A 72,089-nucleotide genomic window follows, 5' to 3' on the forward strand; every position below is an offset into this window, starting at 1 on the left:
GCTCACAAATGGGAGGTTTAGGGTTTCTCACAGTGCTCTCAGGGGGAAAGTGACGAGATGGAGGCTATAATGGGGTTTAAATAGTGAGCAAACCCGGGGAGTTAGGGTTTCACCCAGACGGACGGACTCGCCGAGTCCAGGATATGGACTCGCCGAGTCGCCGGCTCCCGCGTGCACAAGATGCGCGGCCTGACTCGGCGAGTCAGGCTAGAACTCGCCGAGTCCCTTTTGAAAACTTAGCCCAAAACAAATTAATTTACACACCGGAAACGGGTCGTTACAATTCTCCCCCACTTGTTTCAGACTTCGTCCTCGAAGTCTGCTACGGCTGGACCTGCGAATAACTCCGGGTAGTGCGTTCTCATTTCTTCTTCAGCCTCCCATGTCCATTCAGACCCCTTCCGATGCTGCCACTGCACCTTTACCAGCTGAATTACCTTGTTCCTCAAGGTCTTGGTCTTCCGTTCCAAAATTGCTATCGGCTTCTCGATATAATTCAAGCCGCTATCGACCTGGATATCCTCCAAGGGAACGACCGCCGTCTCGTCCACTAGACACTTCCTCAACTGCGACACGTGGAAGGTGTTGTGTATCAAACTGAGCTCCTCAGGAAGGTCTAACCGGTAAGCAACCCGACCCACCCGGGCCAAAACCCTGAAAGGACCAATAAATCTGGGGCCCAATTTGCCCCTCTTCCGGAACCTGATGACACCTTTCCAAGGTGAGACTTTCAGAAGAACCATGTCTCCTACCTGGAACTCCAAGTCTGAACGCCTCTTGTCGGCGTAGCTCTTCTGCCGACTCTGCGCAGTCTGCAGTCTACTACGGACCTGCTGGATCAGTTCCGTCGTCTTGAGCACCACTTCAGTGCTCCCCATAACCCGCTGACCGACCTCGCCCCAACAAATCGGGGTCCTGCACTTCCTGCCATATAACATCTCAAAAGGAGGTCGATCAATGCTCGCATGATAGCTGTTGTTATACGAGAATTCCGCTAAGGGAAGATACGTATCCCAACAGCCCCCAAAATCCAGAACGCATGCCCTAAGCATGTCCTCGAGAGTCTGAATCGTCCTCTCGCTCTGCCCGTCAGTCTGAGGATGAAAAGCGGTGCTGAAATGGAGACGAGTACCCATCTCGTCGTGAAACCGCTTCCAGAATCTAGACGTGAAGCGAACATCTCGGTCCGACACTACCGATACCGGCACTCCATGACGTGCCACAATCTCTCGCACATAGATATCGGCTAACCTTTCCGCCGATATACTCTCCTGGATCGGGATAAAATGGGCACTCTTCGTCAACCGATCCACCACTACCCATATCGAATCTACTCCACGTGCGGTCCTGGGAAGTTTGGTGATAAAATCCATAGTGATGTCCTCCCATTTCCACACGGGAATATCCAACGGCTGCATCTTGCCGTGAGGTCTCTGGTGCTCCGCCTTGACCTTTCGGCAGGTCAGGCACCTCTCAACGTACCAAGCGACGTCCCGCTTCATGCAGGGCCACCAATAATCAGGTCGAAGATCTCGATACATCTTCGTCGCCCCTGGGTGGATAGAAAATCGAGACTTATGAGCCTCGTCCATCAATACCTGCCGCACCCCGCCCCAGTACGGTACCCACACCCTACCATGAAGCGTCATCAAACCCCGACTGTCGTAGTCGAACGAAGCTACTCGACCCACTATCCTCTCGCACTTCTGCCTCTCCTCCTTGAGACCCTCCATCTGAGCCTCCTTGATCCGCTCCAACAAAGGAGTGATTACCGTCATCCTCATACACAAATCCCTGATAGGGGCCGCCGACCCCTTGCGGCTCAGGGCATCGGCCACCACGTTGGCCTTCCCTGGATGATACAGGATCTCACAGTCATAGTCCTTCAGCACGTCCAACCATCTCCTTTGTCTCATATTCAAACTCGGCTGATCCATAAGGTATCGTAAACTCTTCTGGTCCGTGTAGATAGTACAGCGGACCCCATACAGGTAATGCCTCCAAATCTTGAGGGCAAATACAACTGCCCCCAGCTCCAAGTCGTGGGTAGGATAATTAGCCTCGTGAGGCTTCAACTGTCTCGAAGCATAAGCCACCACATGGCCTCGCTGCATCAACACTGCTCCCATACCTGTGATCGAAGCATCACAATAGACCACGAAATCCTCAACACCCTCTGGCAAGGTAAGGATCGGAGCCTCGCACAATCTTTGCCTGAGAGTCTCGAACGCCGCCTGCTGCTCAGGCCCCCAACGAAAAACTACCGACTTCTTGGTTAGTCGGGTGAGCGGCACTGCTATCTTGGAGAAATCCTGAATAAACCTCCGATAATACCCTGCCAATCCTAGGAAGCTCCGAATCTCAGATGGAGACCTCGGGACCTCCCACTGCATCACGGCCTCAATCTTGGCCGGGTCAACCAAAATACCCTTCTGGTTAACGAGATGCCCAAGAAACTGCACCTCGCGTAACCAGAACTCGCACTTGGAGAACTTAGCGAACAGTCTCTCCCTCCTCAAAGTCTCCAACACTTCCCGCAGGTGCTCCTCGTGCTGACCCTGCGTCTTGGAATACACCAAGATGTCATCGATGAACACTATCACTGACCGATCCAGCATCGGTCTACACACGCGATTCATGAGATCCATGAACGCGGCTGGGGCATTGGTGAGCCCAAATGGCATCACTACAAACTCATAATGACCATACCGGGTCCTGAAAGCAGTCTTCTGCACATCCTCATCCCTGACCCTCATCTGGTGGTAACCGGAGCGTAGGTCGATCTTGGAGAACCAAGACGCTCCCTGGAGCTGATCAAACAAGTCATCTATCCTCGGAAGTGGGTAACGGTTCTTCACCGTTACCTTGTTCAACTCCCGGTAATCAATACACATCCGATGCGACCCGTCTTTCTTCCTCACAAATAAGATCGGCGCTCCCCAAGGCGAACTGCTCGGTCGAATGAAACCCTTGTCTAACAGCTCCTGAAGCTGTGTAGACAACTCCTGCATCTCAGGGGGAGCAAGTCGATATGGTGCTTTGGCTATCGGAGCCGCACCAGGAACCAGGTCGATCCTGAACTCAACCTGCCTGTCAGGAGGTATCCCCGGCAAATCCTCGGGAAACACATCCGGGTAATCTCGAACAATAGGAACATCATCGATCGTCGTCTTGCCCTTATCCCGGGCATCCAAGACGTAGGCTACGTAACCGGCGCAACCCTGCTGAACGTAGCGTCTCGCCCTAGCGGCAGAGCAGAAGGTCAACCCTCGCTGGGGCCTCTCGCCCTGAACCACTATCTCTCCCCCACTGGGAGTGCGAACCCTCACTAGCTGAAGCTCACAATCAATCACCGCCCCGTTGGGGCTTAGCCAATCCATTCCCACAATAACTTTATTCCCGCGCAGGGGAATCGGAACCAAATCCACCGAAAACTGCTCCTCAAATATCTGAAGGGAACACCCTCTATATACTTTGTCGACCCTCACGGTCCTATCATCTGCTATCTCCACCTCCAACGGACAATCCAGTTCCCCCGGAGCTCTGCTAAATCTCTTGCTAAGCGCAAGCGATACAAATGATCGGGTGGCCCCCGAGTCAAACAATACCAAAGCAGGGATGCCGTTCACCGAGAACGACCCCGTCACCACATCAGGAGTCGCTCGCGCCTCCTCTGCTGTCATCTGAAATGCCCTGCTCTTCGCCACCGGCGCATCAGCTCGGCCCTGACGGCCATCCGTGATCCTCAAAGTAGCAGGGGCGGGCGCATGCACCTTCCCTGCTGCAGCTAAACTGGGACACTGGGACCTTTTGTGTCCCCTCTGATTGCACTGAAAGCAAATCAGATCCGATGCTGTAACCGTAGTGGCAGGGGCCGTACAATCCCTACTCATATGCCCGATCCGTCCGCACTTGTAGCAGCCGGAACTCCCTGCCTTGCACGCCCCCTCGTGCAACCTCCCACACTTGCCACATCGACCGTGGCTCTGCTGACCCCTGGACCTGTGATCTGAAACCTTGGGCTTTTTGCCCACACTGCCTGCACCCGAAACCGCCTCCGGTTTCCTCTTCCTCTCCATCTCGAGATCAATCTCCCTCTCTCTGGCTCTAGCAATCATGTCGTCTAGTGTTTTGCAACTGGACCGGCTCACAAACATACGAATGTCGCTCCGCAACATCTCGTGATAACGGGCCTTCTTCATCTCCTCGTCTGCTGCATACTGAGGAACAAGAAGGGCCCGCTCCCTGAACTTGGCGGTGATCTCCGCCACTGTCTCGGTAGTCTGGGTAAGATCCTGGAACTCCCTGGCTAACTGTTGCACCTCAATGACCGGTGCGAACTCCGCTCTGAACCTGGTAGAGAAATCAGCCCAGGTCATGGCATCCAATGCCGCATCATTCCCGATGGTATGTCCTACCTCCTCCCACCAGTCACGTGCCCTGTCCTTCAGGAGACAGGACGCCAATCTGACCTTGTCCCCCTCGGGACATCTGCTAGTGCGGAACGCGTTGGCCACATCCGCCAACCACCTGGTACTCGCTATGGGGTCCCGTGCCCCGTGGTAGTCAGGAGCCCCGCACGCCCTGAACTCCCTGAAAGTGAGTGTGCGCGATCCCATCACGGCCGCCATCTCAGTACGGAAGGTACTCAGTCTCTCATCCATCATCTCCAAAATGCCCTCCTTGATCGAACCGAAGATCACAGGAGTCTGCTCAAGTATGATGCGAGTAATCTCAGAAGAAAGGAACTCTCTGGTCTGCTCATCCATCTGTCCGACCTCCGGGTCGGATCCCGATCCTGATCCCCCTCCGGCATCTGAACTGCCGGCTGCTGGCCTCGGGCGCAAAACTACCATTCTGAAACACCACATAACACATCAGAACACTGGAATATTTCAAGGGGTCATGAAACGACTACTAGCTTCCTGGTTTAATCTTGGCCTTCCTTGATTCGAGTACGGATCCTCTGCTTCCAGTAGTATGGGCCCCTACTACCTTCCACATCTATCCGTACTTTCCTCAAGAACCGCCTTGACTTCCCCAAGTCACTTCTACCGCTGCTATTTTCTGCTACTCTCACCCTAGGCTTGCCCTAGAGAAAACTCGAGCTCAATACGACTGGTCCTCAGCTGCTGTAGGTCTCCTTGCACTGCCAGTTGGCCATCACCTGAACACCATCACATGTGATGAGGGTCGGATAATCCTTCAAGTAAAAGATCCGTCCCTACAACGGTTGGACTCAAACAAGAGCTGCGCAGTAGGGCCAGTTCCAGCACTCTGGGATTATTCAAACCTGATTACATGTGGTGTGACGTGTCCACCTAATGGCTAACTCCCATTACTCGGAATCCCACTAAGCACAAAGCAAGCAGCATTCGGACAAGGGAAACAGACTCACGCAAGCTATTCTTATAACAAGAAATTGCACTAGTATAGGATGCTAAGCTCACACTATCAGGCATAACCTAAACAGGCTATCCTACTGCTGTCTACTCAATTCTAGCATGCAACATTCATAGAGCTGTAACACATAAGCAGGCACATAAGGCATTCTCCTACACCCTTAGCCCTATCCTAGCATGCTGTTCTACTAAACTGAAATTGAACAAATAACTTGTATGGGTAATTTGGGAGTACTTACTTGAGCTCGGTTGACCGCATGCACACACCTCTATCTTAAAACAATTCTTTTCCTTCTAAGTGTTTTCAAAATTCTTTTGTAAAAACATTTTATTAAAAATCCTTTATTTCCCCTTAGTTTGAGTTCAGATACACCCGAGAGTGTATCCGAATCCCTCAAACCAGGGCTCTGATACCAACTTGAAACGGCCCAAAAATACGACCCAAAAATTTTGTTTTTAATACCATCAAAACTATAATCAGAGTATCATATAGATAAACCATGCGTGATATGTCCCAAAAGATAATAAAGTACTGTGCGGGAAATGTAACATACTATATCCAAATCAACAACTAAATCAAATCCAACTAAAGCTGAAACGGTGGTGTGTGCGATGCCGTCATCCAGAGCTCTTCCCTTTGCTTGCGGAAGTACCTGAAACCAAAACTGAAACTGTAAGCACGAAGCTTAGTGAGCTCCCCCAACTTACCACATACCATACAACAACATATAAACACATATTGGGCCTTGCCCACTGCATCGGGTCGGGACCCGGAAAACTGCATCGGACCGAAGTCCGGAACTGACTGGGACCTTGTCCCCTGCATCGGACCGAAGTCCGGAACTAACTGCATCGGACCGAAGTCCGGAACTGACTGCATCGGACCGAAGTCCGGAACTAACTGCATCGGACCGAAGTCCGGAACTGACTGCATCGGACCGAAGTCCGGAACTAACTGGGACCGTGTCCCCTGCATCGGACCGAGGTCCGGAACTGACTGCACATAGCATAGCATATCATAACAAGTTACACTGCATACTGCATCGGGCCGTGGCCCGGAACATAAACACATACACATAGCACATAAAACATGTCTGAACCACGAAGGCATCAAACGTACTAACTACTACGTCGGACCGAAGTCCGGAAACTACTATTAACTGGACGGGCCGGCATTGTGGCCTTAGACCCGCCCCTACGGGAAGGAAACTCACCTCGTAAGCTAGCGGATGAGAGTGCGGCTCGGAAAGCTAACGGCTGCTGCTCCTGAATCTCCTCGGCTACAAATCCATAAACACACTCAATCAATCACTAGCACTACACTCAGGGTAAAATGACTCTTTTACTCTTGGTCAAAGTTGACTTACTCAGGGCTGACTCGCCGAGTCGGGATACCCGACTCGCCGAGTCCTAGACTCTCCGTTCAACTCTTACCAGCTGTTACTCGTCGAGTGTGGCATCGACTCGACGAGTATCCTCTGGATCCAAAAACTCTGATGATCTTCATCCGACTCGCCGAGTCAGATGAACAGACTCGACGAGTTGTTCTTAATCCTCAAGGAGATTGCCTTGGACTCGCCGAGTTGTATGAACAAACTCGCCGAGTCCCTCCATTACTGAGTCTACCCTTAACTCGCTGAGTCCACTCCCTAACTCACCTCGTACACTCGACACTGAAGAAACTGAAGAACTCGGGACTCGCGGCCTGACTCGTCGAGTCGTTCCTCCGACTCGCCGAGTCGCCGCCATGCAACATATTTTTACTCGATTTCTCTTGAATCCAACACATGCAAAAGATAGATCTAGGTCCATTAAGCTGTTTTACCACGTAAAGTTTCCAACTTTACGTGCACAACCACATGAATGAGGGAAATAAGACTAAAATATGCACAATAAGGGTAGATCCATGGTTAATATGCAATGTAACTCCAAAAAGGTAGCGGATCTGGACTCTACAACACCCCAACACTCAGATCTAAAGATATTTCGGCTTAATAACACATTCAAGCAAGCATAAAGCTTGGAACAAGCATCAAGTAGCCCTAAAAGAGCTCTAATGGAAGTTTAAGCATGAAACCAGAAGGGAACTCCGAAAATACCTCAATAAGTTCACACTTGACCTTGGATCTTGGCACTAGAACACGTTTCCTTGCTTCCTTCTTCTTCTCCTTCTTCACCCCTTCACAAAATGGAACAAGATCACATATAAGCTCACAAATGGGAGGTTTAGGGTTTCTCACAGTGCTCTCAGGGGGAAAGTGACGAGATGGAGGCTATAATGGGGTTTAAATAGTGAGCAAACCCGGGGAGTTAGGGTTTCACCCAGACGGACGGACTCGCCGAGTCCAGGATATGGACTCGCCGAGTCGCCGGCTCCCGCGTGCACAAGATGCGCGGCCTGACTCGGCGAGTCAGGCTAGAACTCGCCGAGTCCCTTTTGAAAACTTAGCCCAAAACAAATTAATTTACACACCGGAAACGGGTCGTTACAATTGATGAGATCTTCAATTCTCGTTTAGGTTGTGTCGGCTAAAAAATACTCGATCTAAAATTCAAGTTTTTAGCTGTCTACTGCTAAGCTGAAACTTAGAATAATCAAAACTTCCTCATATGAAGTCAGATTTTGGCGTTCTTTTTATCGAACTTATCGGTTTAACGAATACTAAGACTTTCATTTAGATCACTAAGGTTAAAAAGTATTTTATCAAAAAATCACTTTTTATGTCATTCGGCGCCGTGCCGGTTTTGTCGCGGATCTTCGATTGACCATAACTTCTTCGTTATAACTCGAATTTCGACGAGGTTTTTGCCTACAAGTTTCTAATGAGATTATCTACAACTTTCAATAATAAAATTTTACTTATTTGAAATTTTATATTTTCTCTATTTGACTTTTAATTGGAATCTCATAAGACTTCCAATATTTTCTGAGTGTTTCTAAACATAGTTTTACTTCATTTCTAGTAAAAACTATCTGTTAGAATTCAATACTCAAATTCACATAGTATTTCATAATATTATTCATTATAAAACACGATTTAAAAACGCGTATGTTACAAATACCTCCTCCTTTTGAGGATTTTGTCCCCGAAATTACATCGATTAAAACAAATGGGGATATTTTGCTTTTATCTCATTCTTATTTTCCCAAGTATAATTTGGGCCTCGATGGTGTTTCCACTTGACAAGCACTAATTCTACTTGTTTGTTGCGTAGATTAGTTGTTCTTTCATTCACGATCCCTTCAGGCTCTTCGACATATCTTAATTTATTATCCAATTTCACCTCAGATAATAGAACTGTCTCATCATAGATACTCAAGCATTTGCGCATATAACTCACATGAAACACATCATGAATACCTGCTAAATCTTCAGGCAATTCTAAGTGGTATGCTTGCTTTCCAATTCTCTGGATGATTTTGAAAGGTCCAACAAATCTAGGACTAAACTTTCATTTCTTCCCAAATCTCATAAGGCCTTTCCATGGGGATACCTTCAGCATCACAAAATCACCCACTTGAAATTCTATGGGCCGCCTCCTCTTTTCTGTATAGGAATTCTGTCGATCCTGGGCCGCTTTCATTCTTTATCGTACGATTTGAATCTTGTCAGTAGTGTCTTGAATCATTTAAGGACCTCCAAGGATCTTTTGTCCTACATCACGCCAACATAACGACTTACGACATTTGCGACCATATAATGCTTCATATGGTGGCATTTTGATTGAAGCGTGGTAACTGTTATTATACGTGAATTCAACAAGAGGTAAGTATTTATCCCAGTTACCACCGAACTCCAAGACACATGCATGAAGCATATCTTCAACTGTTTGGATTGTTCTCTCCGTCTGACCATCTGTCTAGGGATGATAAGCTGTGCTGAGAGCAACTCGAGATCCCAATCCACGTTGCATACTCGCCCAAAAGTGAGAAGTGAAGCGAGTATCACGATCGGAAATGATCTTTAGCGCCACACCATGTCTTGCAACAATTTCATCCAAGTATACTTGTGCGTATTTCTCCATTGGATCCGTTTCACGCATGGCGGGAAAATGTGCACTCTTAGTCAGGCGGTCAATGATTACCCAAATGCTATCATGCTGTCTAGCAGTCTTTTGGCAATTTGGTAATAAAATCCATGGATAGCTCTTCCCATTTCCATACAGGAACAGTAAGACTTTCTGGGGTTCCGTATGGTTTTTGGTGCTCTGTTTTAACTTGTAAACATATTAAGCATTCCTGTACATATCTTCCAATGTCTCTCTTTAATCTAGGCCACCAATAATAATCTCTTACATCATAGTACATTTTACTTGTACCAGGATGTATTGATAGCTTAGACTTATGGGCTTCATCTAAAATCTTCTATCTTAATCCACCAATATTTGGAATCCATAGCTGGTTCTTAAATACTTTTAATCCTCGTGGATCATCAAGTAAAACATAAACATAATGTACCATCCCTTCCTTCTTCACATTTTCTGGCTTTAAGGCCTCAACTTGCCACTTATCTAGTTCATCTAGGATAGTGAACTTCACTGTAGTGTGAGTAATAGTATAACACATATTATTTCGATAAACCTTCCTGCTAAGTGCATCGGCAACCACATTGGCCTTTCCAGGATGGTACAGGATTTCGCAGTCCTAGTCTTTGATCAGCTCCATGGCTCGTTGTTGTCTCATATTCAGAGTTTGCTGACTGAATATATACTTGAGACTCTTGTGGTCGGTCAAAAGTTGGCATTTTGTACCAAAAAGGTAATGCCTCCAAAGTTTCAAGGAAAATACCACGACAACGAGTTCGAGATCATGGGTGGGATAATTCTTTTCATAATCTTTCAGTTGTCTTGAGGCATAGGCTATTACTTTACCACGTTGCATCAACACACAACTGAGTCCCAACCCAGAAGCATCGCTATATACGGAGAAATCATTATCACCTTCTGGAAGCGATAAGATTGGAGCATGAGTCAAAAGATCTCTTAAAGCTGAGAAAGTTTTTTCTTGGGCTTCACCCCATTCGAACTTTTCTTCCTTTCGAGTAAGACTAATGAGAGGTACAACTATACGAGAAAAGTCTTTAATAAATCTCCGGTAATAACCCGCAAGATCCATGAAACTGCGAATTTCGGAAGCATTGCGAGGCGCTTCCCAATTCTGAATGGCTTCGGCCGGTTGCACGCATCACACACCTTATTCTTTCTCAAACTTTTTTATTTTAAGTTTTTAGAAAAATTATTTTCTTGAAAAAATCTTTGAAACCCTCCATTTGAGTCTAGACACCCCTGAAGGTGTGTCTGAATCCCTCAAACCAAGGCTCTGATACCAACTTGTAACATCCCAATTTTCACAACCAAAAATTTCATTTTTAATTAGGTAACTTATAACATTGTTTACTGAAGACATCATCGAATCATATCAAATTATAAAACCATAGTCATATGTTTCAACCATATCATCAAAATAGTAATAATGTCAGAGTACAATCCCATGGATCTCAAAATGCAGAAATCATGTGTGTGCGATGCGCTGCTACCGTGCCAGCTCCTTCCCCTTCGCTGAAGAGGTACTTGAAACAAAACTGAAAACTGTAAGCACAAAGCTTTGTGAGTTCCCCCATCATACCACATAACATAAACATATACTGCCTATCCCTCGATATCATTCAACCGGTATTTGACCGACATAACTAGAAGCTGGACTTCCCTTTGGTATCTTTCAACCGGTAGCCGGGAGCTGACCTCCCCTTCGGTATCTTTCAACCGGTAACCGGGGACTAATTCACCCCTACCACTACCATATAATAACATATCATGAACATACTGTTAGGCATGCATGGGCACTGTCTACCCCTTCGGTATCTTTCAACCGGTAACCGGGGACTATTTCACCCCTACTATTACTAACGTATATATCATATCATCCTAGCATATAAAGCATATCAGATAGTGGCATACCGGATAATTACAACAAAGACAATCGTCTAACAAAGATCTCCTACTAGTGGGCCGACATTGTGGCCTCAAACCCACCTCTACTGGAAGGTAACTCACCTTGTAAAGCTGAGTATCGAATCTCACGGGAAGTAATCTCTAACAGCTGCTCCGATGACTCCCGACTAGCATAATCATAATAACACTCAATCAGAATTTATAACACTACCTAGGGTAAAATGTCCATTTTACCCCCCTTGGACTAACTTGAACCATTCCTAAGGCCTAATTCTAACTTATTATACCTAGTGCACCCATGACCCATCAAAGGCTCTCTAAGGGCCCACTAATGGATCGATTTTCTAAATTGGGTCCAACTCTTCAAATGGGCCTTTTCACAAGTCCAATAAGTCCTTATCCCAAAATGAATAATATCGAGTGGCCCAATATGGCCCAAAAGGCCAAATACTTCTAATTCCCAATTCCCAGGCCCAAAACTATACTCCACAGTTGGCCATGGGGCCGAATAGTCCAGGCCTTACCCTCTAAGGCCCATAAAGCCCAAAGTAGCCACTCTGCATGTGTACACGCGATGTACATGGCACGTACGCCGTACGTACGGGGCTTTGACCGCAAACGGGAAGTTGACCCTATACGCATAGCGTATCATGGTGTACGCTTAGCGTACTAGCCAACTTTCTTGGGACTTCATTTGTGACTTAATCCATTAAGTCTCCATGTCCAAAATGTAGATCCAGGTCCTTTAAGACCTCATAATCCATAAAGTCACAAACTTTATGTGCTTGCATGCATGGTTGGGGTCAAAACATGATTTCGGTCCTTTTAACAAGCTTTATGACCATCAAACACATGCATGGTTGTGGCTTAACCATCAAGGTCCGATTTTTATGACTCTTAGTGCCTCTAAGAGCCCAAAAGGACAGCTCTGATGGTCTAAAATCATCAAGATGCAATAAGCTTCAACAATGGAGTCCAAAAGCTTAAACACTCCTATAAACAAATCTAAGCAAGCAATGGTCAAGTTTGGAACTTGATACCTTAAAAGAGTCAGAAATGATGCCAATCTCCTGGATCTACAAGCTCCTCTTGAATCCTTGCCTCTTCCTCAACCTCCTTTTCTTCTAAGAACACCAAAATCACATAAAGAAGCTCTCAAATGGCAAAAATACAAAAGAGTGGGTTAGGGTTTTCGAGGTGGCTGCTTAAGGGTGATAAGGAGGCTGGTCCAAAGACATAAGGTCCTTTATATAGGGATCAAACCTTTAATTTTAGGGTTTAGGACCTATGCGCATACGCTACGGGTACCCTTTGGTGCACTGGGCGTACGTGTATGACCTCCCCACTTAATTCTCTTGAGTACGCTGTGCGTACCTGGCCTGGTACGCCCCGCGTAATGTCCTTCTCGGCCCAATTCTTGAAGCCCAACGGTCGTGGCCCACACCAAATTAACCCATTACTCAATAAGATAATTAATATTAATACCTGGTAAATCCCGGATGTTACAACTCTCCTCAAACTCCTACACATTGCAGTCTCCTTGGTTACTCCTTCACATTCATATCCCCTTTAATGGTCAATATTGGGTAATAGTCAATGTCAAAGTCAAGTCAACGCCCTGTTCAAAGTCAACATCCTGATTGACTCAACTCGCCGAGTTGGTCCATCAACTCATCGAGTTCCATAATTCAGAGAATCTCAAATTCGTGATCTGAATTGTCGAGTTACCCTCTAACTCGTGGAGTTTCTCTATATGATAGAATCGGGACTTTCCATTTGAACTCGTCGAGTCCTTACTTGGACTCATCGAGTTTACCTTCATACAGTTGGGACATTTGCTCACTGACTCAGCGAGTTCATCCTTGGACTCGTCGAGTTCTTGATCTTTAAGTCCAAAACACGTCTGACTGGATGAGTCATCTTCTAGACTCAACAAGTTGCTAAGTAACAGAGAATATTGGGGGAACCACGAACTGACTCGCTGAGTCCTAAGAACGAATCGTCGAGTCCCCCCATGATACAAGACTATACAGTCGATTTTATTCGGGCTTAACGCATCCGAAACATAGATCTTGCCTCTTAGGGTTAATATAACACGTAAAGTTTCTAACTTTACGTGTATGCATGGGCTATTTTGCTCAAGAAGCCCTAAAAAGTGGTTCATAGGATGCATGGGACTCTCATGGCCATAAAGTTGGCACCTTTATGCCATGGAGTCCCTCAAAGACTCTAGATTTGAAGTCAAAATCCCAAAACATGGTTGCATCCATGAATGGTCCCAATAATGTCTCCTTAAAGCCCTAAACTACTCCAAGAAGAGATCTAATAGATGAATGAAAAAGGTATAAACTTTATACCTCAAATGAGCTGGAAATGGAGCACAAAATCTAGATCTACTTGTTTCCTCTTGACCTCCTAAGCTTCCTCTTCCTTCTTAAGCTTCAAAACCACCAAAAACAAACAACAATGGCTCAAGAACACAAAAATGGGCTAGGGTTTCGAGTTAGGGTTTTCTGGACTAAGTTTCTTTTGAAAAGGATAATTAATTTGTTCTTTCAATCCCTTTAAATCATTATTCTCTAGAAAAAAAATGTTGAGTGTTTTTGTGTTCTTGAGCCTATATCACACCATATTCCACTCACAACTTTGTCGATAACTCCATCTTATTGTTAGCAGTGGAGGACAATGAGTTTTCTCATTCTTCTTTGTTGCAATACCTAATTTAAGTTCACCTGATTGATGGAATCGAACGCCATTTCTTTCATGTCGATGCTTCGTTCATCTGCGATGAAAAAAGAATTGTTGATTTCACTTAACACTCTGTGATAATTTCTCCTATTTCTTATGATTGCACTTAATGCTTCGTTTCGAACTCGTTTCTTAAAACAAACCATTGATGGAGTTGGAAGAGGATTAGGGTTTAAGAGAGAATCTACCTTCAAGAATTGGTGATTAAATTTGGATATGATTATGATTCCTGATTTCTTGCTATGGAATTCTTGATTTCTTGTTATAATTCGAAACTGATTGCTGATAAATTCAAACGTCAATGCATATGTATTAAAGCCGAAGCATGACGACATTTGGGGAAATTCACTTTGACATTTTGAGTGAGAAAAATCGATGGGGGAGGACTTAGAGAATACCACGTGTCAAAATTGGTTTTACTTATCAGATTAGAGGATGAATACCAAAAAATTATATGAACAAATAACAAGTTTATTGATTTATGATTTTTATTTTATTTTTTTAAAAACTATTAAAAGTATAAAAAATAATTATTTGTGTTGACATTAAATTGATATTTCAAAATAGATTAAGAATAGAAAATCAATACGTAAACATGTCAATATTGTATTTAATATGTACAGAAAAAGAAGTTATAAAATTTAATATTTTTTAAACTTAGATAATTTAGATTTTATACATACCAAACTATTTCAAAAGAAAATTAATTATCCTTTTCGTATAGCCATATTGTAGTTAAATACAAAATAAGAGTAAATTACACGAATGGTCGATATGGTTTGGGATAATTTTCACGTTTGGTCCCTAACTTATTTTTTAACTCGGAAGGTCCCTACTGTTGTTTTTGTTACACTCTTGGTCCATACGGTTTGTTTTTGTTACATGCTTGGTCCCTATCTTACCTAAAAAGACTATTAGTTAAATAGAGAAATATGGTGAGATAGGTAAGGTAAGGTGAAAGGGGTGGGGTTGGGATGTGTTTATTTAAATAAATTAAAAAATCAAGGGAAAAATAGTCGTTTTAGGTAAGACAGAGACCAAACGCGTAACAAAAGCAAACATTAGGGACCTTCTGAGTTAAAAAATTAAGTTATGGACCAAACTTGCAAATTATCCCAAACCATAGGGACCATTCGTGTAATTTACTCACAAAATAAAAAGACCGACTCGCGTTTTGTGCACCAAACCCATCCATCGGTGGGTTTTCAAGGATTTCTTTCCTTTTTTTAATACTTTTTAACCAGCCAAACACAATTTTATTTGCCAATGAGGTTAACCTTAGGTCCTGTTTTATAGTTGCTGTCCGGGAAAGTATTGTCTGGAAAAAGTACTGTATCTGAAAGTTTTCTGGGAAAGAAACCATGATGTGCGAATATATATCTGACTGACTTTGTTGAATGATGAAAAATGACCATATTACCCTGTTGTTCTATACTGTGATAGATGGAGTTATTGAATAATTATAAAAACCATACGAATTGTTCTACAAAATCAAAATCATACAATAATTATTTAAAAATACAAATACAAATTGTCATACAAAGTAATTATACGTAAATCAAATAGGTTTTTTTCAGTTAATTATTTTTCAAGTTGATTTTATGTTGTTATTATTTCTGTTCATTTTATTCTTTCTACAAATTATTTATTTATTTATTTATTATTGTTTTAAATTATTTTAATTTACAACCTTACATAAATGTTCACTTTATAATACAAACTATAGGAATAGTCTCTACTTAATAACAAATTTACATAAATAATTCATGTGTAATGGTGTAATACAAAATTGCCGAAATGGACTTTGTGTAATATAAAATAACAAAAACAGTACATGTGTCGACCAAATGAAAATACTAAAAAAAGTTGTCCATATGTAATAGCATGGAATGCAAAAAATTACAAATATGGATAATTTGTAATTATAAAATTACATAAATTGCCATTGTTGTTACTCTTTTTAAGGTCATTTCATATTATAGTATTTTTTAATTAGCAGAATTAAAAAAGGTAATTTCTATATATATCCATAATGTTGTGTATCCTTTGAATACGAATATATTAATAATGTTTTTAGATCTCCTGTGAGTTAAAGAAAAAATTGATACTTATAACACAACTTTTAAAAAAAGACCTACTAAATAATAAAATAAAGCAGTGGCCTCTTGGAGAGGCGGCGTTTGAGTCTATATGTTCAATTATATATATACTTAATTTTCGGGAGCCTTAGGTACAGTACATTTTTGCCCTTTCACATTTGGCCACCAAATTTTCTGTTTTTGGACTTTTGACACTTTTTTTTTGTGCACTTAGTTTTTCGCTGGCTCCCTCGAACCGACTTCCCCTTTTGATTTTACCGGTTCCACCGCCTTGCTGACCACCGTCTTTATCGTCCAATGAAATCATGCGATTTTGTAAAACGTATCGTCAAGAACGTCGCCCCTCCATCTCATTTTTTTTTTGTGCATATCAGATGGCTACCCGGACATACTCTCAACGAAGCTTTTTGATTTTGGGGAGGGTATGTTCAAATTACAAAGGAGTTTGAGAGTGGGTTTCGATTTCCTAAAGGGTTCTACGGTTCGACTCCATGCATCTTCCAAATCTTACGTTATCTGTTGTCTCCGCTCGTCAATCACAGAACCACAACCATAACTGCACAATTGGTGGCGCTCAACAGCGGCGGTGTTCTACCCTGCAGCTTTACTCTTGGGAGCTTTCATCTTGACAAAGCCTTATGTTCCAACAATTTGCGAGCATGTGTGAGAGACCGGAGGAAATACACACCCGACTTCTCGCCACCACCATCATGGGCTTCATAATTACCCTGCTTAGTTCTTAAAATCGACCATATGAGGATTTCGAATCAGGTGATTATCTTCTAAATTTGTGCTTGGTTCTTACATTTTTATTGTTATTTGAAGGTCCAATAAAATTTTGAATAAGGTCTGATGGAATTATGATTTCTAAACCCCAACCTGTACTTTCTTTTAGGGAAACCGCTTATGAAACCAAAACCTATCAGATGTTATTTGCAAGACGCCTTTTTGCAGAAATTTCTACAATTGCTTACCAATTTTTCCATAACTTGAAATATAAATTCTTTTTACTTTCTATTATTTTCAGGTTGTGGGTGGAGGATGGCTAATAATACCCCATGAATACAATTCAGTTATACCCACCCAGTTGGTTATGAGATTTCAAAGTAAGTTCCATGTTGCACACCAACTATTCTATAAAATGCTTAAACAAGATCTTTTAATTATTATTCAAATCTATTATTTAGGGTAATCTTAATTTTGTGCTCACTTAGTGTTTAATATTATCTTTTTAACCTCTTTTATGAATTATGAAATCAAGAAACTGAAATATTGCTTGGTTTCTATTAACCGTAGGAAACAATTTGTCCCATGTTCTTTGTTCGGGGACAGGTGACTTAACGGTTTTATACCCTGATATATTGCTTATTACTTACAGAAAGAACTAACCTGCAACTTTTTTTGACTTTTGTTTTTCTTTTAGCTTTGATTACAAACTTTCTTTGACATTTGAGAAACCCCTTCTCAACAACCACTTTGCTCATAAGAATCTTGGTCAGGCTTTCGGTAAGTTATATTATATAGATTCGATGCTTGTGTTTTATCTTTTCCTTCTTGCTTTCATTTTGACAGGTCAAATTGAACCCATTTTTGTTAAAATAGGTTGGTTTGGGTTATATGTGTCAGTTCTAACTTTGGAATCTTCTTCTATATTGTTTTGTTGGATTCAAAGGCAAAATGGTCTTTGTAAAAAAAACTAATAGCCAAAAGTAATCATGCTAAAGAGAAGGATATTTAACCAAGTTTAACATATATTAAAGGTCTTTACCGATAGAAAACATTGGTTTACTCATGTTGAAGAACAAACCAAAAAAGACGCATTGTTTCATAATGGGAAATTGTGAGAAAAGTCCCAAAAAAATCATTATATTAAACGTTGAATTTCATAAACCTGTTTGCCAAAACATATAAACGCTTCAATCATCAAACCATCATATGTGAAAATGATTGGTTTATCTTAATTAGGTGGCTTTTTATAATTGATGGTGAAGTAAGTTTTCTTTATTACAAGAAACATCACACGACTGTTAATTGGGGGACGTTTTTGTTTTTTTAGGTATCATGAGGACTGAAGTTGTTGGAATAGTCAGAAGATTTTATATTCGGTGGGTAAACGACAACTTTATTGTAAGGTTACTCTTTAACCATAAAGTTGTTTATATTGTTTTTTCATTTACTTTCTATTACCATTCTAATTTTTCTTTTGCCCATTATTTAGTGGCGACAACAATTGGAACAGTGGCTTATTGGATGGTTCAAATGCGACCACTTAGGCAAGAAGGATGCAGAATTGGACATATTGGTGGAGGTGATGAGCTATAACATGCATTAACATTGTAATTAGTTTGTTAAAGAATCATTCTATAATTATAAATAGAACTAATGGGTTATTTATTTATTTATTTTATTTTATTTTAATGACTTTGTAGCTTTCACTTATGTTGTCATTACTTCAGAGATTTCCCCTTCAGTTTTAGGTGTTGGATTAGCTACAGATAATGTTATCCGTGCAGTATATTTTATTACATTGTTTGCACTAGCTGCTAAAACTCCTCCAGAGAGTTCAATATCAACCACCGGTTTGTTATGATACTCTTTCCCACATTCAATCATGTTATTTATATTACATGTGAAAACATTATAGTTTATTATAAGATGTAATCTTAAATAAACCTTGAATATTGATAGATGTTGAAAAAGATGTGAAATCAGAATCCAAGAGCAAACTTCCATTGCTGCAGTCATCCACAACCCTTGCTATATCCTTTGCTATCTACAAAATTGGAAGTTTGATAACAAAATATTTGGCATACCAGGAGATTTCGTATTACATGTAAAATCAAATGCGCCTAATTTTTTTGGCAGTGGCATTCATTTACTATCAACTTATTTTTATGACTTATTACGATTATGGAAGTACCAAACTTAAATGTGTGTGTGGTCCTGATTCTTACATGGGTGCATACATTGTGGAGTTATTTAAACAGATAACATTGATGACTGAAGAAGGAATAGCCAAGATACTGTTATGATCCAGCGATTTGGTAAGGTCTATCGCAGGAGGATTAGGTAAGTAATTGGTTTGGATAATGATAAGGGGTAGTTTAGGATATATCTAAATAGAATTTGTTTGGATAAGTAGAAGATAATAGTTATCTGTTTAGTTTTTGTTGCTGTCAATTAGCAGGACACTATTTAAGGTGCTCCATATGTTTAGTTTTTTTATGCATTAATAAAAACACCGTGCAAGTTCCTATTAGATGCATCCACATCATAGTAGAAAGTCAATCAAAGCATTACTACCTTGACTGCATTCTTTTTAGGTAATCAACTTACTATGACTTATGAAATCTATACATACATGGAATGGAATGAACAATCTAATAGAAAGGAAAAAATTTAGCATATTACAACATTATATTTTGAAGGCCTACCGAATCGTAGTGATGGCATCTAAATGTGCTATTATGTAAAAGCTTGGAAGTACAATGCTATAATTGGGTACTTTGCATCCCTTAGATCTTGAATATGCACCGGAAGACATATCAACATTAGGACCTTTAGAGAAACACCTCCATCCCATGTATAGCATGGGTAAATTGGAAATATATATTTCATTTGATATATTTTTTAAAACATATCGCCTTAATAAGATGCTAAAATACAAGTCATAAATGGAAGCGTGTTGCCCTTTTTTAGTTTACCCTTATTAACGGTTCAAAGAAACAATTAACCCCCGCAACACGTGGACAACTCTTTCCTAGTTAGGAGAAGATATGTGACGTATTCATCAAGATAAACATCTCATTTTACCCAACTTGATTCAAATGATGGGTTCCTCGTATTTACTTTGATACCTAAAATTTTTAATTGCGGTGGATAATATAGAAAAGGTATCCTTATGTTTCAAATTGATAATTTTTTTTATATATTTTTATTTCGTACTTCAATTCTTTTATCTCATCACTTTGTTTTATTATGATTGTATCTACATATCCCTTTTCTATTTGAGTTGCTAACTCATCTATTTTCTATTTGAGTTGACGATAGTGTACTCAACTTTTAAATGTGGTTAGGATTTTTTACACATTAGATGAAGAGAAGGATTTTATCTATACCATCAGTAAATTTTGAAGATCACGACTAAACCTGAAAAGGAATTGATGGAAAAATAGCATTGTCGTATCAATTAACAGTCTTGAGAATAATTTATTCCGGCTTGATACAAAACATTCTTTAAATTAGTGAATGGGAACAAACCGAAGTCAATTTCAAGTTGGGTCGAATTAATAAATGGATAAGACCTACGACTTCAATTAATTTCATTTTGATTACGGGAAAGAAAAAAGCAACGAGCTTCCATTCTTAATGTGAATAACTACCCAATCTAACTAGCAGACGGTAAAAAATATTAATGCCCAATACAAGAAGGCTTTCTCCTAAAAATGTATTCTTGATTTTCTAATGAATCCTAGATATTATCATTCTCCATTCCATAATAGAGATGCTTTTGTATAAGAAACAATATATCGATAAAAATTTCCAAAATCAAAAGACCAATTGAGTTAAAAAAAGGAAAAGATTTCTAATCATCTTGTTATCCTATAATGAAAACCAACATAAATATTGAAATTTATAAATGGAAAAAAAGAGAATAGAGAATGTGTTGCTAAGTTTATTTGTATATTGGAGGTATCTATGCTTTTACTATAATAGCTTGTTTTGATTGAATCTTACCAGGGCCGACCCTTAACATATGCCGGGTGTGCGACCGCACAGGGCCCGCATTGTTTGGGGGGCCCGATATATATATATATATATATATATATATATATATATATATATATATATATATATATATATATATATGAGATGTCGAAGTTAAAGTAAACAAAAAAATGGTGGTTGACATGGTAAAGGCGCTTGAAATTTATGAGCTAGGCCAGATCGAAACTTGGCACTAGCAATTTTGATTTTTATCTTTATTATAATTCTTCAACCTATCCTTTTAATTCAAGCATAACAAACACGTCTATCTCATAAGGAATTATCTAAGTCAAACACATCTTTAATTAAATTAATATATAAGTCCAATTAAACTAAGTATATCACATAAAGAATTAATATCTAACACAAACACGCATTTAATTACTATATATAAGTCCTTAGCCTCTTTTATTTATTTGTTGAGTTTGGGCAATTCGGCAGCAAAGGAAGACATAAGAAAAGGTTCGTTTCTTTTTTTTCTCTAATGGTAATATTTATAATTCATCATTATTAGTATTTTTTATAATCATTAGTATTTTTTTTCTAGTTTACATTGTTATTGGTATTGCTCATTCAACGTTTTGATATATTCAATTAGATTTCTAGAGTTCTTTTATCACAGTTTTAATTTTATCGAGTATTTGGTTGATTATTGTTATTTTATTTTCAGAAATAATGTCTACTAAGTATTTATCTGGTAGTCAAAAACGTAAAAAGAGAAAAAGAATTGAAGAATCAACAAAGGCTAATAGTGGTTCTCTAGATAAGTGTTTCCAAAAAAAACCTAAAGTTCCTTCTCAAAATCAAAATAATGATAATATTCCTGATAATTTGGGTGTTGATGTCGAAGGAGATCAAATTAATGATGTTAATGTTGATAATGTTAATTTCGATGGAGATCGTGTTGATGTTGATGATGGTAATGACGATGGTGATAACATTGAAGATGATGGTGATGATGATGATGTTAATGTTAATAGTAATAATGTTGATATATTCGATCCAAGAAATTGGGATGGACTAAGCACAAACATGGTGAAACGTTTGGTAGAGAAAGGTCCTAAATACTATTGATAAGGGTCAACCTGATAGATTTTCTAGACAGTTTTCTGCAACTATGTATACTAGAACTCTGCCAAATAAACAGACATGTAACAGAGAATGGCTAGTATACTTGAAAGAGCTTGATAAAGTTTTTAGTTTTTGTTGTAAAATATTTAGAAAAGGGATCCCGAAAGGTCAATTAGATAGTGAAGGTTATGCAGATTGGCAACATCTTAGTACAAGACTTAAAGAGCATGAAGTTGGTTTAGATCATCTCACAAATTTAGCTACTTGGTTTGAAATGCGTGAAAGATTGAAAGTTAATGAAACAATTGATAAAGTGGTGTATGATCAATTTAAGAAAGAAAGGGAGCATTGGAAACAAGTACTATTGAGGATTATTTCACTAGTGAAATATTTGGCTAAATATAATTTAGCATTTCGTGGAACTAATGAAAAATTATATCAAAAGAGTAATGGAAACTTTCTTGGAGCGATTGAGATGTTTGAAGAGTTTGACCTGGTTATGAAAGAGCATGTGCGTCGTATCAAAAATGATGAGATCCATGTACCTTATCTTGGCCACAAGATCCAAAATGAGGTGATACTTTTACTAACTGATGAAATTAAACGAGAAATCATTAAAAAAGTAAAGGAGCAAAATATTACTCCATCATACTTGATTGTACCCCTGATACAAGTCACCAAGAACAAATGTCTTTGATAGTGAGGTATGTAAATTTCTCCTCCAATGATGTTACTGTTGAAGAATCCTTTTTAGGTTTTTTAAATGTTAATGATACCACTGGTAAAGGGCTCTTTGATATTACACACGATGAATTAAAATCTGTTGGTCTTGATATTGATGTTATGCGGGGGCAAGGGTATGACAATGGATCAAACATGAGAGGAAAACATCAAGGAGTTCAAAAGAGATTTTTGGACATAAATTCTAGAGCATTTTATACTCCATGTGGTTTCATAGTCTTAATCTTGCACTATGTGACATGGCTAACAGTTGTAGTAAAGCTAGAGATTTTTTTGGAGTCATACAACAAGTATATACAATATTTTCCAATTCTACTAAGAGGTGGCAAATTCTGAAAGAGAATATCAAAGGTTTGACTCCAAAGTCATTGTCTGCCACTCGGTGGGAAAGTCGTGTTGATAGTGTGAAGGCTATTAGACAACAACTTCCGGATTTAAGAGAAGCTTTACTTGAAGTTGCTGAAAAAGACAACGATGCTAAAATCCAAAGTGAAGCTAAATCTCTAGCAAATAATGAGCTTGGTGGATTTGAGTTTTTGGTATCCATAGTCATTTGGTATCAAATATTGTACATGGTGAATTTAGTTAGCAAAAAATTACAATCAAAAGATATGCTTCTCGATGTTGCTATTAACGAAGTGAACATGCTAATTGAGTACTTCAAGGAGTTTAGAGAAACAGGGTTCTCCAAGGCGATTGATGATGCGAAGGAACTTTCCGTTGAAATGAATATTGATCCGGTATTCTCTCAAAAGAGGCCGGTTAGTAGAAAAAAACAATTTGATGAGAATTCAAGTGATCAAGATGTTGTATTTTCAGCCGAGGAGAATTTTAAAGTTAATTACTTTTTATATATTGTTGATCAAGCGAGTGCTTCTCTTAAAACAAGATTTCAACAATACAAAGAGTATGAAAATATTTTTGGTTTTTTGTTTCCAAAAAAAAATGAAGGAATTTGATGACAAAGATCTCAAGTCATGTTGTCGCTGTCTTGAAGCCGCACTTAAGTCTGGTGAACAATCAGATATCGATTCTCATGAACTTTATATGGAGTTAAAGCTGCTTGACATGTTCTTACCGAGTGAAATTACGAGCCCTATTGATGTTTTAAAGTATTGAAAAAAGTCGATTGTTTTCCTAATGCAATTATTGCCTACAAAATCTTGTTGACTATTCCCGTAACGGTCGCGTCTGCAGAAAGAAGTTTTTCAAAGCTAAAGTTGTTGAAGTCCTACTTAAGGTCCACAATGTCACAAGAAAGACTTAATGGATTGGCGATAATAGCTATTGAGAACGTTATATTGGAGACTATTGATTATGAAGAGTTGGTGAACAATTTTGCTTCCAAGAATGCTAGGAGTATCTCGCGATTCATGTAGTTGTCTAAGATTATCTATTGTATGATCATTCTTTTCTTTTGCTTCATATTATAAAAATTATGAAATAATTAATGAATTTTTGGTATAAGTAAAAAATAAATATATGTTTAGGGGCCCATTTTTTAGTTTCGCACCGGGCCCCTAATATCAACGGACCGGCCTGAATCTTACTATGTATTTTTACATATACTAAAACTCATATCATGCTTATATTATAATAGCTTGTTTTAATTGTATCTTACTATGTATTTTTACATATACTAAAACTCACATCGTACTATTCTCTAGTAGTATAGCCTTGACATAATCATCAAGTAGAGGAAGTGAACTATGATTATCATAACTATACATAAGAGGCACCATCCTTGCAATGTTATTGGTGGCCTTCATAAAAGTTGCTGAAAAGGGATAAGGAGCGAGGCACTCTTTATTTAAACTCTTCCATGCATCTGAAATCAAGTTAACAACATGCTGACGTGCAACCTTGCTCGGGCAACCTTGGTGCTCGTTTAGAAAGCACGTGATGTATGATCCATCATGTCCATCTTGATTTTCATCCTGTTGGCGATAGGAACAAAATGTTAGAGGATATTTAATTTCTCAACATAGATACGAGTCATTTAAGCATATGGTGTACAAATCAGTTATGCACATTAACATATCTTTCAAAGAATTTTAGTGTATCATTAACATAATGAATGTGAAGATTGAAGAGTTTTCTTACTCGAGCACTTCCTAAATCATCCCACAAACGCAGAATCTTTGAAACTGATGATATTATCCCATGGTTATCATTGAAAAGGTCATAATGTCCCTCATTTGTACCATTTCCAAGCAAGAAAAACATATGGACAAACAAAACTCCTACACCTGAAGTAACCATTCCAATTTTCAAGTACTCATCGGCATTTGGAATTTGCCCAGAAGCAAACCATTTTGCTTCCACTAGAAATGCATTGCAAAGTGTTGCCCACTGCGATGTCATTTTTGTAGTTTTATCTTTCATGCTTTTTACATTAATAATATAAAATAAAAGTAACAAAGATAATTAATTAGGACATATATATACCGCCTTCCACAAGGAGCGTATGGGGTTAATCCCATGTTGCTCGTAAACATTGTTGGCGATTTCATTTGTAATGTTATAAAGAGCCTTGAAGGACGACTTCATGTAGTCTGGAAGCTTGTCAATTGCCTTAATATCCCATCTGAATATGTTAAATTAATTAATGAGGCATATATATTTACGAAAGAGTGAGTGGAACTAAGATCATTTTGTTTACCTGTTTATGGCTTCCGTGAATACAGTTAGTTCGTTGATAGTTCCATAGACATCAAAAATGTCATCTATGATATAAATGAGTAAAATTGTTTTTGTGAGATCGATCCTGTGTGTAGAGAGGTTGGGATTTGTTAAGGCAGCCATGGCCCAAAGATAGCACTTTAAAGGTTGGTCCCGAGCAAGAAATAACTCTTTGGCCAAACCCAGGTCCTTTGACCACCTACATACGTTGATAATTTGATAAACATGAGAGAGAGAGAGAGAGAGAGAGAGAGAGGGAGGAGAGAGAGAGAGAGAGAGAGAGAGAGAGAGAGAGAGAGAGGAGAGAGAGAGAGAGAGAGAGAGAGAGAGAGAGAGAGAGAGAGAGAGAGAGAGAGAGAGAGAGAGAGAGAGAGAGAGAGAGAGGAGAGAGAGAGGAGAGGAGAGAGAGGAGAGAGAGGAGAGAGAGAGAGAGAGAGAGAGAGAGAGTCTTTTTCGCTGTTTTTAATGATTTTCACCTTAGTATCTGATTTATTTCCCTTTGGTGTACATACTGCAGTAAATTGAACTCTAGTTCTGCTAACTCTTGCAAAACGGTGCCGTTATAATCTCGGATAGAGTTCTTTAAACTGCAAAACGGCAACGTTTTGTGGCAGGGATTCTCAAGTGTACGTCTGACCATTGTAGCTTGTTCATCATCAAGAAATTTCATCCTCTCCTGCAAAATCTGGTAGCTAAACTTTTCAGCTTCATCCAGTATGATTTCCCCTTCTATTCGTAACTGAGAAGCTTCATATAACGCCATTAAACCTCTGATGTCGTAATTCAATTTTCTGTCGAACTCTTTGTAGTTTCCCTTGAATTTCTTAAAATAATCTGACATTCAAGATATTTTCATGAGAACAAAATTAAATTAAAGAAAACAATGAAGTAGAACTTAAATACCCTACCTGGCAACACAAAAAAGCCATTCTGTCTTAAAATTCGAAAACAGAGGGAGATCTCATAGAGATTTTGATGCTGAAAAAAGTCTGTGTTAGTATATTGCATGTTACGCCTTTCCAATATTAAGTTGATCTCATCTTCGAAGTGATAATCAATTGCTAGACGCTGGAGAGCATCAATCATCATCAAATCCTCAAAACCCTCATCACTAACTTTGCCAATTAATTTACGAACACGCTTCACCAATTCTGCATGTTTAACATCGTTGTCTTCCTGCTGCATATACGGTTTTAAGAAGACTGATAAATCTATATATATATACATTGTCAAAACTGAAATCAAAATAAGAATTACGATTTACCTCAACAATAATACTGTTCATGTGGTTGCAAAAATACTGATTTGTTTTTGAAGGGTTAGAACACTGTTTGAGTCGATCTGAGGTATTAATGCTCCAGTTCTTTCTAGGAATACGGATGTTAGGTGCTTGAAAATTGTTATGGCTTAAGAGCCGTGGGGTATTTTGGTAAGCAAACTCAATCGTTGGGGAGCTTCTTTTGTGAGATATTTTAGTGAGGAAGGCCATTAATGTTCGGAGTAGCTCTTTTTGTTGGATCAAACTAAAGAATCAACACTATATTAATGTTTCTGCCTTTGAAGAAAAAATCCCTACATCATTAATGAATTTGAGAGGTTCAATGTTTCTATTTTCATGTGTTTATTTATAAGGATATTTTAACATGTGCTTGAATAGGACATAACAAACATTAATTACTATATTAATTATTATGACGAATATTACCATATATTACTGTAAGATGCATGATTATTACCATAATTAAATGTTAAAAAACTTAAATAATCTTTACAATAAATGCATTTTACATTTAATTATTTATCATATTTACACATTAAAAAAATATTCTTTACTAAATGAATGTTTTTTTTTTGACACTTGTAACATTCTCATTCATTTTGCCACATTAATTTTGTGGTTATTTTGAATTAATTTTTATTCCATATGTAATTTTGTGGTTTTCTTATTTTATTAAATTCCATATGGTAATTAAATTTAATAATAAATACATATCAATTTTATTAATTGACTTTCTTTATAATTTCAAAATTTTAAAATAAAATCTCATTAATTTGCTTTGATTATTTTATCTAAATGATTTGTTTTAATTTAAAAGAGAAAAAAAAAACACTTTAATTTTACTAATTCAATATTTTTCCTCATTTTTCTTACAAATTCAAATTTCTCAAATGTTTATACATATTTAATTGTTTTAAATACACTCATGTATACATGGTGCTCACACCTAGTATCTTATATATACAAACCAAAACCAAAACTCGGAGTTTGCCGTGATAAAAATTGATGTGAATTGTTATCGAGAATTAAGATACAAAACAATAGATTTGAATGATGAAAGATGATGAACACCCAAGTAAATAATAATCAGATCTCGTTTTATTTAAGACTGATTACAAAGTAAGCTGAAGAGAGATATTGTGTTTCGATTTCGTGTGTCTACTTCAAGCCTAAGTCCCTATTTATAGGGAGCATACAAAAAATATACTAAGTCTATACATTGACATTTCGCATGCTACACTTCGCATATAAAATTGACTTAGTAAAATAACATACAAAATGCGGATCATTACAAGACACACAATTCAACTTTTACAACATACATCTACATTCTCCCCCTTTGTAAACAGTCGATACTATTCAACTTAAGAGCTTTTGAATTGCAGAGTGAATCGTTCTTCGCACTTCTCCATACCAGGAGATCACCTTCTTCAAGTCCTTCTTGTCACATTCGTTATTTTTCTTGCAATTGTTCATACGTACAATGAAGTGCGTATATTGCGAAGAATTGTATCTTTCAATCTCTGAAGCTTTGAACAAGAACTTCTTCGGTTTGCCTTTAGTTTCTCTTCCCGAAAACACCATGCCAAATGGTTTAAGGCATATCTCACCCACAACATACTTCGACAGAGCTGATTGTGTCAAAGTATCATCCCATGGAACTTTCACTTCTCTTCCTAGCACATTTGCTAACTCTTCATCAGTAAGTGCTAGACAATCGAAGTAGTTGTCAATATAAGTCTTCACATGTGCGAATCCGACTTTAAACACTTCTGTTTCTGAGCCTTTGAGTTTGTTTTCTTCCATGTGCTTCAGAATAAGAGCGACTTGTATGAGATCGTTGCAGTTCATCAAAGGAAAATCAGCAACTGTGAAGTCGTATTGTTTGTTATCAGCTTTGATGACAAAATATCGAAAGTTTTGAAGCATGTCTTCAAACAGAACATCCTTCTTTATTGTTAGCACCTTCTTGATCTTCATCAGGGACCAAACTTCATCAGGATTCTTCCCAAGAACAGCATGAAATCTGATTTTCATGTGAGTATAATCATCCAGATTATCGAATTTCTCACTGATCTTGTATTGAGCTGTGATGAACAGCATTTCATTAATTGGGAAGTCCAGCTGACAGTGATCTGAGTTCGCAATGTCGTAACTTCTTTTGGGCTTCTCTCAAACTCATACATCTCCCTTCCTACAACTTTAGACTCTATAGTTTCGTAAGAGTAAAGTTTCGCAGGATCACCTTTGTTCATAGAGGGAGGATCACTTGCTCTTTGTCTCATTATGCTCTGGACTTGTCTCATTCTTTCTAGTTCAGCCTCAGCATCAACTTTTATCTCCTCCTTCGACTTTTCATACAAGATGCCTTTTCCTTTTCCTGAAACATCTTTCTGAGGTTGAGAGCTAGAACCTCCTTCGTTTCCTCCAATAACAATTCCCTTGGAAATTGTTTTTGTGGTTATTGTTGTTGAAGAAATCGGTTTAGTAGGAATTGGAAGAGTTGCAACCAGTTGAGTCGAGATAACCTTTCCCACTGTTTTGGCTTCACCTTCTTTGCTTCGACTTTTCTCTCCCCCTTGCGCCCCTATGAAAACAGGTGGAGCACCCTTCGGAAGTAAAGAAGTAAAGTTTGAAAGCGGAGCAAGAGCTTTCTGAATAGCTTGTTCTAAAGTGTTAATCTTTAGAGACAAGAATTCGGGAGTAAGGATTTGCGAAGATGTTGAGTGCGAAACTGCTGATTTGAGCTTAGTGACCAATTTGATCAAGTGATCAAACTTCTCCATGGTAGCAGCTTTGTGATCTTCAGCAACAGGAATATTGTTCAGTTTGTGGAGTTGAGTAGAAATTTCCACAATCTGCTTTTGAATATCTTCTTGTCTTGTATGCACATCTTGAAGATCCTTTGCAAGGTCAGACTTCAACTCCTGAATTTTGAAGTTAACGTCCTCACGAACTTTCTTAACGTCTTGTATAAAAAGAATGTGTCTTTCTTTTGTAGCAGCTTTAAGGTCTTGTACTGCAGACGTAAAATTGTTCCCTTGTGCTTGCACTCGGAGTTCGTTATTTTTGTCGGACTGATCTACTTTCTCCATTATTCGTTTCTCAGCTCCTTTGATCATAACATCCACCTCCATTGCTGAGATTGAAGACATTCTCCCAGAATCGGCTTGCGATTGGATAATGGCCTTCAACTTTTGATTTAGTATCTTAAACTGCTTTCCTGTCATCAACATATGATCAGGAATGTCTTCTTCATCAGAATCAAAAGAAATATCATCCAGAACTCTTCCAAAAGAACCTCCTTCGATTTCTGGATCAGACATTTATTGCGAAGGTGGAGGATTCTCAGGTGATTGAGATGGAAAAAGGGTGGTGAATGGGTTCTGAAGGGCATGATCAAATATGGATGAAGTGGTGGATAATGTGGTGATAGGTAAGGATGTTTGAAGTGTGGATGCAACACTCGGGATAGGTGCCCCCGTATCAGATACGTTGACAACCATATCCGAAATAGGTACCTCCTCAGTAACTGACTTGGTAAGAACTATTTCGAGTGGTTGGGTTTGTGAAATAGTTTGTGAAGGTTGAGAAATTGGTAAAGAAATAGTTACCATTGTTGTGATAGGTGGAGTTTCTGGGACAACTTCTTCGTCTGATGATTCATTGCGAATCACCATCTTCCTCCTCTTGCCCAGCGTGCGTTGCATGTTTTTCGCAACATCTTCTGCACGTTGACGTTTCTTTCCAGGAGACACAGGGGCAGGAATACTGCGAATAGTAACTCCCTTACTACTCACCTCTGCTTTGCGAATCTGTTTTAAAACCCCAGACTTAGAAGGTAAAACATCCTTCTTTGTTACTTCATCTTGCACAGTTGGTGAAGATGAACCCTTCGCAGGTTTCTTGCTCCCCTTCTTCTTCTTCGATGGAGTAGCAACATCGGGTAATACACCCGTCTGATCAGCTGTATCGATGTTTCGCAAATACCTCACCAACACTTTGTGAGTGGGAGAAACTTTGCGAAGTATCGCATCCGGAATCCGAGCCACACGAGTAAAGATTGCTTCGTCATCTTAAACCACTTTGGGAAATTGGTAGAAGGAAAATTCAGCAACTTCGACATCTTGCACTATTGGACATAACAAACATTAATTATTATGACGAATATTACCATATATTACTGTAAGATGCATGACTATTACCATAATTAAATGTAAAAAAACTTTAATAATCTTTACAATAAATGTATTTTACATTTAATTATTTATCATATTTACACATTAAAAAAATATTCTTTAGTAAAATGAATGTTTTTTTTGCCACTTGTAACATTCTCATTCATTTTGCCACATTAATTTTGTGGTTATTTTAAATTAATTTTTATTCTATATGTAATTTTGTGGTTTTCCTATTTTATTAAATTCCATATGGTAATTAAATTTAATAATAAATACATATCAATTTTATTAATTGACTTTCTTTATAATTTCAAAATTTTAAAATAAAATCTCATTAATTTGCTTTGATTATTTTATCTAAATGATTTGTTTTAATTTAAAAGAGAAAAAAAAAACACTTTAATTTTACTAATTCAATATTTTTCCTCATTTTTCTTACAAATTCAAATTTCTCAAATGTTTATACATATTTAATTGTTTTAAATACACTCATGTATACATGGTGTTCACACCTAGTATCTTATATATACAAACCAAAACCAAAACTCGGAGTTTGCCGTGATAAAAGTGACAGAGAGAGATGTATAGAATTTAAAGCACTATATTAAATATCACAAATCTTTGGAATACAAGTAGTGCATAATTAACTTACTACGTTATTTTAACTGCCCCATAAATTAATATATATATATATATATATATATATATATATATATATATATATATATATATATATATATATATATATATATATATATATATATATATATATATATATATATGAAAGAAATGAATATTAGGAATAGTAAACTTGTTATTTTTTTTGGCAACTATGCTTCTCATTCTTTGGCCATTTTGACACTTTTGGTCATTGCAATCAATAATTTTACACTTTTTAGGAACCTTTTAATATTTAAAGTTTGGTCACAAAACTTTAATGGTTTGATAACTTTGATCAATTTTCGAAAAAGTTGTTAATTCCTACCTCTTTAGTTCTTTAGCCATTTTGACACTTCTGGTCCTTGCAATCAAAACTTTTACATTTTTTCATAAAAACATGAAAAAACAGTCCGGGGCAAAGCCCGAGCTTTTCATCATTGCACTTTCTACGTCTGTCATATTTATCGATTCGGAAACAACATTGAAAGCTTTTGGCCCCCGTGTAGCGGGGGTAACCTTTCTAATTATCATAATAATACTAATCATAAGTTTTATAAAACAATTTACAGGATCACATGTTCTAAAAATGTATTAATAAAGAAACAATATGACCGCTTAAAAGTTAAAAATGCATTACCAAAGCTTAGCTATTTTAATAAAATAGATTATGACTTGCGTACGCAGGGAACATATAAAAGATACATATAAAGTCCTAAAAAATGACACAATAATTAAAAAAAAAGAAAAAATAGCCGAAACAGACTTCGCATTATTGATTATATTGAAAAGTCTAAAAAATAAAATCAAAATGTATGAATATCTATAATCGTTGAAGGACTTTTTTATAGACATCATTTTTGTTTTATTAGTTGGACGACTTTCCTCGTCACGTATGAGTACTTTCAAGCTTCTTTTACTTGTGATGCGCTCAACAGTTACATATAGCTGACCATGAATGAAGACGGGTGTTGATGATTTTAGTGTCAACATGACATTTTGTAACATCCAAGTTTTTGGTAAGTTTCCTTTTGGTCTCTAGTATAAAATCCCTTTCCTATTAGTCCCTTGGTTAGTACACGGGGCGTACTAGTTACAGCTTGGTCCCTGATCATTAACCACGTATACTGGGCGTACGTGGTGTATGCATAGCGTAGTTATGTCTGAAGCAAACCCTAATTTTTAGGGTTTGCACCCTATTTAAGGACCTTAAGTCCACCAAGTTACTTACATTTTCAACCTCCATTTCCCTTGAAGTGAAAATCTCAAATCCTAAGCCACCTTAGTGCATTTGTGATCTTCTTGAGTGATTTTTGGTGTTCTATAGAGATTTTGAAGAAGAAGGAAGGTTGAGAAGAAGCAAGGACGTGGGAAGAGCTTGCAGATCCAGAAGTTTGGCATAATTTCTGACCCATTGAAGGTATAAAGCTTTAACCTTGACCACTGCATGCTTAGATCTAGTTCTAGGGTGGAAAATGTCATTTTTTGGTCCCATAGTTGGATTCTTGGAGTTAAGGAACTTCAAACCATATCAGCTGTCCTTTTGAGCTCTTGGAGCTGTTTTCAGTCATAAAAATTAGATCTTGATGGTTAAGACTCAACCATGCAAGTGTTAGGGACCAACCAAGTGTGCATATGGGCTTGATTCATGTTTTGAGCCCCATCCTTGCATGCAAAAGCATAAAGTTTGCAGCTTTATGGCTTAGGACGTTTCTAGGGGTTTGGATTTAAGTGTTAGACGTAAGGTCTTAAGGGATTAAGACATATAGCTAAGTTTTGCTTGGCTAACCAGTACGCCGTGCGTACTCAAGTGTACGCTGCATGTACTGGATCCGCGCCTCTACCTTAATCAACACCAAGTACCCCGCGCGTAAGCGATCTATGGGCTTGGAGGATTTTGGGCTCTTTTTGCGTTGGGCGTACAAGCCAAGTACAAGCCAGAGGTTGGATAGCCGACATTGAGTGTGCTCAGATGACGAGCTTTTGCCCCGAGGGGTAGAAGGTTAGGTTTGATGTAGGATGTTTGAGAGAGAGAGAGAGAGCCCGAGATTAGTGGGAGGAGGTCAGCTATGCCTTGAGAGCCACGACCATTGAGGCCATGACCTAGCCAGATTTTGTGACCAAGTTCCGAGCAGAGTTTACATCGGCTGTTGAGGTGTAGCAGCTAGCCAGGGAGTTTCTTGATATGAGGCAAATGACTGAGACTGTGGCGGAGATCATCGCCAAGCTCGAAAAGAGGGTGTTGTTGGTACTCCAATATGCAACTGATGACGAGACAAGGAAGACCCAATACCGTGATATGCTGTGATCCGACATCAGAGAGTTCGTTAGCTTTTCTATCTGTCCGAAATTGGATGATATGATAGCCAGGGCGCGGGACCGAGAGATTGACCTGGAGCATATAGGGAAGAGGAAGGCGGAGCATGGGCAGACAGTTAGGGTTTCAGCGAAGAAACCCAAGGGTTTTGACTCTAGGTCGAAGGGCCAGCAGGGTCGGAGACGCTGTGGCAAATGCAACAGGTAGCATGATGGGGTTTGCATGGCAGGTGGTTTGGGTTGCTACAAGTGTGGCAAATCAGGGCACCATTGCAAGGATTATACTACTTCTATCACCACTACACATACATCAGACCTGATTTGCTTTCATTGCAATCAGAGGGGCCACAAGAAGGACAATTGTTCGATTTTAGAATCAGGAGGACCAATGGTAGCTCCATCCCCTGTGACCCTACGGATCGCGGATGACCGACATGGCAAGGTGAATGCTCCTGTGGTGAGGAGCCGGGCTTTTCAGTTGACTGCCGAGGAGGTGCATGCTACACCAGATGTGGCGACAGGTATATCTCTTCTCCTTAACTCTTTAATTATGTTGATTTCATTGCTTATATCTTTTATGTGGTTTGTTATAGTATTGTTCCTTGTGAACGATATCCCTACTTTGGTATTATTTGATTTGGGGGCTACAATCGCCAAAACATCTGATCTTCCTATAGCGCCCAGCCACATCTTCTTATCGATGATCTTCGCTATCATACTTGTGAACTCCTTGGCAGTAGCCTCCATGATCTCTTGATCGCATAAAACCTGATGTACAACCAAGGTGTAGATATCCCTTTCACCAAACTGAAGCAGGTCCTTCTTATCAATGAGACGGAAGCAACCATCTTTAAACTTGATTACAGCAGTGGCTATGGCTTCTGCAACATCCCGAAATCCAGGTAAAACTATTAAACCCTTCCATTTTGTCAAGTTGCCAAGAGTGGTCCCTTGAGAGAAATCTTGGAGCAAATGAGTACGCTGGGCATGCTGGGGAGTACGCTGCACGTACTCATGCGCTTAATTTGGACGTGGAGTCGCTCGGGTACGCTGGGCATACCCAGGTTTACGCTGGGTGTAATGGGTCCAAATGCAAACCCTAAATTCTTGGCTTGTGCACTATTTAAAGGATGCTAAGGCTCATTTCTCAGCCTCCATATCAGAGAGTGAAACCCTAAGATAGAGCTTTCCATCATCCATAGCTGAGTGTGTGTGTTTTGGAGCTAAAAGTGTTTTGGTGTGTTAGTGAAGAAGAAGGAGAAGAGCTTGAGGAGGCCAGGACTTGAAGTGCAAGGTTGGATCTGAGATTTTCAGAGAAAGGAGCTTCATTTAGAGGTATAAAGTTCAAAACTTTCTTCCTTATTTGGTTTGATGTTGCATGGACTATTTCTAGGGTTAAAAGTCCCAAAGGTGGAGACTTTATGAATGTAATGTGCTCCATGGACCTAGATCTGTCCCATATCCGTAGTATTTGAGTTATAGATCCATAAAGTTTCCATCTTGGTCGTTGATATGAGGTCATGCTTGAGTTATGAGCTCTTTAGAGTTGGGAAATGGAAAATTATGGGTAATAGTGACTTGTCCAGCAATGCAAAGGCTTAAAGTCACCAACTTTATGGATTAAGAGGTTTAGAGATGGTCAGATCTAGAAGTTGGACGTGGGTCTTAACTGTTTAAGACCCCAAAAGCTTAGAGTCTGAAACTGGGAGTTATGCGGGGCGTAATCCTAGTACACGCGGCGTAAGGGGTTGCGCACCCCGTTTCTGTGGAGACACCGGGTACGCCTAGCGTACACGTTTGGTATGCGCAACGTAACCTGGAGAGTTGACTTTTAGGGTTTGGTCAACTTTAGGGTCTTGGAGCTATGAGAGGGTTAAATGGTCTTTTACCCTTCTGAGAGTACTAAGAGAGGGAATAGTCTAGCCTTGATAGATATATTGATTTAGAGTGTTTATTTCATATGATTAGGCGGAGGCTAGATCAGATTTTACAAATTTCGAGATTACCGAGTTACCCAAGGTGAGTATCACTATACCTTACCTTGAGTGGTAATGTGAAAGAGTATTTTGTATGTATATTATATGATGTGATACACTACATTATATCTATGTGATTTATGCTATGTATGTTTCAGAGTTTACAGAGTTAGAACCGGAAGGTTGATAGAGTTAGGACCAGAGGGTCCACAGAGTTAGGACCTGGGGGTCCACAAAGTTATATCCTCGAGTGGCTAATATGTGTTATATGTGGTATTTTGGGGAACTCACTAAGCATTTATGCTTACAGTGTTGTGTTATGTGTTTCAGGTACCAGTGAGGACCGCTGGAAGGCGCCGACATGATTAGTACAAACATGAGGAGTTTTTATGTGTTATGATCTTGGGTTGTGTTTTTATGGATGTTATATGATACAATGACATTTTTATAATATTTATGAATGAAATTATGTTTTGGAAAATGTAAAAATTGTTTTGAAAAATTTGGGTGTTACAAGTTGGTATCAGAGCCTTGGTTTGAGGGATTCGGGTGCACCTTCGGGCGTATTTGAACTCAAACTGAGGATTTGAGAGATTTTCAAAATGAAATTTACAATATTTTTGATGGGATTTATGCATAAGAAACATTCCTATGTGCTCATACAAACCCTAATACTTGGATCTAGGTTTCACTATTGAACATGCTTTGATTCCAAGACTTACAAACCCTAATCTAGCATATAAACAACACAACTAACATATAGAATCAGATCTAGATGTTTACCTCTTCAATTGTTGGCTTAGATCTTGTATCTTCTTCTTTTGAGCCTAGAGTCACAAATGCAACTCCTCTAATGGTTCACAAACCCCACAAGCAAGAAGGCAATATGAGAGAGGGAGAGGGAGGCTAGAATTCGGCCTAGGGTACTCTTGGAATCAAGTGGTAGCCGAATTCATGCCCTAGGGGTCATATTTATAGTTACAGGTTACTAGGGTTTCACTCTAAACCCTAATGGACAGCTTAACCACAAAGCAGCCCATGGAACCTTCTGGAATAAGGCCCTTGGACGAAAATATGATGGTTACCCATCATAATTTCGTTCCCCCTTAAGCCCATTAGGTTTCCTTAACCTAAAACTCAACTATCACACATTTGACAGTTTATACCCCTTTATTCAATTAATCTCTTTTGACCACTAAATTAATTCTTAATTAATTTATGACCAATACTAATTAAATAAATATGATTTCTCCTTTAATATATTATTCTTATAATATATTAATAAATCATAATACTCTATCTTTCTCCTTAAATTACCTTGTCAAGTTGCTTTGGAGAAGGCAACCCAAAAGGACCATGCACAACCGGGTCAAGTACATACCAAATATAGTTACGGGCTTAGACACTATTCCAACAGTCTCCCACTTGGATAAGTCTAGTAACTATATCTCACATATGACTTCAGAATCCGATTAGCAATTGTAGCTCTTATACTTTGTTGTCAACTCTGATCAACTTGTCCTTTAGATAAGGGATCGTATAATCCTCTGTTCTGGATATCATGCTGACAATGCTTATTGTCCAACAGTAGTTCCTTGATTTCCGATTTGTTTGACATAGAATTTAGTTGAACACATCAACTTCATTCTGACCGGGCCCGGCACATAAGTCAAACCAAATCATCAAGTGGCCAATATATCACTTTTATCCTCATAGAATAAAAGGAACAGATCAACTTTGACTCATATGCATCTATCATTTGCTAATGGATCACACACAATAATGTGTTTTATAACATCAAGTTACTGATGCGTTTACACATTATCAATGTATAACCAACCAGCAAACAACAACCATATCTCTAAGTTTTAAGACTATATGATGTTATCACTTTGCGATCACTTAAGATAAAACACCAATAAGTGATACAGCAAACTCGGGTTTAATCCAATGCTCAAATCATATTCACAAGCACTCATGAACTTTGCAGCAAACCTTTGCTATGTCCAAAAACCTTTCAGACAATCTACAAACAATTCATGACAGTCTTAATTCATATCTACTTCCAAAATATGATCGCCTGTGGACTTTTTGAATAATCATATCATTCAGGAAGTCAAAACATGCAAAATGGAAACAATAGATAAATAACCAACATAAGATAGTAACTTTACTCATAAATAATACAATTTCATTTATTCATCAAATGTCAAGTACAAACTATCTATTACACATTTCCTATCTAATCCAAACTTATATCATCCTTCAGCCCAATGCTCCTAGCGTGCTGCAAGTGTTTGACCATACTCAGTCCCTTCTTAAGGGGATCTGCTGGGTTCTCTTCTGATGATACCCTCTTCACAACGCAGAGTCCCTCTTCTACCCGATGTCTGATAAAATGGTATTTTCTGTCAATATGTCGAGATCTGCCATGATCTCTCGGTTCCTTGGTCAAGGCAACCGCACCTTCATTATCACAGAAAATTTCCATCGGCTCTTTTATGGATGGCACAACTCCAAGGTCTCCAATGAAGTTCTTCAACCATATAGCCTCCTTTGACGCTTCGCTCGCTGCAATATACTCTGATTCGCACGTTGAATCAGCTACGGTCTCTTGCTTGGAACTTTTCCAAGTCACTGCTCCTCCATTTAGGGTAAAGACCCAGCCTGACTGCGATCGGAAGTTATCCCGATCCGTCTGAAAACTAGCATCACTGTACCCTCGTACCCTTAAGTCATCACTCCCACCGAGGACTAGAAACCATTCCTTGGTCCTCCGAAGGTACTTAAGAATATTGTTAACTGCAATCCAATGTGCTCTACTAGGGTTCCCTTGATATCTGCTGACCATGCTCAAGGCGAAGGCCACATCAGGGCGAGTACAAGTCATAGCGTACATGATAGAGCCTACTGCGGAAGCGTAAGGTACTCGACTCATATCAGCTATCTCTGTCTTTGTACTCGGGCTCTGAGTCTTACTCAGCTTGGTATTGCTTTGGATTGGCAACTCCCCTTTCTTGGAATTTTCCATACTAAAACGCTTTAGTACTTTTTCCAAGTATGTATCCTGACTGAGTCCTATCAGTCTCTTTTCCCTGTTTCTTACTATTCTTATTCCCAGAATATAAGCAGCCTCTCCGAGGTCCTTCATAGCGAAACATTTCCCAAGCCAGGACTTGACCTCCTGCAAGGTTGGGATATCGTTTCCTATGAGTAGTATGTCGTCGACATACAATACGAGGAAGCTTATTATACTCCCACTGGCTTTGACATACACACAAGATTCATCTTCGCTTCGCAGAAAGCCAAACTCTTTAATCTTCTCGTCAAAACAAAGATTCCACCTGCGAGATGCTTGTTTCAATCCATAAATGGATTTCTCAAGCTTGCATACTCTATTTGGATGCTTCGCATCGACAAAACCCTCTGGCTGATTCATGTAGACATCCTCAGCCAACTTTCCATTAAGGAAAGCGGTTTTCACGTCCATCTGCCATATTTCATAATCATGAAACGCTGCTATGGCAAGCATCACCCTAATAGACTTTGATGGGATTATAATAACTTTTAATCTATGATGATCGATTAGATCTTGAACAAGTGTATGAATACGAAACAGTAAAAACGCAATAATAAGAACAAAACAGCTTGAATCAAACGTGTCGAATGATTAAATAAAATCCTTAGAAGAGCTCGATTAAGAACATCAACTGTAAAGGATTAGAAGATTACAAGAACGATTACAGAAAAATAAAGTACTCTTGATTAATCGCTATTTCGATAATCTCTGGAATCTTAACCTAATATGCCTGCAAGCATTTAACTTATATACAATACATAAAAGGCTCTCAGTTGGACAGGCCCAAACCGGAGAATACAAGGCTAAACAACGAGCCCAAAAGACGCAACATCAAAACTATCTTCAGCCCAACAATCTCCCCCTTTGCGTCAATTTGGAGCGAGACCTTCACTTCTTACTTGGGCCGGCGGCTGAAGCTGGTACCTTCTTCTTCACGGTGTTGAACAGACACTTGGTTATGGAGAGGATGGTCTGTCTAAACCGGATGTACCAGTTGATCCTATCATTGAAGTACTTGATGTCATCAGCCGAATTGTCTTTACACTGCTTGATGATGAATAAGACGTGCTCCAAGCAAGTTGTAGTGTAAAGATGTTTGTCAGCTAAAGCGAAGAGACATTTCTGTCCTTCGGCTCTAGTGAACATCACAGAGTTTCGCCTCGGATCTATCTTGCCCATTTGCATTTGATTTAGATCACTGGCCGATCCCACAGGTGCGACTTTCGGTTTCTTCTTAAAAACTGTGGCGACCTCCTGATCCATTAGGGCCACCTCCATGATATAGCATGCCAGCATCCTTTTGATATGGTCTATGATGGGACCATATTCAGATTCATCTGTCAGCAGGATATTGTACAAGACTATCCAATCATGAGGATTCAGATTGGGCTGATCCGCCAGGGAGATGATGTGGGCAGTTCTTGCAGATCCTCGGATGAGCTTGAACTTAACGTTTGTGAATCTCCCCACGGCATAAGGCTTCAGCACCCGAACATTGACGATCTTCTGGGCGCTCCATGTAAGGTATTGAGGGCGAGCAGCCTCCAGGTAGAAGTCAATGAGCTCCCTGTCAAGCTCATCGTTCGGATGCGGGACTTCGAAAATGTTAGAGAAGGCGTGGAAGATGAACGCCTTTCGAGTCAGCGGCATATCAAACTGCGAATCGATAGAGTTGTTGCAGTCGAATGATATCACCGGCTCGAGCCATAGTATGCTTGGAGTCTCTATGGCCTCTTTTATCATGCGATCCCTGGTCCAGGCAGGGAAGAGCAACTTTCGGCTCTCAAGGAGATCGTGGGCTTCTTTTTGCTTTCGTTCGGCTTCTTCAGCCTCACGCGCCACACGACTGGCATCGTCATCAGCATTGCGACTGTTCTTTCTTTTTAACATGTCCGCAATTGTCTCCTTGTCTTCATCTTCATCTTCATCTCCTCCCTCTGCTATGTTTTTGCCCTTGTTCTTCACACCCGAACCCGAGGCATGATCAGTTGGGGTTGGTCCGGTTGTGTGAGTCGCTTTGGAGGAAGGAGGTGGTTTCGATCCTTGCTTCTCATCTCCCCCTTGTTTCGGAATGGACACGAAACTGGGTAGGCCTTCAATTTTACTTAAGAGGTCCATGGCCGGAGCGAGTTTTTCAGCGAGGGTACGCCTCACTGAGTGGTTAAGGATGGGGTCGTGTGCTTCTAGGATGTTTGAGAGAGCTGCGTGGACATCCAAAACACACGTCTTTATGACCTCCCTCTCGGATCGAAGAGCGTCCAATTGTTGTTGGGAGTTGGAAAGCTGCGTGCTCTTGACCTTCAGGGCGGTAGTCTTACTCGCCAAGACGTCCATCAGAGAATTTTCTGCCGCAAGATCCTCTTGTAGCTTTGCCAAGCGTGCATCGATGGAGGCACGAAGTGCCGAGTTGTCATCGCTAAGATTTTGTTTGAGGGTAGCGAACGAAGATAACTCCGTCGAGACAAACTGGGCCAATTGTTGAACAACTGGTTCCAGAGTTGTCTTAGTGGCTTCGGCATTCTCCTGCAAAGACTGCAGCAGGATAGAAGCGTCATTGAATAGTTTATCGACTTTTGCGGTCGCAGCCTCACAGACTCTGGTGGAGGCATCTATGGCAGCAGTTGCTGAGGCGACATAATCATTTTGAGCCCTGGAGAAGGCGTCGACGATCTTCTGAAGGGCAGCTTCAGACAAAGATGACTGCTGGTTAGAAGAGGAGGCGAGAAGTTGATCAACCTTCTCGTTAAGCTCGCGAAGATGCTTCCGTGTCACTGGAGCATCATCCTCCTCATCACTCTGAACTTGAAACGGACTATAGTAGACCGAATCAAAGTTCATGTGATCACCACCAAGGTATTGATCACCGCCATCGGAGGCGTCTTCTGGAGATTGAGGTGGTGGTGAAGCTGGGAGTGTAATTGGTTTGGTTTGTTCTGGTTGGGTAGGTGGGGGGTTAATTTCGGGTGGTTGTTGTGTTTCGGTTTGAGGAGGTTCGGTTACTGTAGGGGTTTCGGTAACTGGTGGTGTTTCGGTTGATGTGGTGAATATGGGTGGAGGTATAGGGATAGAGGTTGGGGGAATTGTGGGGTTTATGGTGGGAATGGAAATAGGAATTGTGGGTGGAGGAGAAGGAACTGGGGATTGATGAAGTTCCATCTCTGGGGTTGGGGACCGAGGGGGTGTGTTGCCGCGTTGAGGAGATTCGTCTCCTTGTGATCCCTCAGAGTCCGAACTCCCACCTTCGGATTCGCTTGAAGAGGAGGGAATGACGAGCTTTCGTTTTTGTTGGGTCTTCCTCCTTTTCGGTTGTGGGGATGAAGCAGCCTTCGGTTGTTTTCGCTTCTTGGGTGAAGGTCCCTTTGAAGCCTTGGACACTTGCTTCCCCTTCTCTGCCTTTTTACCCCTGGCTACCGGTTTGTCGGCATCATGAATCGAGTGCAGCATGTCCGGTGTCAGTTCCCTCGGACCAGTTGGCCCTAACTCCTTGATCGTTCTGATCAGTTTGCTGTCTGAGGGCACACTTCCATACATTGTCTCCGGGATGGAGCCAATGAAAGAGAATTTTGATGCATCGGATACGATGATCTTCTTGGTATGAAACGTACCAATAGAAGACATCGATGCACCATCGGCTGTTGGAACGTCGAACTTGTCCATGGCCCATCTTGTGATCAAGATCCAGAACCGGGCCAGCGACACCTCGGAGTGTCGGGAAGAGGAAGAGAGGCTCTGAATCAGCTGTTGCCAAAGGACAAACCCATAGTCTAGGTTTATCCCATTGTACACTCCGTACATTATCGAGAGGAAAAGACGACTTGCACCGTCAGATCCTGAGCTCCTCTCTGACAGTCCCTTGAAGAGAACTATAAATAACCCATTCCACTGGGGCGGTAGGCAGGACTTCTTAAACCTGGCGACGGAGGTGAGAACCTCTGTGTAGCCCATGTTGTAGAACATGCTGTACAACATCCCAACCGGAATCGTCTCCGGGTGAACTCGCGATGAGTCAGCGGCAAACCCTAACAAAGTGCAGAAACGTGGGCGAGAAATTGAAGTTTTGTGATCTCCCACTTCAAAGAATACCCGGTCGACGGCCTTGTCGTAGTAAGCCGTCGCATAGACCTGAGATAAGGCCACCATTGGCACCGTTTCAATTTTCGATAGTGCAGGAGCAAGCTGGGAGTACTTGAGGCATTCTATGACCGGCGACATGTAGGGATCATACGCCACTGGGTTCAGATCGATGACTAGGCATTGTTGGGGTCGGATGGGAAGAATTTGGGAAGTTGCATGAACAGATGAAGATTCAGCCATTGTTGCAGGTTTGGAGAAGAAGAAGGACGGGAGAGTGTTTGGGAGTATTTTTGCTTTGGGAAATATGGGGGCAGTAAAGAGGTAAAAGGTGGTGTTGATGGCCTTTTATAGTTGGTGAGGAGAGAGAAAAATCGTTTCAAATCTCTTATGGAAATATGAAACGGGTTTTTGAGTGACTGATTGGTGACAGTTGGGGCGTGCGATGATCACGTAGGAGAGAGAATGTCAGATTCCTAGGATTACGCCGCCCAATAAGCGCCGGTTCAGAAAAAGGAACCGTTTCCATTTCCACACGCGCCTGGAACTCCATAGGTATGACGCTTCGATATTGCACACGCGTCCTCAAGTGTCAGAAAAAGCGCGGCCGTTTCAAATTCACGCACCCTCCTTTTTACCGTCGTTTGAATTTCTATCCATTTAACTCCCGCCGAGTCAGCAACATTTTGTCTTTTCCCCTTTTAATCAGCTGTTTTCAATTAATGACCCACGTGGCTAATTTTTGGCCACAACTTCAATAGTAACCCTTCAGTAATAATCCAGCCTGTAAAATAATTAGTAACGGAAATTTTGAAAATCTAGGATTTTCGTGCAAAGAGTGTAAAAGAAAAAGAAATAAAGCAACTCTTTTTAGGATAATCTGTGATGTCCATAAAGACACGAAACTGATGATCCCGGGCACGAATCTCTTCCTTCAAGGTCAAGAAGGACCTCAAAGTGTTTGTGTGGAATCCCGTTGAATTACGATCAAACATTTATAAATAAATGTTGAAAGGCTTCTTTTAATTAGGTTAATTAAGGGTGGTTTTGCTTTGATGCATCAATTCAATTCTTGATATAAGAACGAAAGAGAACAAAGTACTTGTGAGACCGGTGAAGTCTGTTGAACAAGTAGGTAGGAGTTGATTTTATAGTGGCTTGGATTAATATGAAATCTCAGATAAAAAAATGTAAAAACTGGATCCCTTGGGAAGAAATGTTATGGTGTGTAACAATTTCATTGGAATCACACAAAAGAAAATTTGAGATTCCAGGAGGGTACATTCGTCAATTCATTGGTGAAAACTTGATCAAATTAATTTGTCACCGTCAATTCGTTGGTGTTGAATTTTGGGTTTCACTTAGCTCGTAGTGGCACGAAACTAAGATCATAAACACAGATGTTGTGTAACCATAAACCTCAGTGGTAGTTACTGAGAGTCTCAAGGGTTACAATGATGAAACGAATGTAATGGAGAAGTGCAATGGGGAAGGTGAAAGAAAACATAGTACCTCTGCTGCGAAAATAAGGACGAAGCAGGAGACTCTTAACTCATGTGAGAAGAGTGTGAGGTAGCTCACGATTAGAATAAATGAGTTAGCCTTATTGGGAAGACAAGGTTTGTGTATACCTGGTCATGAAGGCTATTAGTCAAAATCTTATGAGGCTTGGGACACATACAGCAGCATGCTTCTAGGGACACTTAAGTAATTTATCAAATATATCCCCATGAATGAACGAGCACACAGAGAAAAATTAAATAAAATATTTTTGGAGTATTTGAAATTTATAATAAAAGAAAAAAAAATTGTAGATAAAAAAAATAAGAGTTAAAATAAAATAAAGACCAAAAAAAAAACTCTGGAAAAAAAATTGAAAAACCGAACCCGAACGTTCGGTTAGTTTCGGTTCTAGAAATTTTGGAAAACCGAACCCGAACCTTCGGTTAGAATTTTTGGAAAACCGAACCCGAACCTTCGGTTGGTTTCGGTTCCGCAAAATTTTGAAAAAGTGAACCCGAACCTTCGGTTGGTTTCGGTTCCACAAAATTTTGAAAAACCGAACCCGAACCTTCGGTTGGTTTCGGTTCCACAAAATTTCGAAAAACCGAACCCGAACCTTCGGTAGGTTTCGGTTTTGGAAAATTTTTGAGAAACTAAGAAATTTAGATATACAAGTAATAAATACTGTTAACATAAAGAAAAACAAGATAGTACATGTAATATACAACACAGAAAAACTACCTTTGAAGTAATGAGCGAGTTAGATGGTTGAGCCGAACCCGAACGTTTGGTTGGTTTCGCTTCTTACGTTTGAGGTTGAGAGGTAGTGTGAGGTACTAACTCTAATTCCATCATTCCTAGCCCTTGCAATATTTTATTGAATGAAGCTTCTGGAAGAGCTTTGGTAAAGACGTCAGCCAGTTGATCAGTGGTTCTTACGAAGTGAACTTCGACATTTCCATCTTCCACATGATCTTTGATGAAGTGATACCTCAGTGCTATGTGTTTGGTTTTAGAGTGCTGCACTGGGTTATGACAGATCCTAATTGCACTTTCAGAGTCACAATATAGTGGGATCTTCTTCATATTGAGTCCATAGTCTCGAAGTTGACTCTGGATCCAAATTACTTGTGATGTGCAAGATGCAGCGGCAATGTATTCCGCTTCGGCAGTAGACAGCGACACACATGTTTGTTTCTTGGATTGCCAGCTGACCAATTTCCCATCAAGAAATTGACAGCCACCAGTTGTGCTTTTACGGTCGAGTCCACATCCTCCAAGGTCAGCATCAGAATAGGCTTGAACGAAGAAGCTTGAATTGGATGGATACCACAGACCTAAGGAGGTGGTTCGCTTGAGATAGCGTAGGATGTTCTTTACTGCCAGCATGTGAGGTTCACGTGGGTTAGCCTGAAATCGAGCACAATAACACACAGAAAACATGATATCAGGCCTGCTAGCAGTTAGATACATCAATGAGCCTATCATTTGACGATAGAGCGTGATATCGACAGCTGGTTTGTCTAGAGATGGGGTAAGCTTGGTGCCGAATGCCATTGGGACTTTGACTTTTGAGTCTCCCATCATGCCAAACTTTGCTAGGAGAGTCTTTGTGTAAGGTTCCTGATTAATAAAGATGCCTTCAGGTCCCTGTCTTATGTTTAAACCAAGGAAAAAGTTAATAGGACCCATTGAGCTCATTTCAAACTTAGTTTCCATCAACTTTCTGAATTCAGCCGTTAAGCTGGGATTCATGGAGCCAAAGATGATGTCATCAACGTGAATTTGAACTATCATAAGGTGGTTACCTTCCTTTTTGCGAAAGAAGGTTGGGTCAACCGAACCTTGTTTAAATTTAGACATCTTTAAAAATTTTGTAAGCGTTTCATACCAAGCTCTCGGAGCTTGTTTGAGACCGTACACCGCTTTATCCAGAATATAGCAATGATTTGGATGCTTTTCGTTCACGAACCCAGGAGGTTGCTCCACATACACAGTTTCTTCGAGTTCTCCATTGAGAAATGCACACTTGACGTCCATTTGGAAAACCTCAGAGTTTTTGTGAGCAGCATAGGCCAGAAATATTCTAACAGATTCTAGCCTAGCTATTGGAGCGAACGTTTCTTTGTAATCTATTCCTTCCTCCTGACAGTATCCCTTGACTACCAGACGAGCCTTGTTCCTTATGACATTACCTTCCTTGTCCATTTTGTTTCTAAAAACCCATTTAAGACTAACAACCGAAGCATCTGGAGGAGTTGGAATGAGGCGCCAGACTTTGTTCCTTTCAAACTCGTTCAGTTCGTCTTGCATTGCTTGAACCCAATCAGAGTGATCGAGGGCAGTGTTCACTGTCTTCGGTTCAACTTTGGATACGAAGGAGTTAAACATACAAAACTCAACCTTTGAAAATAAGGATGTCTGTTTTGCCTTCAGTTGAGATCGGGTCAGAACCTTTTCAGATACATCTCCAACTACTTGAGAGATAGGATGATCTCTGGTCCATTTGGTAAGAGGAGGGTAATTCGGATCGAAGGTTGGATCAAGTTCAGCGTTGATCATCTCTTCTGGCTCAGATTGGCTATCGTAATCAAGCGTCATATCATCATGCTCCCCCTCAAATGATGAGTCTTGAGAAACATGAGGTTCAGGGGTTTGTTGTGGTGCTGGATTTTCAGGTGTTGAAGCACCTTCGTTTGGAGGGGTATCTTCGGTTGGAAATGCACCTTCGGTTGATGAAGGACCTTCGGTTGAAGTAGTAGAGCTTGGCTCCCCCTGGACTTGTGAGCTTGGCTCCCCCTCGACATGAGAACTTGGCTCCCCCTCGACTGAAGCATTGTTGGTTGGAGATTCATCAGTGGGCGATTCTCCTTCATGCACTCTTTTTGCAGCATCTTCCACAATTTGCTTTATATGATCAACTTTGTTGTCAGCTGCACCTGCTTCTGAGAGAGAAGCTTTTTCCGGTTCGTCAAAGAGTTCCAGAAAATGCTCGTACAAATTGGCGATTGAGACTGTGATTTGGCCAGTTTGAGGAAAGATTTCCCTGGCAGTGTCATCTATGGCCTGTAGCTTTTTGACATAGTTATCGTCGAAGGTCACATAGTATGTCTCTTCAATCCTTCTTGAACGTTTGTTTAGGACTCTGTACGCCTTGGATGTGAGTGAGTAACCCAAAAAGATTCCCTCGTCGGCTTTGACATCAAACTTGTTGCGGTGTTCTTTAGAGTTAAAGATGAAACACCTTGAGCCAAACACATGGAAAAATTTTACAATGGGTTTTCTGTTATTTATTATCTCATATGGTGTGAGCGTGAATCGCTTATTGAGATAGGACCTGTTCTGTGTATAACAAGCAGCAGAAATAGCGTCAGCCCAAAAATAAAGAGGTAAGGAAGCGAAACTTAGCATAGTTCGGGCAGCTTCACACAAGGATCGGTTTCGTCTTTCGACTATTCCGTTCTGTTGTGGTGTGTAGGGAGCTGAGAAATTATGACTAATTCCCTTTTCTGCAAGAAACTCTTCAAACTCCCTGTTCTTGAATTCGAGACCATTGTCGCTCCTGATGTTTCGAACGACCTTCTTGAGCTGGACTTCAATTTGCTTGATAAACACTTTCAGCTTTTGAGTCGCTTCAGATTTGAGCTTTAGAAAGAACACCCATGTAAATCGTGAGAAGTCATCAACGATAACAAGAATATACTTGCTACCACCGATGCTTTCGATAGATGAAGGACCACACAAATCGATATGAAGCAATTCTAGTGGTTCAACAACTTTTGTGTTAATTATGGATGGGTGACTTTGACGACTCTGCTTTCCCATTTCACATGCAGCACACAAATGCTCTCTGTCAAACTTGAGCAAAGGAAGACCCCTAACATGACCTCCAGTGACAAGTCGGTTGATATCTTTGAAATTGAGATGAGAGAGTCTTCGGTGCCACAACCAGCTTTCGTCGGATTGAGCTTTTGATAGCAGGCATATGGCTGGGTTTCCTTTGATGGGTTTCATGTTTAGAGGAAACATTTCACCCTTTCGCTCTGACTTCAGAATCACTTTCTTTGTCTTTTTCTCTATGATTTCAGAACCTTCATCATCGAATGAAACTTTGAGACCTGTACCTCCAACAAGCTGAGATACACTGATGAGGTTGTGTTGAAGTCCTTCCACATAGGCCACCTTCCTTATTGTAAAGTCACCATTCGTTATCATCCCGTATCCCTTTATAGTGCCGAAAGAGTTATTTCCAAACTTAACATTGCCACCATTTGCAAGAGATCTGTATTCCCTGAGCTCCTCTTTCCTCCCTGTCATGTGATGTGAGCAGCCACTGTCGATGTACCATTCTTCGTCAAACTGCTCGTCACTTATAACCTGCAAAAATTAAGCAGATTTAGGAACCCAAAGTTTCTTGGGTCCATGTGAGCTTTTCATGGGAACGGGAATAGTAAGAGAGATGTCAACTAGATATGTTCTTTTAATTAGAGTTGTTTCATCTTTCTTTTTAATGGTAAAGACTTTTATTTTGTTAGGATTGGGTTTGTTCGCTTTGGACTTAGGTTTGGATTCATCGACCTTCTGCTTTCCCTTCTGTTCAGCTGATGGATGAGGTTTTTGACAACCTGTGGGATTAGCTTTAGAGCAAGATGGAGATGAATGAGTGGAAGTAGAAGAACGAGAAGAATTAGAATGAGAGGATTTGGATGGGGAGGACTTCCTGGTTGATGACTCTAAGTGACCCTTTAGCTTTTGATCATTAGAGAGGCTGACCTTCGAGTCTTGTTCTCTTTTGACTTTAGAACCGAACCTCTGTGTTCGGTTGGAGTTGTTCTTGGAACCGAACCTTTGGTTTCGGTCGAAGTCCTTTTCAGAACCGAGCCCTTGCTTTTGGTTGGTGTTTTCTTGCGAACCGAACCTTGGCTTTCGGTTGGTATTTTCTTGCGTACCGAACCTTGGCTTTCGGTTGGTATTTTCTTGCGAGCCGAACCTTGGCTTTCTTACAGGATTGTTTTCATACTTCAGTTTCTTGTCTTGGTGCGAGTAGTATGCATTATGGGAGTGCCAGAATTGTTTCCTTTCCGAAAGGTTTTTCCTGTATCTTTGGTTCCTTTCAATCTTCTTATCCCTCATCTGCTTGGGTTGATGATGAACGTTCGCTTTAGTTTTTGTTGTCACCTTGGCTGGTTCCTTTTGAACTTCAGGAGTTTTAATTTGAGCCGAGTGATCAGAGGGAATATCCGAAGATGATTCAGTTTGCACTGAGGAAGTGGAAGGAATATCTGATGAAGATTCACTTTGAGCTGTTGGAGTAAAGGGAATGTCTTCTTTTGTTGAATGATCATTCTCCTGAGGAATATCTTTCGTGCCACTGGTACTTGGCTCATTGAAGTTATCCGGTTTGTTTAATGGTTCAGGGATATATCTTCCTTTGCTCATCCAGGAGGTTCTTTCAGACAAGCCAACGGTTTCGTTTGCATTGTCAATAGGAGCTTCCCAGAAGTACTCATCACATCCATCAGCATTGTCTTCGTTAACAATAGCTGTGAGTTCAGCTGTTTGATGTTCGGTTACTCCAGTCACCTTGTATACCTGATTTGGAGTGGTCCTGACCTTTTGATACACAACAGCCTTTTCTACTAATTTCGGGGACTTTTGTTGGGACAATCTAGCGAATTCCACAGAGTTTTCAGAAATAAGATTTTTGTGGTTTTCAGTTTCGCTTTTAACAAATTCTGAGCAGTCAACCGTATCCTCTACAGAAATTTCACTCATGTTTTCGTCCTCATTAAGCTCAGATGCATTTTCAACATCGATTTTGTTTTCTGAGCTTACATTGGCGTTTAGAGAGTCAAATTTTTGCATGGTTTCGGTTCTCAGTTTAAGTCGGTCATTTTCGTCCAAAAGATTTTTGAGCATGTCCTTGTGGTCTTTGGATTTAATGAAGGACTCAATTTTGTCCAGTCCATACATGTAAGTCGGATTGACATCATCAGACGATATCACACTCTCACATTTTTAGGCTTCGGCATCGATTTCATCCTCCTTAAATTCTAGGAAGGGCAAAATCATGCGATGGATCTTTTGGCCTATCTCACAATCCAAGTGAAGTTGAGTAATATTGGAATATAAACGTTTAGCTATTAAACAAAAAACATTTCGTTGTTTTAACAATTTCAAATTGTCTCTCTGCAAATAAATGTTTTCATCTTTAACTTTAACTAATTCCGACTCTTTTAACTCAATCCACATTCGCCGCTCCTCACTCTTCGACGCCACCCTGCTTAATTGATCAGTCATGTTAGAATTGGTGACTCGAGTTTGAGTTAAGCTACTATCTAAATGAGAAATTCTTGTATTAACATTTTTTAGTTCTTTCTCATATGAGGATGATGGTACTTTGGATGAAATAAAAACAGATTGTACCTTCTTTATCAGTTCATCGAGCTCATTGAACTGCTGGCTGAGTGGTTTGGCCGTAAAACACATATCCTCCTGTACCTTCGGTCCATCGCTTCCTCCATCGGTATTGTATCCCCTCATTTGAGATACGTCAGTCACCATGAAGCATTTTCCACCACTGCTTTCCTCCTTTGCCACATAAGCCTTTCCATGAGTAGGCTTCCTCACTTCTTCGTCTTCTGAGTCAGTAGACCAAACTTCTGTGCTACCGAACTCATCGTCATTAACCGAACCCTGCACAATAAGAGCATTAACAGAAGGGTTAGCGGTAGACTTCTTCTTTCTCAACTCATCCAATCTCTTCTGCAGCACGGCTTCCTCATCATTTCCATCGTCTTTTTCAGCCATCTTCTTAAGAACACAGTCCTTAGCATAGTGGTTCTTGCCACCACAATAGAAACAGCTTACTCCAGAATTGCCATCTGCTTTCGGTTCCTTCTTGGGCTCCTCAGCTTTCGGTTCATTGTTCGCTTTTTCAGAGCTGTAACTCCCCTGCCAGTTTCGGTTTTTGTTGCTGGGGAATCTCTTCTTTATGAACCTCTTAGGATTGGATACCATCATGGCATAATCCTCAGTTGTGAGGTCATATTCTTCCAAGTTGAGTTCTTCATCCTCCACCACAACTTTACTTTTAGATAGGAGGGCCAACGAACCAAGACTAGAAACAACATTCTTCTCTTGAACCACAATCTTCTCTTGGGACTTTAGAATACCCACCAGTTTCGCCAAAGAGTATGATTTAAACTGTTCATGGGCTTTGACTGTGGAAACAACTGCTCTCCATTCAGATCTCAGTCCGTTCAAGAAAGTAACCTTTTGCTCAATGAGCTTCCTTTCAATGTCGTGTTTGATCATCTTGCTGAGAAGATGATTGAAGCGATCAAACGTCTGGGTCACCGTTTCTTCGGCCCCTTGCCTGAATTCTCCAAACTCAGATAGAAGCAAGGTTTTGATTGAATGTTCAAGATCTTCGTCTGTGGAATACAGTTCACGAAGTCTATCCCATACTTCCTTCGCCGTAGTGCATGAGCTGACTAGTCTGAATGTGTTGGACTGAAGGGCGAATCTGATCAACCTTAGCGCCTTAATATTGCACTGAAATTTGTCTTTTTCATCTTGCGCAATATCCGTCACGTCCTTATGCAGATCGTTGTACTCTTTTTGCGTCTTAATGATTCTGGATGTTGCAGAATGAGAAAACGGTCCATTGATGATGGCTTCCCAGATGAGATAACCATTGTCCTCCGATCCAATCACGTAATCTTCGAAATGATGCGCCCATACTTCATAGTCATGGGTGTACAGGATTGGAATCTTTGTCGTCGAACCGATGCTGTTGGAAATATTAATAGGGTTTGATTGCGTTGCGTCCATAATGATCGTAAAAACCTGTTCAAAGATCAAACTTGTAATAAAGCAGATTAGGGCAAGACAATAAATATTAAGATACGTCAATTAAGATGACGGCTCAATAAATATCGATGATTGCGGAAAAGCCTAATGGAAATCTTTTTCACAGAAAAGATGTGTATCGATTACACAGCCTCCTGCTCTGATACCAATTGATGGGATTATAATAACTTTTAATCTATGATGATCGATTAGATCTTGAACAAGTGTATGAATACGAAACAGTAAAAACGCAATAATAAGAACAAAACAGCTTGAATCAAACGTGTCAAATGATTAAATAAAATCCTTAGAAGAGCTCGATTAAGAACATCAACTGTAAAGGATTAGAAGATTACAAGAACGATTACAGAAAAATAAAGTACTCTTGATCAATCGCTATTTCGATAATCTCTGGAATCTTAACCTAATATGCATGCAAGCATTTAACTTATATACAATACATAAAAGGCTCTCGGTTGGACAGGCCCAAACCGGAGAATACAAGGCTAAACAACGAGCCCAAAAGACGCAACATCAAAACTATCTTCAGCCCAACAGACTTTATCTTCGCAACTGTCAAGAAGGTCTCATCATAGTCAACTCCGGGAGTTTGAGTAAAGCCCTTCGCAACCAATCGCGCTTTATAAGTATGCACTTTCCCATCCATGTCCGTCTTCTTCTTGAAGATCCACTTGCACCCGACTGTCTTACGACCCGGTACATTATCAACCAAATTCCAAACTTGGTTGTCGTACATGGACTGAATCTCGCTATCCATAGCCTCTTTCCATTTTGCAGACTCCGGGCCTGCCATGGCTTCCTTATAGCTGCTAGGCTCATCCAAATTTACTAGTGTACTATCACTAATAAATGTATCCCCTTCAGTAGTAATATGAAAACCATAAAACTGGGGTGGAACACTAGCCCTAGTGGAACGTCGAAGAGGTAGGGACTCGTCAACAGGTTCAACAGGAGTTTCCTCCTCAAGTTGAGTGCCAGTGTCCGAGGTTCCTTCATCGCTTTGATCTTGAATCTCTTCAAGTTCAATTTGCCTCCCATTGTCTTCTTGGCTTATTAATTCCCTTTCTCGGAAAACTCCTCTTCTAGCAACGAAGACAACATTGTCACTCGGTCTATAGAAAAGATAGCCAAAAGACTTCTGCGGATAGCCAATGAAATAACACTTCTCACTACGAGGTTCTAGTTTGTCGTGAGTCTCTCGTCTTACGAAAGCCTCGCAACCCCAAACCTTGATATGTGCCAACGAGGGAGCCTTCCCTGTCCACATCTCGTGAGGAGTCTTGGAAACCTTCTTGGTGGGAACTAAGTTAAGTATGTGGGCGGCAGTCTCTAAGGCATACCCCCAGAAAGCTATTGGTAACGAAGTCCAACTCATCATAGAACGAACCATGTCCAACAAGGTCCGATTATGTCTCTCAGCCACACCATTCAATTGTGGCGTTCTCGGAGGTGTCAATTGCGAAACGATTCCGCATTCTTTTAGATAGTCGTGAAACTCAAGACTTAGGTACTCTCCTCCTCGGTCTGACCGAAGCATCTTGATTTTCGTGCCCAGCTGATTCTCCACTTCATTCTTAAACTCTTTGAACTTTTCAAAGGTTTCCGACTTTTGCTTGCTCAAGTAGATATATCCATATCTGCTATAATCATCTGTAAAAGTCACGTAGAAGCGGCAAGCATCCCTTGTGGTGGATCTAAAGGGCCCACACACATCGGTGTGTATGAGATCCAATAAACCCTCACCCCTTTCACAAGTGCCAGTAAAGGGGGACTTGGTCATCTTCCCAAGTAAACAAGACTCACACGTGTCATCGTCCCTAAGGTCGAATGACTCCAACACTCCATCCTTTTGGAGTTGGGCTATGCGTTTCTTGTTGACATGGCCAAGGCGACAATGCCATAAGCATGCTTTGTCTAGACTAGTAGACGAATCAATATTCAAAAAATTATTTCCAAAATTATCAACAATCATCACAGATTCATAAATCCCATTACAAGGTAATGCATTGAAATAAAAGACACCATTCAAATAAACATTAATAGAACCATTATTATTATCAAAAGAATATCTGAAACCTTGTCTAAACAACCCGTGAAAAGAAATAATGTTTCTTGCCATATCTGGCGAATAACAGCAATTCTCTAAATCTATTCCTAACCCATTACTCAACACTAAAGAATAAACACCGACTTTGGTCACAGGCGACGATCTTCTGTTTCCCATAATCAGGTTCATCTTCCCATGCTCCATCTCCCTACTTCTTTTTAGGCCCTGCAAATCAGAACAAATGTGGTAACCACATCCTGTATAAAGAACCCATGAAGTAGCAAATGATGAGTTATTAGATTTAATACAATACATACCTGCAAATGTGGGCTTGATCTTCCCATCTCTTATGTCCTGCAGATATTGAGGGCAACTTCGCTTCCAGTGGCCCTTTTGGTGGCAATAGAAGCACTCTGCTTCTTTAGGATCGGAAGAGGGTTTAACGGAGCCAGCTTTGGTCCCACTTGAGGACGAACCATCACGGGGTTTCCCCTTATGGTGGCTCTTACATGGAGCCTTCCTCTTTTTGCCCTTTCCTTGACCTATTGCCATCACAGGAGCGGCCACAGCAGGGGACGGTGCAACGGATATGTCTTTGAGGTTGCTCTCAGCAGTCCTCAAAAGTCCTTGGAGCTTGCTCAAGGAGACCTCCTCTTTGTTCATATGGTAGGTCATCCTAAACTGATTGTAGCAGGAGGGCAAGGAGTGGAGGATTATGTTGATAGCCAAATCCTCATCAAACTTAACATTAAGTTTGAGAAGACGATCAACATACCTCTGCATTTTCTGCAAGTGAGAGGTTAGGGATTCTTCACTCCCCATCTTAGCGGTGATCATGTTAGTAATGATCTCATAGCGCTCTTGCCTCGCGCTCTGGTGATACCTGTCTAGCAAATCCTGATGCATTTCATATGGATACATGTCCTCATAGGACTTTTGGAGTTCGAGGTTGATGGTGGCCAGCATGATGCAGTGAACTTTCGTGGCATCACGCTCGTGGGCCTCAAAGGCGGCCAATTCCTCAGGAGTAGCAACATCTGGGATGATCTTCTCAAGCTTTTCATCGAGGACATATTCTTTGTCCTCGTAGCATGTGATCATGCGAATGTACCTCATCCACTCGTTGAAGTTTGAACCATCAAATGTCACTTTCTGACACAATTTCATCAACGAGAATGACCCAGAAGCGTTGTTGTTGCTGTTGTTGTTAGCAAACATCTGAAAAAGAAAGGAACAAAGTTTGATTAGAAATGAATCCCTAATTAAACACCCAAATGAGAAATTAGGGCTAGGATCCAACAACATTATTTACAACTTAGAAAGGGATGCCGTACTCTAAAAGTAAATAACTTGAAGGTAAGTGAATGACGATTCACTAATTCTCACCATGAAAAACGAAAAAGCAATTTAGGTTTTAAATGTATTGAAAACTCCTAGATCTTTGAGATTCATTGAACTTTTCAATGGCATGTTTAAATCTCAATATGCATTTCAAATTTGCGACTGGGATGCCGAGGATCGCAAACAAATTTGTGAATAACCATGCGAATCAACGTGGTGCACTCAATGTCTCTATCACCTAATCAATGTGCCGGTAAACCACACACGCTCCATTGATCTATGACAAACATCGAGTCACCCTTCGCTACCTATGTCATCCCCAAATTGATGTGCCGGTTAACCACACGCGCTCCATCAACGTTTGACAAGGGTACGAAGTGTAATTCCATGGATTAGCATCATTTTCACATTTTACCCTAAAGTAACTAGGAATGGGAATTTGTAAAAGCATGTAGTTACTTTATATTCAACATTATACTTTTAATGAGTAGAGGGTTGCCCTATCCTACCCGTTCGGCTAACAACCCTCCACTAGTCAAGCAAGCGGTAGGTGTGAGTGTACACCCATTAAGCGCCATTTTATAGGCAGCAACCTTATACCCACCTTATAGACCGGCTTCGTGAATGAGGCCTACTAACGGTAAGACTAGCATTTAAGTTATACATATATATATATATATATATATATATATATATATATATATATATATATTAATTAAGCTTGTAATATATAATAGTATAGGATTGAATTTTAAACTTGTAAAATTCTAAGGGTTTGAAATTTAAATTATTCAAAATTAAACTTTTAATTACAAAATTCAAATTTCAAAGCTTGAGGGCAAGTTTTGAACTTTTCAAAACATAAGGGATCAAATAACAAATAATTCAAATTAACCAATTAATTTCATAATTATATATATTTGACCTAATCTTAATTTTAGTCATTAGATAATTACCAAATAATTTTTAAATAATCCATATTTATCACATAAATAACTAATATTTAAAAAGATTTGAAATTATCTATTCTTTTGGCAAGGATAAACACTTAATATAGATAAAATTCGGATTTTAACTTCATAAAACAGTTAAGCATCAAGTCCAAGTCAAAACAGCAACCAAAAACCCGAAAAACCCTAATTCTGATGAACTGACTCGCCGAGTCAGGCCTGGACTCGCCGAGTAGGGGCCAACTCGCCGAGTCCAGGTAGTGACTCGCCGAGTTGAGTCGGGCAGGGACCAAAAAACATTTTCTTAGCAAATAAAGCAGTTAAGCATCACATACAACTGAAACCAATCAAAGCTCTGATACCACTGATGGGATTTATGCATAAGAAACATTCCTATGTGCTCATACAAACCCTAATGCTTGGATCTAGGTTTCACTATTGAACATGCTTTGATTCCAAGACTTACAAACCCTAATCTAGCATATAAACAACACAACTAACATATAGAATCAGATCTAGATGTTTACCTCTTCAATTGTTGGCTTAGATCTTGTATCTTCTTCTTTTGAGCCTAGAGTCACAAATGCAACTCCTCTAATGGTTCACAAAACCCACAAGCAAGAAGGCAATATGAGAGAGGGAGAGGGAGGCTAGAATTCGGCCTAGGGTACTCTTGGAATCAAGTGGTAGCCAAATTCATGCCCTAGGGGTCATATTTATAGTTACAGGTTACTAGGGTTTCACTCTAAACCCTAATGGACAGCTTAACCACAAAGCAGCCCATGGAACCTTCTGGAATAAGGCCCTTGGACGAAAATATGATGGTTACCCATCATAATTTCGTTCCCCCTTAAGCCCATTAGGTTTCCTTAACCTAAAACTCATCTATCACACATTTGACAGTTTATACCCCTTTATTCAATTAATCTCTTTTGACCACTAAATTAATTCTTAATTAATTTATGACCAATACTAATTAAATAAATATGATTTCTCCTTTAATATATTATTCTTATAATATATTAATAAATCATAATACTCTCTCTTTCTCCTTAAATTACCTTGTCAAGTTGCTTTGGAGAAGGCAACCCAAAAGGACCATGCACAACTGGGTCAAGTACATACCAAATATAGTTACGGGCTTAGACACTATTCCAACAATTTTCTCAAAGAGTAAAAAGTTTTTGAAAGAGAAGAGCAAAGCAGTGTGTACGATTAGCCAGCGCTCGAACGGTGGTTTCCGAAAATACCCTTTCCATTATGAGTTATGAGAAATGTTATGATATGATATGCATGCTAGAGTAGGCTAGGTATTCTTATTAGGACTAGAGCGGCCTGATTTGTAATGCCTTAGCCTAGGGGTTTTGCTAGTAGATGCTTGAGAGCGAATATATAGCAGCGAGGAGCTATGAGAGATCTGCTTGAGGGTAGACTATGCATAGTGAGAGCAGAGTACTTGGGACTTGGGATCCTAGGAGGAGGACTTGGGATGAATTGTGATGTGGTGTGGACGATAGTATTGGGCCCGTACTACTGAAGACACCGAAGCAGTGTGCAGCCCAATTAAGAATCCTTGGGGTACCAGGGAACGAGTAGGGTCGAGTCATCGAGTGCGTGTATGTTCGAGCGAGTCTCTGATATGCTTTTGTTGTATTTCAGAGACATCATAGTTGGGACACGCCACAGACCGGGGACCAGCAAGGTGAGCGATGAGGAGCTCCGCCAGATGATTCACGAGGAGGTGGCTGCGGCCATCCATGCAGAGATTCCAGAGATGTTTGGGTCTATCAAGACCACTCTGATGGAGACCTTCGATGAAAGATACACGGCGGTTACTGAGGCTGTAGCCGCTGCAGTTACCTCAGCTGTTGCTGCTGCCAGACCTCAGGGTGGCGATTCATTGCTGTTCCGAGAGTTCAGCAACACGAAGCCACCAGAGTTTGATGGGACGCAGGATCTGATTGCTGCGATGAGATGGGTTTCTGATATTGGGGGATGCTTCTATACGTGTTCATGTCCAGAGCATTTGAGGGTCCGGTTCGCGCTGAACCAGCTTTGCTTGGGAGCGAAGGACTGGTGGAAGTTTGTAATGGCGCACTTTTCATCTGTTGAGCTTGCCGTGGTGACCCGGGAGAGGTTCACTGCTATATTTCGTGATGAGTATGTTCCCTCGATGTAGAGGGAGCGTTTGGCCTAGGAGTTTCTGACCCTCAAGCAAGGTACTGAGTCTGTTACTGTGATCACCAGGATGTTCCATGAGAGGGCGATGTTCTGCCCTGAGCACGTCTCTACCGAGAAGGCACGTATGAGTCTGTATTTGAGTATTCGGAGGAGGCACATATGAGAGTTCGTGGCACAATCTTCATACCAGACATTTGCCGAGCTTCAGGAAAATGCTAAGAAGAGGGAGATAAAACTGGAGACTCAGGTTAGGGAGGAGGCGGAGTCTCAGGGGAGGGATCGGCGACTGGCTCAGTCCCAGCCGACAGCCAAGCGAGCCAAGCCCGCCGATTCGAGATCAGGGAACAAGAAGGGTCGTACTTGTGGCAAGTGCGGAAAAGGGTCATGAGGGAGTGTGTAGAGCAGGGCCTTGCTACAAGTGTGGCAAGGAGGGGCATATGGCTAAGGATTTCCCCAAGGGATTTGCAGTCTGTTTTCAGTGCAACCAGACCGGACACCGGAAGGCCGAGTGTCCGCAACTGCAGGGATCTGCCCTTGTTGCTGTTCGAGCTTCAGAGGGCCGGCCAGTGAAGGCCGAGGCACCGAAGGCATGAGGGAGAGCTTTTCAGTTGACCGCAGAGGAGGTCCGTGCGGTACCCAATGTTGTGGATAGTATGTATTCTTTCATGTGTTTAATATGATGATTATTATATGGTGTTTATATTATGTTATGCGTAGGTACTTTCCTTGTGTGTTCTGTGCCTGCTTTGGTGTTATTTGACTCGGGTGCGAGTCGGTCTTTTGTATCGTTAGCCTTTAGTCAGCACATCAGTATCTATCGAGAGGCGTTGAGTCAACCTTTGCAAGTTTCCATAGCTAGCATGAGAGCAGTGTATGCCACGGATGTAATTCGAAAATGTGTACTCGAGATCCTCGGCGTTGAGTTTCCGATTGATTTGGAGCGGTTATCGACTGCGAGCGACAGCTGGTGACTATACGAGACCCTAGTGGGGGAACTCTTACGGTTTATGGCGAGGGTACTCATCCTGGGTCAGCATTTTGTTCAGCCGTAAGAGCGAGGCAGAGTCTACAGTAGGGCTATAGTGGGTTCATGGCTTATGTGGTGGATACGAGAGTAGGTGCAGAGAGACCGAGGTCGGTTGATAAGGTCCCAATAGTGCGTGAGTTCCCGGATGTTTTCCCCAAGGAGTTGCCGAGTGTGCCTCCTGAGAGGCAGGTAGAGTTCCGTATCGATTTGGTTCCGCGGCAGCGCCTATCGCCAAGGCGCCCTATCGCCTTGCACCTCCAGAGATGCAAGAGTTATCCTCGCAGCTTCAGGAGCTGCTGGTAAAGGGGTTTATACGACCGAGTAGCTTGCCATGGGGAGCACCAATACTTTTTGTCAAGAAAAAGGATGGTTCACGCTGGATGTGCATTGATTACCGGGAGTTGAACAAGCTGACGGTCAAGAACCGTTACCCCCTACTGAGGATCGACGATTTGTTCGATCAGTTGTAGGGAACGTCTTGGTTCTCCAAGATTGATTTGAGGTCTGGATATCATCAGATGAGGGTGTGTGATGAGGATATCCAAAAGACAACATTCATGACTTGTTATGGGCATTACGAGTTCGTGGTGATGCCTTTCGGGCTCACCAATGCACCGGCGGCGTTCATGGACCTCATGAACAGGGTGAGCACGCCGATGTTGGATCGTTCAGTAATTGTGTTCATTGATGATATATTGGTGTATTCGAGATCTAGAGAGCAACATGAGGAGCATTTGAGGGAGATCCTTGGAGTTCTGAGATCGGAGACGCTTTACACCAAATTCTCCAAATGCGATTTCTGGTTACGAGAGGTTCAGTTTCTAGAACACCTCGTCAACCAGAACGTGATATTGGTCGATCAGGCCAAGATCGAGGAGGTGATGAGCTGGGAGGTGCCGAAATCCCGCTCGGAGATCAGGAGTTTTCTGGGGCTGGCGGGCTATTATTGGAGATTTATCAAAGATTTCTCCAAGATTGCGATTCCTCTCACCAAGTTGACCTGGAATGGCGTAGCATTCAATTGGGGTCCATAGCAGCAGACCTCGTTTGAGACACTTTTCCAGAAATTGTGCGAAGCCCCTGTGTTGGCCCTACCGAAGGGAATGGAGGACTTTGTGGTATATTGTGACGCGTCGATATCGGGACAAGGTGTGGTGCTGATGCAGAGAGGACATGTGATAGTATACGCTTCGAGGCAGCTGAAGCCTCATGAGACGAGGTATCCCACTCGCTATCTGGAGTTGGGGGCAGTAGTTTTCGCCCTCAAGATCTGGCGTCACTATTTGTATGGGGTTCGGTGTACTATATACACGAACCATAAGAGCTTGAAGTATTTGATGAATTAGCCCAATTTGAATATGCGCCAGAGGAGATGGTTGGACGTGGTGAAGGATTATGAGTGTGAGATCCTGTACCACCCGGGAAAGGCTAACGTGGCAGCCGATGCCTTGAGTCGTAGGACAGAGAGTGCCCCATTGCGAGATGTTTGTTTGAGGCTGACAGTGATGACCCCGGTGTTGGACACCATTCGGGAGGCCTAGGTAGAGGCCATGAGACCGGAAAACCGTAAGCGAGAGCGGGTGATCATACAGATATATGAGTTCATTACTGATAGTCGGGGGCTTATGACCTTCCAGGGTCGGATTTGGGTGCCATTTGAGGTCGGGGCACAAACCATTTTGATGGAGGAGACGCACAGGTCGAGATTTTTGATCCATCTCGAGGCCACTAAGATGCATTTGGACATGAAAAGAGATTATTGGTGGCCCTATATGAAGAGGGACGTGGCGTGGTTTGTAGAGAGGTGCTTGACCTGTCGCAGGGTTAAGGCTGAGCGCCAGTGTCCGCATGGCAAGTTGCAGCCACTCGAGGTTCCCCAATGGAAGTGGGAACAAATTTCCATGGATTTTATCACCAAATTGTCGGGGACTGCGAGAGGCGTCGATGCAATTTGGGTGATCTTCCACCTGCTGACGAAGAGCGCTCATTTTCTTGCTATTAGTGAGAGCTCTTCCGTAGAGAGGCTGGCAGAGGTGTATGTGAGGGAGGTGGTATTGCGACATGGTGTACCGATATCAATTGTGTCAGACCGAGATGTGCGTGTCACTTCCAGGTTCTGGAAGAAGTTCCATGAGGAGTTGGGTACTAGGCTGCATTTCAGTACCGCTTACCACCCACAGACGGATGGACAGAGTGAGTGGACGATTCAGACGCTCGAGGACATGCTTCGAGCATGTGTGTTGGACTTTGGAGGGAGTTGGGACATGTATCTGCCTTTGGCTGAGTTTTCTTATAACAATAGCCACCATTCGAGTATCAGTATGCCTCCCTTTGAGTTATTGTATGGGCGCAGGTGTTGGACTCCCATCTGCTGGGGAGAGGTTGGGCAACGAGTGTTGGGTAGCACTGAGTTGGTACTCCAGATGACAGAGAAGATACAGCAGGTCAGGCAGAGGGTGTTAACAACTTAGAGTCGCTTGAAGAGTTACGCGGATAGGCGACGATCCGAGCTCGAGTTTCAGGTCGGAGTTTTTATACTTCTGAAAGTGTCTCCTTGGAAAGGAGTGATCCGATTCAGGAAAAGGGGCAAGTTGGGGCGCCGGTACATTGGGACGTTCAGGGTGATCGCGAAGGTGGGCAAGGTAGCATATCGATTGGAGCTACCTGCGGAGTTGAGCCGGATTCATGATACCTTCCACGTGTCTCAGCTGAGGAAGTGTATAGCCGATGAGTCATTGGTAGTGCCGTTAGAGGATATCCAGGTGGATACAGGGCTGAATTATGTTGAGAGACCGATCTTGATCTTGGACCGGAAGGTCAAGGTTCTGAGGAACAAGGAGGTGCCTCTGGTTCAGGTCTAGTGGCGGCACTGGAAGGGGTCTGAGTTGGCTTGGGAGACGGAGTCAGAGATGCGGGAGCAGCATCCGGAATTGTTTTCAGCATGAGACTTCGAGGGCGAAGTCTGGTTCTAGTGGGGGAGAATTGTAACATCCCGAAATCCAGGTAAAACTATTAAACCCTTCCATTTTGTCAAGTTGCCAAGAGTGGTCCCTTGAGAGAAATCTTGGATCAGATGAGTACACTGGGCGTACTGGGGAGTACGCTGCGCATACTCATGCGCTTAATTTGGACGCGGACTCGCTTGGGTACACTGGGCGTACCTAGGTTTACACTGGGTGTAATGGGACTAGATGGAAACCCTAAATTCTTGGCTTGTGCACTATTTAAAGGATGCTAAGGCTCATTTCTCAGCCTCCATATCAGAGAGTGAAACCCTAAGAGAGAGCTTTCCATCGTCCATAGCTGAGTGTGTGTGTGTTTTGGAGCTCAAAGTGTTTTGGTGTGTTAGTGAAGAAGAATGAGAAGAGCTTGAGGAGGCCAGGACTTGAAGTACAAGGTTGGATTTGAGATCTTTAGAGAAAGGAGCTTCGTTTAGAGGTATAAAGTTCAAAACTTTCTTCCTTATTTGGTTTGATGTTGAATGGACCATTTCTAGGGTTAAAAGTCCCAAAGGTGGAGACTTTATGAATGTAATGTGCTCCATGGACCTAGATCTGTCCCATTTCACCAGTATTTGAGTTATAGATCCATAAAGTTTCCATCTTGGTCGTTGATATGAGTTCACACTACAAGAAAAATACCCTTTAATGACGCGCAAACAATGACACTCGCTGATTTACGATACGCATTTTTATGCGCCCTTAAAAATAATGTCAGCCTTCCAAAATTTGAAGGATAGAGGGCACGCATTTTTGCGTGCCCTTAAATTAGTGTCTCAATAAAAAAAATTAAAAACACGGAGGGCGCTTTATGTTAAACGCGCGTCCTCTGACGGTGTCGCTTTATAATTTTAGTGAAACGCGCCTTGAGAAGATAACGGGGGAAAACAAAACCCTAAATTTTTGAAAAGCCGCCTTTCTTTTCTGCCTTTTTTTTTTGCATCGACTCTCCCCTCTTTTTTCTCTATTGTGAGAAGTGATGGAAATAAGGGAGACTGGGATGGATCTGCCGGTGATGATGAATGGAGGTGCTTTCCGGTCAATTTCGGAGACGGCATTGTCGATTTCGATGGTTGTTTCCCTCTTGCCCTAATTATCTTATCGATGCTCCTTCCTTACCCGTCCCGACTGCCGCCTTACCCTAGTTATCGACGCCCCTTCGTTCCTTCCTCACTTGCCTTCTTCTCTCTCTCTCTCTCTCTCTCTCTCTCTTCACCGTTTCCATATCCTTCCATCTCAGGTCATGTCTTCACAAATTCGACGAAAAGAACTAGGGGTTTCAACCACATCTCAGTAAACGTAAGTAACCTTTTCTTGTCTATACTTCATCGGTTCTTTGCTTGAAAATATCTCCAGAAGTCGATCCCGAAGCTCACCCGTGTCAATCGGACGTCGAAACGTCTGTTGAAAGATAATCACATCGTCGCCTCGAATCACACACCGCCAGGCAGTGGATTCATCAAGGATTTGAGAGATTAACTGATCAATTTGAGAGAGTAACTGATCAAGAATTTATAATTTAATCCATGTCTTACTTACTACATAACAGAGTTGAACCACCACTCACCAAGGATTCAAAGGGAATTGCTCGAGCTCCAGGTCTGATTCTAGTTCTTCCATAATGATTAGAAACATAATTAACTCTACAGAAAAAATCATCTCTGTACCTATATTTAAAACATTTAATTTAAGTGCAAAAATGCAAAGTGTTGATGGAATTCATGTAGTAGTTAGGTTAGCGAAGTTGTCAGTGGACAAAGTCCTGCCAGCACCATGTAGCACTTCAGTTTTGTATCCAGAAACAGGAGGGAACCTCCATTGCTTCACTGCCATAACCTCTTGTGCTGTACTTGACATTCTCACACCTCTGTATGAAGAATATTCTGGAAGAAAATGTACTTATTACCGAGATTACCCCTACTCCAGTTTTGGTAAGTTGAGCATAATCTGTTACCTGATTTTGTGAATTTGTAAAGGTTGTTGTATTCTTTATTGGAATGACAGGAAGTGGAGATGAGTTGATTGATGGAAAAGAAGATGAATATGCATGGTTAGAGGAGATAGATGCACCAGATGTAGCAATAACAACAGCTGATATTGTGAGCAAGAGTGTAGCAGTAGAGTTTGAGGTATCATATTTATATTTATTTGCTTACTTTTTTTTATTTCATTTATTATCGTTTATTAAAAAAAGTTATTTTTTTAAGGTTGGTGGAAGCGGTATAAGAATCGAAGGAATGGAAAAAGGTTCCGGAATGATCCACCCAAACATGGGAACACTTCTTGGTGTATGTACTAATATTGCCATATTATTAATTTATTACCACAAAATGTTTTGTAAAAAAATTTTAATTGATTCAAAAAAAATGTGAATTTTCAGGTTATAATGGCTGATGCTCGTGTAGATACTGACATCTAGCGAAAGATGGTTCAGGTTGCTGTGAATCGAAGTTTCAACCAAATTACTATAAGTAGTAGCATCATTAAAGGGTATTTTAGTCGTTTAACCAACAGTGACATGTGTGTATTAATAACTAAAATATTGCAGGTAGATGGGGATACTAGCACCAATGATACCATTATTGCTTTGGCTAGTGGTTTATCTGGATTAAACAGGATATCATCATTACACAGTTCTGAAGGAAACCAACTACAAATGTGGTTGACGCGGTATGTTTAAATTACCAATTTACCCTTTTGTTGTTACATGCATTTTACAAGTGTTTTTTTTGTTAAGGTAATGCAAGGGCTTGCCAAATCAATAGCATAGGATGGAGAAGGGGCAACATGTTTGATAGAGATCTGTTTTTTTTTTTTTTTTTTTTTTTTTTTTTTTTTTTTTTTTGGGGGGGGGGGGGGGGGGGAGGGCAGAAGGGTATTTATGGAAATGAGAAATTATGCAGGTGACAGTAAGTGGTGCAGGGAGTGAAAGTGAAGCAGCAAAGATTGCACGATCTGTGGCATCTTCTTCACTTACCAATGCATGATGGTTAATATGTTGTTATTTCAAGGTGAAATAACTACTTCCAATGATATAATGATGATTTTTTATGGTTGGTTTTATCAGGTGGTAATTTATGGTAGGGATCCAAATTGGGGGCGGATAGCCTGTGCTGCAGGGTGTGTGGGGATTTTTTTTTTGACTCAAATGCCCTTAGAATAGCACTTGGAGATATTCTACTTATGGAAGGAGGCCAGCCACTTCCAGTTGATAGGTAACAGTAACACCATACATGATACATGATACATGATAATTGAAATACTGAAAATGCGGGAGTGTTCCAGGGCAGCAGCTAGTAATTACCTGAAAGAGGCTGGTGATGCTCATGGCACTGTCAAAATTTAGATATCCATAGGTAACTTTATTATTAAGTCATTCTTTCTGCATTAAATAAAAAAGAAACTTGTGTTATTTATTTGTTTATTTTGGGTGGAACGTGAACAGGGGATGGACCAGGAACAGCGTTAGCATGGGGATGTGATTTAAGTTATGATTATGTCAAGATTAATTATGCAACCTCTTTAGGCCCGGGCAGTCTTGATAAATGCTGGTCAAGCAAATGCAGCCACGGTAATTTTTTACTTAACTTTTTGTTACCCATGATGTAAAATGATGTATATGCCCTTACAGGGGGATGCAGGTTACCAAGATGTAATAGACTGCTCATATGCCCTTTCCAATGTATGTAAAGTGTAAACCTCATTGTGTTCATTTACGTCATTTTACATCACGGGTAACAAAAAAATTAAGTAAAAAATTAGAGTGGCTGCATTTGCTTGACCAACATTTATCAAGATTGTCCGGGCCTAAAGGGGTTGCATAATTAATTTTGACATAATCATAACTTAAATCGCATCCCCATGCTAACCCTTTTCCTGGTCCACCCCCTGTTCACGTTCCACCCAAAATAAATTAGGTTGATTCTGCTCTTGTTATGCACACAAGTGTATTTTCGTCATTTCTTCTCTCTAGTTTTATCTCGGTGACATGATAAATTAGGTTAATTTCATTCTTGCTTTAAATAACATGTTTTGAACAAGAGTAATATTTTTGGTCATATTTAAAAATGAGGAAAATAACCTTATTTCTGAACAAGGGTATATAATACATAATTACAATAAGAGAATAATAGATAACTCAAAATAAGGGCAAAATGTTCTTTATCCCAGAAGACAAGATAAAGAACGTGTTTTGTGTATCTATTTATAGTACATATCTTTCACATAACATAAACAACTCTTTAAATTCCATGCATCGTTGACCGGATAATATTTAGGTATAATTAGTTGTGTACTGTTTCCATGTTACATAATTGATCAATACCTCACTAAATTGATCATCTTTTACAGCCAATTTTGGTGTACATGTCCAAGGTTGATGGGAGATTCAATTTTAGCCCCATCAGTGTTAACTTTCTGACAGAAGTTGCAAAAGTTATCTTTGCACTTGTCATGCTTCTAATACATGTATGTTCTTCATTTCTTAATTTTATTATATTTATCTTCTGCTTTTGTTTTAGAAAACTTTTGTGTGACCTAAACTTATCTTTCATCTGTTTACACCTGAATATATATGATGCTAACTTGTTGGCCTAGTTATTAGGTATTCTGCTTTCATTATTTGCATGTTATCTTAATTGATTTTTAAGTTCTGAACTTAGTGTAGTACTTTTTTCCCTTATTCCTTACAAGTTGCTAAATTCTTTGTTAATTTTCAGGCTAAAAATCAGAAGATTGGAGAGAAGCCACTTCTTTCTGTCTCTAGCTTTGTACAGGTAAATTTGCCACATTTTCCTTTTTGAGTCAAAATATTATGCAACGGTTAGGCTTCTTCCAACAACAAAGTACTCATTATATTCTTAATGATTCCAAATTCTACTTTATGCTAGCTATAAAATGCTTAAAAGTTAAAAATTTATACTATATCTTATAACCTATAGAATAAGTTCATTTTTTATAAAAGCAACAACAAAGCTCATTCTCATGTCTTTATGTCTGCCATGGTTTTCTGCAGGCAGCTCGCAACAATGTGCTTCTTGAGATCTATTATAAGGTTACTTCTCTCATGGCCAATAATATATGTAGTTGCTTTATTTTTTATTTGAGGATCATAAATGAACTTTATAATAATGTGTACTTGTCTTAATCATTTCCTGACTGCAGAATTCAGAGCTTATCACTAATTAATGTAGGAATGTTGATAACATATTTGCTACCATTTGTTTGTAAATTTTTGTTACAACTTCTATTAATTTGTTTTATCTTTCCATAGAATGATTATTTGTATGACATTAAATTTATGCAATGGATTCTATTTTTGTATATGATATTTTATTATCTATTATTAAACATTAAATACAAATTTAATTTGAAAATAAGCAAATCTATAAATAATATTTTTTTTAAACATTTAAAATTATGATACGCAAAAATGTGTGTCATCTTCATTTATGACATGGCCTTTCTTGATAGGGGCTTCCTTGATACGCATTGCGTGTCATAAACACGCGCGTCGTAAGGTTACGACACGCAAATGCGTGTCATCTTCCTTTATTCCTTGATACGCATTGCGTGTCATAACTGCGCGTCGTAAATGCGCGTCATAAATGCGCGTCGTCTATAGACGACGCGCAAAAGCGCGTCATCTCTCTTTATGACAGGGCCTTCCTTGACATGCATTTGCGCGTCGTCTGAGCGTTTTACGACGCGCAATGAGCGTCGTAAAAGGCCTTTTTTCTAGTAGTGTCATGCTTGAGTTATGAGCTCTTTAGAGTTGGGAAATGGAATATTATGGGTAATAGTGACTTGTCCAGCTATACAAAGGCTTAAAGTCAACAAATTTATGAATTAAGAGGCTTAGAGGTGGTCAGATCTAGAAGTTGGACATGGGTCTTAACTGTTTAAGACCCCAAAACTTAGAGTCTGAAATTGGGAGTTACGCAGGGCGTAATCCCAGTATGCGTGGCGTAAGCAGTCACACACCCCGTTTCTGTGGTGACACTGGGTACGCCCAGCGTACACGTTTTGTACGCGCAGCGTAACCCGGAGAGTTGACATTTGTTGACGTTTAGGGTTTTGTCACAACTGGAAATTTTGTGTCATGTAATCTAAACATTCAAGTTAATGTGAATCAAAAACTTCAATCAAATACATTATACAAGTACTACAAGTAGTCATCAAACAATTGGAAAACCCTAGAAGTTCTTGTTAAGTCTATTTTGGACTAGAACTTCCTTATTGGATCCAAGTGGACCAATAAGCTTCCAATTGGACTATCATGGGCTTAGAACCCTAATTGGGCTCTAATTGGACTCACATCTATTTATTTCAATATTGTGAGCCATGATGGACCTAGAATGAAATAAATTAATGACTATGAACCATAATTAACCTAATTTGACCCTAACAAGTCATAAAAATCACATTTAAATTTAATTGGACCAAAAATCACTTAACTTAACCATGAGAATTGGGCTTAAGTATTTAAGGCCCAAACACCCTCATTTCCTCCATTATTCTCGGCCCAAAAGCTCAAGCCCACGAAGAGGGTTGACCTTAGTGTGCCACCTCCTTATTGTCTTGTGGATGTCCATGCAAATCCATTCCATGTATCCATGCACATCACTTCATGTCTACATCTCCCTCTCTCTTCTTGAACTCAGCCGAGAGCAACACCACACACACACAAAACACTCACAAACTCTCTCTAAAATTCACTCAAGACTTCTTCCTCTTCTCCATCCAAAATCTCGAAAATTAGGAAGCATTCAAGGAAGTTCTTCCACAAAATCATCATCTAAGGTAAGGTTTTGCTTGGATCTATGACTTGTATTCCTTATTTATCAAAAATCTCTTCCTAATCCATGCAAAAATCATGATCTTGCACTCTAGAAACCCCATAAACTCGAAAATTTCATCAAGGAGTGCAAAGGCCAAAAATCACTTCATTTCTTCCAATCTTTCTTCAAAAACCGAATCAACACCCAAGGTGAGCTTCATACCCCCTATTTTCCGTTTTTATGAGTTTTGTGGGGGGGGGGGGGAATACAAGTGAAAGTGTAGATCTATATGTGTTTATATGCCTTGTATGATTTCCATGCTTATATGTATGCTTTTATGTGTTTTAATGTTGGATCTAGCCATAAAACTCCTCAAAACCGAGATATAACTTATGTTATATGATTTTAGCATGAAATGTATTTCTACATACAAAGTGTTTCAAGAAAGATAGCTAAATGGTTTAGTAACAATTTTCTTTAAGCTAAAAACACAAATTTTGGGCCAAAAATGTGAAAAATACAAAATTAAGGGCCCAAATTGACATTTCACAGATTCTGATGGATGAAGTGTGCCAAAACAGTTTCCATAAAACTATTTCTGGAATTATACTCAATTAGAGGATTGAAAACATAAATTTCAAGCTTAATGGGCTAAAAATGAAAATTTCGGCCCAATGAGGGCCATTATGCGAGATTTTCTGTTTTGGAGGGCCAAAACTGTATTTTTCTGTAAAACAGTGGACTATAAGTGTTCCAAGTCCTTTTCAAAGGTTTAAAATGCTTTTTAAATTTAAAAAGGACCAAAGTTGCAAAATTTTTCTCAATTTGGGCCAAAATTGTCAAAATTGCGAAAAGAAGGGTATTAACCGAGAAAAACTGAAATTTCAGGGACTTAAGCTGTTTTCTATGAAAAATATGCTGGAAAATATTTATTTCAATAATTTTTGGTGTTAAAATGTCAAGAAAATTGATTTAAGGACCAAACCGGAAAGTATTTTAAATAAAGGGTTGAAAAAGTAAATTTTACAAACAAGGAGGGGCTGAAAATAGAAAATTTCCAAGACTAATTCAATACATGCAATATGATCAAATAATGGTACTACTACTATCGACAAAATACAATACACTACAACACCAAAAGTCGTTGTTAAACGAATTGGTTCGGTCTCGAACCAATAAAAATCCGAAACCACTAACACAACGATACTATGATACTACAATACTATGATTCATACAAATAACGATTCGGAATTCATTATACATGTGCACAGACGTCTACGCACTATCTTTGGGCCCCACAAGTGTAAAATCTTGTTCGTTGAGCCTAGCTAGCCCGACGACCTGATCTTAAGGCCCAAAGACTTCATCTTACGATGTGTTGGGTTTTACCAATCCGACACGACGTAACCGGACTTTCAATGGCTGTAGACTACTGGTCCCCAAGGGTCCTTTAGTGTCGCTAGTAGAGTCTGCCTTTTTGCGAGGCGGGTCTGGGACCCCTCGTACCTTTTTATCCCCAACCGGCTAATGGAGTCGTCGAGGCCTTCGTGTCCTCCTTCTCTTCGGATGTGGGACTACAGGACGGTTGGATAACGTGATTAGTACGGACGACGCCTTCGGGATCGTTAGTATTGCTATAGACTAGTCGTTTGTGTAACGCGTGTTTGTAGCGGATAATCATGCTCAAAAATAATCCAATGTCGTCTGGAATGATAACTTCATGCGTTGCAATGGTTTCAAGTAATTTCATGGAATTCAAAGAATTAGGAAAACATCGGGTTTTCCTAGGGTTTTCAATACATACAATTTCAGAATATATACGATTTCAACAAACAATATTTTACAAGTATAGAAAACAAACAAGCATACTTATGGATCTTCACACCTTTTTGACTACACTATTTTCAGAAAATATCGGATTTTCTGGCGGTTTTCAAACGACACGAAACATCGTTTTTTTTAAATACAACTTATGAACTCACCAACATTTCATATGTTGACGTTTTTCAAAATACTTGTATTCTCAGGGAACCAGTGAATCAAAGGAAATCGTATTTCAGTGATGGCTTGCAGTTTATTTATGTACGAATCGAACAGTTTATTTTGGAAATGTAATGTTTAAACAATGTACTTCATGTAAATTTACTGGTTGTACAATATTAGTGCATGGTGACGAATGTTGTTATGTTTCATATATATTCAATGTTATGGTATTCAATTGAGTCACGACAGCCCCCGGACGTTTCCGCCGTCTGGTTCGGGGGTGTGACAGGTTTGGTCAACTTTAGGGTTTTGGAGCCATGAGAGGGGTAACATGGTCTTTTACCCTTCTGAGAGTAATAAGAGAGGGAATAGTCTAGCCTTGA

General features: G+C 40.4%; 2 protein-coding genes and 2 pseudogenes across 11 annotated transcripts; 3 read left to right on the top strand and 1 right to left on the bottom strand.

Annotated features, from left to right (window-relative positions):
• The first annotated feature begins 16,389 nt into the window (after nt 1-16,389).
• On the top strand, nt 16,390-19,460 carry LOC111884923 (uncharacterized). Of its 9 annotated transcripts, none has more exons than XM_023881219.3 (6): nt 16,390-16,972; nt 17,229-17,307; nt 18,258-18,306; nt 18,420-18,509; nt 18,631-18,780; nt 18,890-19,460. In XM_023881219.3, the coding sequence occupies exons 4-6, from the start codon at nt 18,452-18,454 to the stop codon at nt 19,036-19,038; spliced, it is 357 nt and encodes a 118-aa protein (XP_023736987.1). In that variant the 5' UTR covers nt 16,390-16,972; nt 17,229-17,307; nt 18,258-18,306; nt 18,420-18,451; the 3' UTR covers nt 19,039-19,460. The 9 variants fall into 9 exon arrangements, 4 of the variants coding, with proteins under 4 accessions (XP_023736987.1, XP_023736990.1, XP_023736988.1 ...); XR_006191527.2 differs by having other exon boundaries at nt 16,395-16,972; nt 18,258-18,328; XR_002847954.3 differs by adding exons at nt 17,498-17,533; nt 17,625-17,707 and having other exon boundaries at nt 16,397-16,972; nt 18,258-18,328; nt 18,420-19,460.
• A 2,183-nt stretch (nt 19,461-21,643) lies between these two features.
• LOC111884927 (uncharacterized) lies at nt 21,644-24,159 on the top strand (annotated as a pseudogene).
• Nucleotides 24,160-24,346: 187 nt separating this feature from the next.
• On the bottom strand, nt 24,347-27,050 carry LOC111884934 ((3S,6E)-nerolidol synthase 1). 2 transcript variants are annotated; one of them, XM_023881232.3, is made up of 7 exons: nt 26,727-27,050; nt 26,371-26,638; nt 25,939-26,296; nt 25,443-25,661; nt 25,229-25,367; nt 24,884-25,132; nt 24,347-24,717 (listed from the first exon to the last, which is right to left on the bottom strand). In XM_023881232.3, the coding sequence occupies exons 1-7, from the start codon at nt 26,949-26,951 to the stop codon at nt 24,427-24,429; spliced, it is 1,749 nt and encodes a 582-aa protein (XP_023737000.1). In that variant the 5' UTR covers nt 26,952-27,050; the 3' UTR covers nt 24,347-24,426. The 2 variants fall into 2 exon arrangements, with proteins under 2 accessions (XP_023737000.1, XP_023736999.1); XM_023881231.3 differs by having other exon boundaries at nt 26,371-26,641.
• Nucleotides 27,051-64,643: 37,593 nt separating this feature from the next.
• LOC111884928 (arginine biosynthesis bifunctional protein ArgJ, chloroplastic-like) lies at nt 64,644-68,131 on the top strand (annotated as a pseudogene).
• Nucleotides 68,132-72,089: the final 3,958 nt, after the last annotated feature.

The sequence above is a fragment of the Lactuca sativa genome, chromosome 4 (genome assembly GCF_002870075.4).
Source record: "Lactuca sativa cultivar Salinas chromosome 4, Lsat_Salinas_v11, whole genome shotgun sequence".
Classification (NCBI taxonomy): Eukaryota; Viridiplantae; Streptophyta; class Magnoliopsida; order Asterales; family Asteraceae; genus Lactuca; species Lactuca sativa.

Excerpts from the sequence above, each read along its gene's own strand:
- LOC111884923 (XM_023881219.3), top strand. The coding sequence starts at position 18,452 with ATGGTTCAAATGCGACCACTTAGGCAAGAAGGATGCAGAATTGGACAT. Across the intron at positions 18,510-18,630 it reads AATTGGACATATTGGTGGAG|CTTTCACTTATGTTGTCATT; the intron begins GTGATGAGCTAT and ends ATGACTTTGTAG. Across the intron at positions 18,781-18,889 it reads GAGTTCAATATCAACCACCG|ATGTTGAAAAAGATGTGAAA; the intron begins GTTTGTTATGAT and ends GAATATTGATAG.
- LOC111884934 (XM_023881231.3), bottom strand. The coding sequence starts at position 26,951 with ATGGCCTTCCTCACTAAAATATCTCACAAAAGAAGCTCCCCAACGATT. Across the intron at positions 26,297-26,370 it reads TGGCTTTTTTGTGTTGCCAG|ATTATTTTAAGAAATTCAAG; the intron begins GTAGGGTATTTA and ends CTTGAATGTCAG. Across the intron at positions 25,368-25,442 it reads TTCACGGAAGCCATAAACAG|ATGGGATATTAAGGCAATTG; the intron begins GTAAACAAAATG and ends TAACATATTCAG.